The sequence below is a fragment of the Nuphar pumila genome, chromosome 4 (assembly GCF_984573655.1).
Source record: "Nuphar pumila chromosome 4, dmNupPumi1.hap1.1, whole genome shotgun sequence".
NCBI classification, from domain to species: domain Eukaryota; kingdom Viridiplantae; phylum Streptophyta; class Magnoliopsida; order Nymphaeales; family Nymphaeaceae; genus Nuphar; species Nuphar pumila.
In genome coordinates, this window is record NC_143252.1 from 34,152,202 (window position 1) to 34,224,290 (window position 72,089).

Consider the following 72,089-nt stretch of genomic DNA (forward strand, 5'->3'; position numbering starts at 1 on the left):
AGGATTAAGAAATATAATTTTTTATGCTTGAATATTTATGAAAATTTTAAGCCATCGATTTTCAACCCTTAAAGATTCTTCTTATACATAGTAATTGGATGATCCAAGAGTTTGTTTTATAAAATCAAACATTTAGATCACATCAGTACAATAAATTTTTTGAGAAAAATAAAAAAAAAACTATGAAAATCTTATTCATACCAGTAAACATATTTTAATTGCAAACACATATTTTGTGTGTGTATGCAAACTTTAACCGCACATTGGCCTCCAGTTGATAAATGTTTTGAAGTCTCCCCTGCCTACTAAAGGATACACCCAGCTTCTACTTTGTGGCGAAAGAGGCTTTGAGGACTCTGCTTGTCTGGCAGGAGCAGTTAGTGCACGTCACCTTGTGTTGGGATGTTGCAAGTTCGAATCCTAATGATATAGTTGTAGGCTTGGGGTTAACCCCAGCTTTCTCTTTCGAAAAAATAAACTATGTATTGTAATCGGCGATCCAACAGCCAATTCCTGCTAAGCATTTGTAAGGTTAATTTCATGAAGATTAATAAATGAGGCATTCGTACCTCAAAGGTAGTGTATTCAAATATCCAACTGTTGACGGCCTTTTATGCTATATCACAAAGACACACCATTTTGGTAGCGTGTCCTCAATGATACGATCAAACAGGCTCAGACTTATAGACACGGGCACTAACATGTATAGAAAATATTTTAATATTATTTTATCAGTTTTATTGTTTTAAGGTTTTATTTTAATAAAAAAATGCAAATTGTAATATAGAAACATCAAAAATTCATTTTGTATTGATTAAAAAATTAAAACGACTCGTGTCCTTGCATCTTATTTTTCAACAAAAATTCGGAATTCGCGAGAAGAACCCGCATCACGTGTCTTTGTGATATAGTTTTTATGTGCTTCACCAATGGTCCAATAGGGATGTAAACGGGCACTGAGTCTAGCCCATCTAGTGAGAATCAATAAAGAGAATCACGTTCAATTACTAACCAACCACGGATTTGGTTATAGCATTTTTCATATATTAGTACCCAAGTTGGAGTTTGGATCTGACTCGGTTTGCCGAAAAACTGACCTTTTTACGTGTAAATCAGTATCCGATTAGGATTAGGTATCCTAATTGGATCTAGATTCCGCAAAGCTTCTCTCCATCAGATAGTGTAAATGCAGCTCCGAATCAAATTACCTTATACTTGACTATATCCGACCCGAACGCAACCCAATAAGTCCTACCCAACATTCACCCATAAATCCACCAGTTTCCAAAACAAGAGCAACTGACACAGTTGTAACTGTACACTAAAGCAAGATATTATTGTTATTTTTTTAATGTGATTACCTGGATCTGTCAGCCTTCGGATCTGGGCAAGATCCATCCCCACCGTGGAAAATGATCTTCTGACTACAGTGATAAAAGTTCAAAGCGGTAATTAACGGGCTGTCAATTTCTCGTGAGATATTCAATCTTTTATTTAGCCAAAGCACCTTTTTTTAGTGTTTGCCGATAAAAACGTACATGTTACAATAAATTCACGATGTTTTTGTTTTTCAATCAATGGAAAAACAACCTCCCTGTACTTAGGGGTATCAATGGGTCGGTTTTGACCCACACCAAACCATATAAGGTCAGGGTTTGGTGATAAATAAGAAGGTCCTATTTCAATCCGGGTTAGACCCCTATTAATATATGGAGCCAGGTATGGTTTGTGAAATTTCATACCCGACCCTAAGGGTTCGATTAAAAATATTATTTTATCTGATCTTATGATGGGTCCAATTGGACATATGTCTGAACCCGATACCAGTATCTCAAATCAAGTCGGGGTCTGGTTTCACCTAAGTCCGAACCCAACCCAACCCGTTGACACCCCTACTTGTACTTAGTCTCTAGATAAGACAATAATTAAGTGGTGTCATATTGTCGTGAGAAATTATAAGTTTATATTATATTTCACTCACTTTTATATGAAAAAAATAGCAAAAATGCAAGTAATTAGAATTAAAACTATAAAATATGCAAAACGCAAATCTCAAGATAAATTCATGACATTTTTTTTTTAATATATGTAAGGAACTGCTTCCCTGTATTAAGTTTCCACATTAACTAAATGGCTGTTAAATCCTTGGAAGCAAATTTCAATGTCTTTCTATTTTTCTCTGTTTTATTAAACTATAAAATATATATATATATTTTTTTAGATTTATAACTTAAAAAAAACGCACACAAAGACCTGCTCATGCTGGCTCAGCCTACCATACCTATAGGCATCATGCCCACCGCGTAAAACTCTGAGGTTAGGACTCCTGTCCCCATGGGCCTATGATGGATGTTGGCCGGAGGCGACTGAACCTTGACCACCTGCCTAGCAGCCAAGGCCCCCAACCCTCCACTGGGGTAAATACAAAACTTTTACAATTTTTTTTTACTAAATACAATTAATCTGCTGTATTTTTTTTATCAGAAAAAAAATGAGAGTAATTTATCATTAAAAAAATTGAGAGTAATTTATCGTGCTCTTACGATAAACACGTAAATATCGCGATAAAATCACAGAGAAAAAAACGAACGCCCTACACTTACACCGTAGAGGAGGGGAATCAGATCAGGTCATGCTCAACATGAGCTTTTTTCTCATGCCAACATCGTGGCCGTCCGTTTGTATTTTGAAAAGTTAAAAAGTCAACAGAACAGCTCATGTTCAGCATGACCTGATCTGCTTCCTAGAGGAAGAGGAGGAGGGAGAGTCAAGGCTTTGGATTAGGCGCGTACGTCCGTTCTTCGCTTCTCCCGCTGTCGCGCTCTCTCGCCCGAGGGTGCGTACAGACGAAGCAAACAGAGGAGAGGAGGAGCGAGGGAGCTCGACGAAGAAGAGGGGAAAAGAAATCCTAATTGAGCCTGCGAGCAGTTGCAGAGAATGGAGGGGACGGCGGAGTTCCAACTCTACAACACGATGACGAAGCAGAAGGACGCCTTCCACCCTAGGGTTCCGGGAAAGGTCGGCATGTACGTCTGCGGCGTCACCGCCTACGACCTTAGCCACATCGGCCACGCGCGAGTCTACGTCGCCTTCGACGTCCTCTACAGGTCCCCCTCCTTTCCTCCCTTTTCCCTTTTCCTGCAACTAAATCTCGATCTCTTGAATTTCCCCGATTCCGTGCCCTATTCGCAGTGCGATCGGCAATATTCCGTGATTTTTTCGGTTTTTTCTTCGCTTCTGTGCGTTTGCTTGTTGTACGGTTTCGTTTTCATTCGGCATCGAGAAATCGAGGGAGAATTCTCCTTTTCTTCCTCTTGGTTGTGCTCCTCGTTTCGATTTTTGAGCGACCCTGTTTGTTTTTCCGTATGTTTGGACTATCGGAGAGATAACGGCGTGTTGTTGAAGCGGAAGTCTGGTTTATGGTTACGATTGATGGCGTCTACCTCTGCTAATTTGATTGTGTTCTGTCGGCTGTGTATTTTTAGGTTATAGAGTAGAAAACTGTGAACTAGGCAATGTATCAGGAAATTCATGACTAGTTTTTCTTTTTTGGGTAAAATAGTTGTGGTTCATGAAGATTATGAGAAGCTATGTTATGGCGTTGATTATTGATTGCTTTTTATTGCGTTTATATTTATAGATATGGGCTTACGGTTATATGTGCTAGTTCTTGCCATTTTGGTGTTTCAACACGATGTGAAAGCTCATATGTATTTAGTCGTTTCGTTGTGTGGATTCTAATCTAAACTATTATTTGACACCGCGCAGATATCTGAAACATTTAGGCTATGAAGTACATTATGTGCGTAATTTTACGGATGTAGATGACAAGGTAAGTGAATGAGTCCTTTTTTCGTTTTTCTTTCTAATGTATTAATGCAAGTAGCAGGTTTGTTTCTATCGCATTATCTTCTGTGCGAAGTTCAAAGTATTCTTTGCTTTCTACTTTTTATTTTAGTTTCTTCAATGTACAGACCGCAGCCATTATATTGCAAAGAATTTCATTAATTTAATCAGCTGAGAGTGCATTTTCATATGTTGTCTGCTATTTCACTCTGACATTTTAATGAATCTTAAAAAATGTATTTAGAAGTGATCTCTATCGAACTCTCAACGCATCTATCTGTGTCATGGGACCATAACTGCTCAAAATATGATCTCATCTTTTACAGAAATAGCATATAGCTATCCTAACAGAACCGATCAGTTTGTTCATTGAACTAAAAATTGAGAAGGTTTGTGGATATTGTATGAAAACCCCAAATAACTATCAACACAGAAACCATCCTATAGATATTATATCCATTCCGGTTCGAAATGTGAAACTTAGTATTCATTCTTTTGGAAATGGGAATGTTTTATGTCTTATTATGCACGGTATGTTTGCAATTTTTATAAATGGAACACATTCCTCCTTCAATTTTGTGAAAAAAAATGTTTTTGTTTTCATTTGAACTGAAATATCTCATGAAAGATTTCCATCTTAGGTTTTTGTAATCCTTATCTGTTAATTTTGTAGCTTTTTTAGGTCTTGATTGGTTATTGTCTGTTAATGCAATATGGGCCATTACTTCTGTTGATGACTGTAGAATCATTTGGTATTTGACCCTCCCAGAGTTCCATAAGGATATGTTTGACGGCACGTCCCGCGCGTCGCACGGGACAAAAGTTACAAAAAGTTCACGTTTTTTAACAAACGTGGGACGCGGTGGATGCGCGGAACGCCGTCTGCCACATCCATTATTTAGTGTCTTTTTTGTTCCATATACTCCCCTGTTACAAAAATAACAGGACGGGCGGAACAATTAAAAAAATGCATCGACAGGTCCGCCGGTCGATGCGTCTCTCTCCCGGAAGCGTCTCTCTCTACCAGAAGCTTTTAATGGAGCGACCATGGATTTCTAGTTTTCCTGCGCTTGTGCAGGGTCCTCCACAAGGCGGGCTGCCGGCGTCTCTCTCCCGCCGGTGGTGACGAGTAACAAGAGATCCATGGTTCCTCCCGACAGTCATGCTTTGCCACCTCTTTTCAATGCATGTGCACATTCCCTCTCTGTTAAACAAGGCAGAGAGATCCATGGTCGCTCCATTAAGATGAAATTCCAACAAAATCCCATGGTGGTAGGCTCCCTGATTCATATGTATGCTGAATGTGGATGCATCGATGATGCGCACCGAGTATTCGATGAAATGCGTGTGAGGAATGTTGTCATTTGGAGCATTTTGATTGATGGGTATGTTAAGAATGGCTGTCCTATGGAGGCTGTGGAGCTCTTTAGCTTGATGGTTGGGGAGGACATGATGTTGAACGATGTCACGGCGATCGCGGTGCTTTCAGCATGTGATTTGAAGGTGGGTAGGTTGGTTCATGGGATGATGGTGAAGTTTGGGTTTAGCGGGGCTATTGTTCTGGGGACTACCCTGATCAATATGTACTTCTGTTGTTGTGATTCTGAGAGCGCATGGCAAGTTTTTTACTTTATGCCTGAACAGGATCATGTTGCTTGGAACACCATGATCTCAAGGCCTGTGTTGCATTGGGTGATTTCCAGACTGCTAAGGAGGTTCATGGCTTGTTGGAGAAGAAGGGCGTCGAGATGAATATGAATGTTTGTACTGCTTTGGTTGATATGTCTATGAAGTTCAGTAAGTTTGAGATTGCATGCCAACTATTTAGTAAAATGCCAAAGTGAGATGTAGTAGCATGGACTACTATGATTTCAGGATTTGCTGACTGTGGTCGTTCAAAAGAGGCCTTAGCTTTCTTTGATCAGATGATGGGGGCTAATGTTGAACCTAATGAAGTTACATTAGCAAGCGTATTGTCATTTTGTGCACACTCTGGGATTTTAAGTCGAGGAGTTTGGATTCATCAGTATATTAAGAAGCAGAAAATGAAGCCTAGTGTAATGTTGTGTAATGCACTTATGGATATGTATGCTAAGTGTGGTAGTATTGAAGCTGCAATGCAGTTGTTTGAAAGCATGACCATCAAGGATATATCATCTTAGAATGTGATAATCAATTGACTAGCTAGGCATGGAGCTAACTGACAAGCTCTAGACTTGTTTGAACGAATGATAGAACATCAGACAAGGCCCAATTCTATCACCTTTGTTGGTGTGCTATCTGCATGTTGCCATGGTGCTTTGGTTGATTCAGGCAGATGTTACTTTGACTCAATGATATTAGTATATGGTGTTGAGCCTGGACTTGAACACTGCTTGCAGTGGCACGCGTTCGTCCTCTTCTCGTCGGAAACGGCGTTCATCCTCTTTCGCCATCGGAATGTTCGCGCTGGTCGTCGAAGTAATTCGACCCATTATCCATGACGGTCCAAGTTGTCCGCACATCGTCATCAAACAACGGACATTTGGAACATAGCATCTGAGTACGGTCCAAACAAACGTTGGACTTGGAACAGTTGTTACGGAACGAACAAAACCAATGTTCTGTTCCGTCTTTTTTGTTCATTTCGTCCAACCCTAGACAAGCCATCAAACATACCCTAAGGGGTTTGACAATGAACTGTTCTAAACCAAACCATGATCGCAGTTACAGCACAATATCAATGTTGTGGATGTAGCTAGTCTTAATCGAACTGTGAAACCATTCTAAAATAGGAGTCCTGGATTACTATTGTAATATTACAGTGTGAGCAACAACTGAGCTTACAAACTAAGCGAAACATATGTTAAGGATCCTCTAAGTGGGTTCTTTCTGTAAGCTGGAAATTGCCCATGCGAAAGTGAAGGTAAAAATGGTCAAATAAATTAAACATATTGATATGTTTAGATTGTTGCAGTTTTCGCCCTTTTCCTCGAAGAAAGGTTATACTAATGTTTTTGATAGCTTACCGTGGTATGGATGGACGACGGTTCATTGAGTATTGCTTCAGAAATCTTCCTTGCATTCAGCAAGTGATAGTTTTCAATGTGACTATATTACTTAGGCCAGATTCTGAGAGGACCCATTGGTGTCTGAACTATCACCATGACAACATTATGGTTTCATGGCCATAATCAAGATGTACAAGCTGCCAGAACTTTTACAGACAACTGGGGAGCATGATCTGTGAACACCTTTCTGTCATTTTGAAAAAAATAAACAAAAAAAGGAAGAAAAAAAGGAACAAGGTATCATCTTTATTAAATCTTGCATGATATCCTTCTTGGAAGTAGTAAAGTATTGAGCACATTCCAGAGGGTAATGATGTATATGTGGCTATTCTCATTGGCAGAGCCATTTTTGTAGGGACTATAAATGTAGTAGCTATTTTCAGTAGGTGTGGTGCTGCGCCATGATGCCTGAAGACAATGTACAAATTTTTTTACAGTTTTCACTTATTTCAAGTAGCTTGGTATAGTAAAAAAATATGGAGGTTTTCAATTGTCATAAGAGTTGTAGGGAACTAATGGAAGCTAGTTTGATTGTCTTGCATGATAAGAGAGGTTCAGTTTCGGAGATGTTGAGTAATTGCAGCTTGATCATTTGTTTGGATATGTGACTGGACAGGAGCATAGTATTTTCGAAGAAAAAAGCAAATGGATTCACTTATTTCTTTCAAAGATGCAATTCTATTTCCGAATGTGTAGAATCAAATGTTTGAATCTGGATTATGCTGGGGTTCCCCTACACAATTGACCGGGACCTCTTATGTATGTTAGGTGATTTCTGGTTAATTTCTTTTTGTTGTAAACTTTAATATGATTGCATGTTGTGTTTTCATGTTTTATCTTTTTTTCTTGTGTGTGTGTGTGTGTGTGAGAGAGAGAGAGAGAGAGAGAGAGAGAGAGAGAGAGAGAGAGAGAGAGAGAGCAGTCTTCCTCTGAGTGTGTATCTATGCCTTGCTACAAGGGTGATCTGTCCATATGTTTCTTCCTCTTACTGAACAGAAGCATGCAATTGTGTTTTAGTTCACGCATGAATGTTTAAAGTTGTTGCTGCTTCCTCCATAATATTCCCTGTTCTATTTGGTCATATGTTCTTCCTCTCATTTGATAGAAGCATGCAATTGTGTTTCAGTTCGTTCATGCATCTTTAAAGTTGTTGCTTCCTCCATAATATCTCTTGTTCCATTTCTCATACAAGTGGGCTACCTAATTGAGAGTAGATAGCATGACTAGACCTTTTACTATATTTTACCTCTCACATAGTCTCTCTAGATGCAGGACATGAGTGCATAACCACATAGAGTGTGTGTTCCATTTATCTTTTTCTCCCTTTACTATAAAGAATGCACATTGTGGATGCGCTGTGCCTTTTTTTGGATAATTATATCAAGCAAGCTGTTTTCTAATAAGGAAACCATTCAAAATGACCTCACTCTTTATGAAGCCAATAAACGACTTCTGTCCTGGAGCTCTCCTGAAAATGATCAAATTATGATTACAAGGTTGTCAGATAACAGTGGTAGGCTAAAGATCAGCCATCTTATCCTCTTATGGAGCTCATTTTTCATTCAAATAGTGCAAGAGTAGCAGTGTATTGATATCTTTGTGATTAGAGAGAGAAAAACTATCTGCATGGAGTTGTAAAAATGTGGTTTCAACCATGGTTGCCAGTTGAGGAAGTGGGAGCGGGAAGCGAGGCACTTTCAAAATTTTAGGAAGCGTGGGACCACTTAGGAGCGAATCGGGAATCGTCTCGGAAGCGACCTAGGAAGCGAACCGGAAGCGACCTAGGAAGCGAAAAAAATAAAAATAAAAAATAAAAATAAAAAATAAAAAAAATAAAAAAAATAGGGGAAACGAGGGGGAAGCATGCTTCCCATAAAAGGGAAGTGCGCTTCCCATTTAAAAATGGCGCTTCCCCGTGCGTTTCGGAAGCGCGACGTTTCGCTCTTCCGAAGCGCGCTTCGGGGAAGTGCGCTTCCCCACTTACCTAGGCGCTTCCGGTAACTCTGGTTTCAACTGTACGTGGATCCACCCTGAATATACCCATTGAGCATTACATGAGAAAATATGCATATCTTAGACAGATCTTTTTTTTCCAAGATGCCCAGAGCAAGTGCAGCTTAAGATGTTGGGCTTAAAATTGAGGGTATATGTTGAAGACTATTTTTTGGCACTAGTAGAACAGTTTTATGATCTTTTCTTTTGCATAGTTTGCGTGTTGGTCTCTACATGAAAGAGAGACTGATATATATAGGCTACTTCTTGTGATCTCCACTTGCTTCTAAGATCTTGGAATTTCATTGTTAGGTCTAGAATCACAAGGTTGTGTATGGATTATTTGAATTTCATTTTATGCACAATAATACTAATTGAGATAGTATCTGTCTTTCTGATCATTCAGATTTTCAAACTTGAAAGTTGAGGAAGTAGAACATAGAATTTTTTTTGGAAGACTGTAGCTCTTATTGTTTCACTCCTAATTATTTTGTTAAATAGTTTGAATCTGTCTGTATTGTTCTGGTTCATTGCATTAAAGAGCTATTTTGTAGTGTGTATGGTGGACAGGCCACTCTTTTCTATTCAGTTCCCCTGTGTACAGTTTGAAGACCATCTTAGTGACTCCAGATGGGGTGGCCTGTTGCTGCAGATGTGCTTATACAAAACCAAAACTCTGATTGTGTTATAGGTCGAGCTTATTATTTTTTGGGTTTTGCACTTGAAGACTTTTAAATGTTGCACCTTGTACTTTGTAATTACCTTTTCCGTGATTAGTTCTGGAATTGCTTCTTACTCGTCATCTTTATCTAATATTTGGTAGAAACGTTTTTTGTTTTCATAGCATGTAAACTATATATTTCTTGATGATCAACCTGAGGTGTGATTTTTTATAATTCTGCAGATAATTCGAAGAGCAAATGAGTTGGGAGATGATCCAATAAGCTTGAGTGCTCGGTTTTGCAAAGAGTTTCTTCTTGATATGGTGGATCTTCAGTGCCTGCCTCCTACTGATGAACCACGTGTATCAGATCACATGCTGCAAATCATTGAAATGATACAGAAGGTATTTCACATTTATAATCTATTGAATTTCAACCTAATTGTCTGTGCAGCATTTTATATCTGGTTAAATATTGAGTACCATCGTCGATCTTTTAATCATTTAGCAGAGAACTATTTCTGTGAGTCCTCTTATGCACATTTCTATTTGAGTCTATTTTTACCTTTCCACTTTCATATAAGTGTGCATCTTCTTCTTGTTGTCATGTACGTATACTTTGCTTCCCTAGAACATTGTTCAATATGTTGGCAATCATAGCTTATCGATATTGTAGACAGTCTCATGCATGTTTTAATGTATTTTACCATTTTCGTGGAGCCTCATTTTGGGAGTTGTTGCTTGCCCAGGCGTTTGGTCTCGGAGAACTGCAAAATGGGCCGAGCTTCTTGCAATAGCGAACTCTCACATTGCTTAATCTCAGCTTCGGAATTGCTTATTTAGCTAAATGAGCCAAGCTTGACCCAAGACTCAGGCTTGTTTAACAAGCCAAGCTTGAGCCTGAGCTTCAAAGCCATTTACAATAATTTATGAAAGTTAGAATATGTTTATGTAAAATTTGCATTTATTAGTTAGAATACGTTTATGTGAAACATACATTTATTATCTAATCACATGCAAGTTCATTGTAATTGAGTTTGATAGTCGCCTCTTATTCATGAACCTATAATTTGCTAAGTGCCTCTTTATTTGTAGCCTGATCAAGCTTGACTCAACTGGGCCAAGCACAAGCCAGGAGCTCAAACAGCTCGTTACATGTCGGTCATCGAGTTCACTTATTTGTTTCCTTGGCTCTTGTTACATAGTTTTTCATATCCTTAAATCCTTTAAGCATCATGGCTGCTATGCGGGCATCATGTTCTCTTTCCCTTTTGGGGGTAAAAACTAAAAATCATGATTCACTACTTAGTCTATGCTATGAATGATTGTCATATATACTTTACCATAAATTCAATTAGTAGGATGGTTGTTCAAATGTGTATTGAAAGTGGAGTAGTTCTGTTCGTTTTGCTTTTTGTGTTATATAACATCATGTAGCTGGAGGTTGTTTCTAATGCCACTTATTTTGTGATAGATCATTGATAATGGATGTGGCTACATACTAGAAGGAGATGTGTATTTCTCTGTTGATCAGTGCCCTGATTATGGTCGTTTGTCTGGGAGGAAGCTGGAAGACAATCGAGCAGGGGGACGAGTTGCTGTGGATGAAAGGAAAAGAAACCCTGCTGACTTTGCTTTGTGGAAAGTAGGTTACCTGCAAGTGATGACAAATTTTTACCTGGATATTTTTCAACTGAATTTATAATTTTGCCATTATTTGCATGATTTATCTTGACTGCCAAGTCATCTTCTATAATTTCAGTCAGCAAAACCTGGTGAACCAACATGGGATAGCCCATGGGGTCCAGGTAGACCAGGGTGGCACATCGAATGCAGTGCCATGAGTGCCCATTATTTAGGTCATACTTTTGATATCCATGGGGGCGGGATGGACCTGATATTCCCTCATCATGAAAATGAGATAGCTCAAAGTTGCGCTGCCTGCCCAGATAGCAATGTTAGCTACTGGGTGCATAATGGATTTGTGACCGAGAACAAGGAAAAGATGTCCAAGTCACTGGGTAACTTTTTCACAATACGCACGGTAAGACGAAATTTCCTAATTGGTGAAACACAGTATTTTCACACTATTTTCTTTGCTTTTATCTTGCTGTTAACTTCCTAGGCGTTCATTTTTTATGTATCTGTTACTTTGTAGGTTACTGAAAGGTATCATCCACTTGCTTTGAGGCTTTTCTTGATGGATACTCATTATCGTTCTCCAGTTAATTATTCAGAAGCTCAACTGGAAAGTGCATCAGAACGTCTCTTTTATATATATCAGGTATCTGAATTCTTAGCTTTGTTTTCCATCTAAAATCAATGCTCTCCTACTATACAAGCCAGCTTGCATATGAGTTGCTTGAAGATTTAGAGTATTGAGTTATTTTCAGACGTTGCACGACTGTGAAGAGACTTTGTCCCAATTCCGAGAGAAAAGTCTCAATGGGCGTATTACTCCAGACACCAAGAATTGCATTGACAAGTTCCGTAAGGATGTTGAGTCTTCAATGGCAAATGACCTGCACACTAACGATGTCTTGAAGGATTTGTGGGAGCCCCTTAAGACCATAAATAGTCTCAACTCAGGCAAAGTATGGATTTTGTATCTTCTTGCCCTTTTTGTTTTAGTTTGGCTAAGGCTTGTTGTCTCCGACTTTCTGCTTGGGTAATTCAATCAGCTGCACTTCAATACAGGGGAGTCAGAAGCAGCAGCCTCCCCGTATCCTATCGCTAATTGCGTTGGAAAAGGAAGTGAAGGATGTTCTGTCTGTTCTTGGATTGATGTCACCGTCTACTTCTGAGGTAAAAAAAATGTCACAGAAGGCTGAATTGATTCATCTGACGTGAAAGATTAAACTTTTATTATTGAAATAAAACAGGTTTTGCAGCAACTGCGAGAAAGGGCATTGAAGAGAGCACAACTAACAGAAGACCAGTTGCTTCAGCATGTCGAAGAAAGGACTGCCGCAAGAAAGAACAAGGAGTATGAGAAGTCTGACAAAATCAGGAATGGCTTGGCGAATCTGGGGATAGGCCTCATGGATAATGATCCAAGGGGAAGAATCTGGATACCAATTGTGCCACCTGAAAAAGAGGAGCCTGTTGCCTAAACACTCAACGATTTGTTTTACTTGCAAGAGCCCGTGTTTTTAAGTGCTCTTCTACTACAGAGTTCCTGTTTTGGTACTGCCTTCCGTGTACCGTGCAAATCTGAGCCGCCTTAAACAACCTGATTCCTGGTGCATCCCTTATTTTAGGATGACAAAGGGAAACAAACCATGATACAGTATCTCTTTGTGTCTCTTTTTTTATAGGCATATTTTTTTTTTAGCATCTTATACATAACTTTTTTTTGTTATTGAACAAGAGGAGCTCATTCTCTGATTTGTGCCATGCATCCCTGCTGAAGTGAGAGAAAGCTGTGGAATTTTGTTGGTACAGTTTTTGTTTAGTAATATGATACTCTTGTTTTGTTGTAAATAGCCTTCACTGTAATCTGTTGTTTCTTTTAGAAGTTTAGCTGTGCCATTTCTTGAGGCATCTATACAAACTTGAGCCAATACTCTTTTTGCTTGGATGCTGCTCTCTTTATGTCCGTCGGTCATATGCTTGCTTGGTCTGCTGGGCCTGCCGATTACATTGCTGGTGGTGAAAAATGAGTTAGGAGCTAAGAAATCAGTGAGCTTCTGTGCATGTGTTTTTCCTAATGCAGAGATTGGCATTAGTTTTAGATATTATTTTTTTACTTTGGTAGGCGAAGAGCATGATTATGCTTGCTAAGATTGATTACCAATTGCTAAAAAATTAAGGCTTACGGAGACAGTTTCCTCCTGTACTAAGCATGGGGTAATGAGTACCCACCCACTGAATGTCATCGTCAGTAAACAAGTTTGCCACAGTAGCAAAATCACCACTTTACAAACTGTGGTCTCTATGAATTATAGAAATCAAAGGCCATATCTTGTGGTAATACTAGGGAAAGCTACAGAGGTGACCCATTTTGTCTCATTGGTGGATGATGCTAATTTTTGTATTTTTATTATACATTGAGTGATAATGTTCGTATATTATCATTTAAAACAATGGTTTTCAAGCTATGTGCGCTTTTTACATGTATAAAGAGATTGGATATAGCTGGTTTTCTGTGAAATCTACTTCAGTAGATGTATTAATTGGATGGCAGAACCAGCCGATCTTCTTGAGCATACCATTTGAATTTGAAATGAACCGAAGAAAGAGAAGAATGGACGCTTCTCTAACAAGGGAGAGGGAGCGAACTTTTTTAAATAATGGATGTTTCTCTCAGCTCGTATGCAACCTTTTCTCCCGAGGAGATAAGATAGTACCATATAAAATTTGGATCCAGATGCAACCCTACTTCATCAAATCTTGCTCAGATCTGAATTTGTTTTTTGGGCCTATTGCTTAAAATTTCACTATTCTGATGTGGATCAATTATGACAGCTTGTATCCAATCTGTTAGCACCCCTATGGTCATGCACTTCCAAGACCTGTGGTTCACCTGTCATATGTCTTGCTTCCCACTGCAAGTGGGCTCAAGTGACCCACTTCAGTCCATTGTATAGCTAAGTCATTCAACTAGACCACCGGGACTACCACCATGATGTGAACATGCAAAGTAAAAATGGTGAAAGCTATTTTGAGGCTAAGACCTGATGCAGGACACCAGCAAAAATGAACAGTTTTGGAGGCCAAGACTTTAGAAGGGCCTTTAGGGTATGTTTGATGCGCCGTTCTCAGCGTGATTCAGACGAAAATCACGCTGGGAACGATGATTTTCAACAAACATTGGACTCAGCGGACGGCGTTCCGTGCGTCCACCGCGTCCATATTAGTAAGTAATTTTCGATCCCCCCTGTTACAAAATGAACAGGAACGGAGGGGACGAAAAAAAAATGTATCGACGGGCGTGCCACGCCCGTCGACGCGTCTCTCTGTGAAAAATAGCTCAGCACATCATCCTCTTCTTCGTTTCCCTAATTTCGATCCTTCCCTCTGAAATTTCGTCGGATCCGACGTTGATGCCGACCTCCTCGCCCTGCAACAGCGGTCCAACCTGTCGATCGGGTTTCCGTTCAACCCATCGATGCCCTAAAAAGCTTGCAGTTGCCCACCTTCTCACTCGCTCTTTTTTCTCGCCACTCTCCTCTCTCTCTTGGTTGCCTGCCGTTGAACCCTCACGGTGCCTTGTCGGAGAACCCTCACCTCTCCTTTGCCAGTCGCCACCGCTGCCGCTACTGCCTCAGGCTCACTGTGAGTCGTTGGACCCTGATCACTGGTCCCCATTCGCTAGAGTCTCCTGCTCGCCAGAGACCCCAAACTCGCCTGACCCAGCCCTCCAGAGACCCCATTCGCTGGAGTCTCTTTCTCGCTCGCCAGAGTCCCCCACTCTCCCAAAGTTGCCTGACCCATCCTGCCAAAGACCCCATTTATGTTTTTTCATTTTTTTCCCTTGTTCCTTCTCTCTTTAATGTCAAACACGCGATCATTATCTGGATTGAGAAATTATGTTAACAAATTTTCCTCTCCTTTTGTTTTTTCCCCTCTTTGTTTTTGTGTTTTCTTTGAAGTTTGTTTCATCATTATGGTCTGTATGATGTTTTGGTTGAGAATTTGTGGGTGTCTGGTGTTGGTTTTGATCATGGATTTTGGTTGTTGAATTTTATGCGTTTTGGTGGTAGGATGTATGTGTGTAGCAGTGTAGAAGCTTGGTGGTTGGATGTACGTGTGTAGTTAGGAATTGTGATTTCTTTTTTCTTTCTCTCTTTTTTTTTTTTAGAGTTCTTCATTTTTTATGTTGTTGGCATGTAAATTACAGAAACACAAAAGATGTCTTTTAAGCTTATACAAATCTGCTATCTATAACCCGGGAAGAAGCACAACACATAAAGGTTCTGGCTCATTATGAGAAACAAAGCTGTGGTGTGATTATATTTCTGTAGAACAAGTGTGTAAAATATTACAAAATAGATCTTTAGAAAATTGAGTGAGTTTGCTTCAGGATTTTGAGTTAACATAGCCTATATAGTCTGTGAGTGGACTTCTTCTTCATGATTGCAGTTGCCTAATACAAACATAAATTCATCAGTTTGTTGGTAAATGATCCCTCTAACGTTCAGTTTACAACACAGAAAGAAAGTTTAATCTTCTTCCACTGTAACTTATCATTTGATGTATACCTTTGGTAATACAATTGATTATTGACTTTTATAAACACCCGTTGTATGATATAATATTTCTAGTTGTACTTATTTAATATGGTGATTAACCATGATTTGCTTAGTTGGCAACCAATTCATGATCTGTTTCCTATTGTTTTTTAAGTTCTCAATGGACTAGTATATTAAAGGATTCATTATATGAATAAAAAGAGTATCTGTGGCACAGGTTAATGTTGTATGGTTAATTCAATATATATAGTATCCATTTTTTTTTGTGCTTCCAGGATAAAAACCATGAAAGCACAAATATGACTCGAGACAAAGTTTCCTTTTGTAAAGTCTTCTTTGCTGATCGTAAGCATTTTTAAGTATGGTGGATTGATAGAGCTCTCAATCTTTTTTTTTCTTTTTCAATAATTCTTCTAAGATTCTGATTCATATTTGCAGTTAGTTGATGGTTGAGGTTTATCATATTTTAGTCATGGTTGTCATTCACTTGCAAATCAACTGCTCTATTATTAAACTTGTCGAGGATAAACCAACTTAAGTGGAAATCATACCATGGATCATTTTCATAAATCTACATTATAAATTTAATGTTTGGGGAATAATTGATCAGGCGAGTGGAGGTACTTGCAGGATAGTCTCTCATCCAATTATGTTCAGTGGTGCGATGAGCCCATTGTATGGCACAAGGTTATTGACTTACCATAGCTGTGATATTGAAAAAAATGCAGCAAGCATGTTGCCTACTTTTTCCAAACCTTAAGTATTCATCATCAAATATTAAGGAAGTAGGCCTGCATACTTTTAAAAAGCAGTGAATCCAATTAGAGATTTTTTATTCGAGGCAAATGTCAAATTCAAGATCCATATTCTGGGCAAAAATCCAATTTGAGATCCATATTCGAGGCAACAATCCAATTTGAGATCCATATTCAAAGCAAAAAACTATATTCGGGGCAAAAATCTCATTCGAAATTCATATTTGGGGCAAAAATTCAATTCCAAATTCATATTTTGAGCAAAAATTTAAAATTTTAGATATAATTCCGTAATTGGATTCATATCCGGGCAAAAAACCATAATAAATTTGTTAAAACATGTAAAATGGTGGACGGATCGGGTTTTACGATCCAAAACAAAGTAATTTGACCCATTGTCCTTACTGTTCAAGTTGCCCACACGTTATCATCAAACAACGGACATTTGGGACATAGCATTTGAGCACGGTCCAAACAAACGTTGGACTTGGAACAGTTGTTACAGAACGAACAGAACTTAAGTTCTGTTCCGTTCTTTTTGTTCATTTCGTCCAACCCTGGACAAGCCATCAAACATACCCTTAGTAGCACTCAATGGACTAACAAGTTTCCTGTCCATATGGAACCAAAACCAGACGTATTTAGGTCTAGTATGGAACGCATCAAATATGAGATACAACTTTTGAAATTTGAAGCAATCGACCAACAAATGAGGATATTGCCCCAGATTTCCACAATCAAGACGAAACTGCCCACTTGGACAAGAGGGTAATAATAGCACTTTACTATTATAAATGTGATCAATTGTTCTATCAAGTTCAGCCATGATTTTAATGCAGTGTCAGCTCACGCTTTTAGCTTTTATAATCACTGTTTCAGAACAGCAGCAGCATCAATTGCAGCCTTTAACAGTTTCATTATGGAGAGCTTAGGGTATTGCATAGGGATTGAAGATCATCATGCCAGCATGATCATGCTACTGAGGTCTAGACCCTAAAGTTTAGGTTTAATCAAGAATTCCAAATCCCCATACATATTTAAAATCATGACAGATAGAACCATCAAATATTTAAAAAATAATATTAATGATCAATTGAATGAAAAGAGTAAGAATGAGTAAGCTCTCATCTATTTGATTCAAAATCAAGCAATGGAAGTCAGCTCTATGTACAAAGTTGTTGCTGTCATGAGAATCAGCAAACTCCGACACCAAAAACACAATTCAGATGACGAATTCCCTGGATCCATAGAAAAACACTTCTCAAATTCATAGTTGGCAAACTGAAGGAAGAGCCGGACATTGTTGATCAGTCACGAGGCGTTGGACCAACGGTCTCCTTCCTGCTCCCCACATTTTCATTTTTGCTGTTGATAGAACTCAGAACATCTACAGTGTTGTTCTTCCCCTTAGCATCGACACCAAGATAATCTGTCAAAACTTTCTTCACACCAAACCCACGAGAAGGGAGCTTGTTGTTGAGAAATGGGGGGTTAGCTCCCTTTGCAGGGCTGACTAGTGGCACTGGTGAGAAGCTCGGCGTGGTGAAAGCAGTTGCATATGGGGTAGAAGACACAGGCACAGAGTAGGGCAGTGTGACCTTCTTATGTGCTAACACACTGACTGTAGGTACAGATGAGAACTGATCAGCATGTTTGGTTATGTCATCTACGTAGAGAACATCGTCTATCCGAGCTATGATGTTGAATGCCAGACTCTCTAAAACTCTAGAGTAGCTCTCTAGAATCGACTGCCCAACATCCTACAAGTGCAAGCCATGTTCCAAACTTGTTAGCAATCAACATCCAAACTCCAACTGAGGTCCAAATCTGCAAAATTAGGTAGTAGAAAAGATGAGAACCTTGTTATATTGAATTTTGCTCATGTCCAAGGTAGTCTGTGAAAGACCAGGGAACCTCTGTTTCAAGCAAAGCAAGAGGCTCTCAGCTCTTCCTGCAAGTAGTTCTCGTTTATCTGAGTCCAGCATTAGGTCCCGAACCATCTCCCATGAAGATCTTGAATTAGAACGATTCACAGTGTTCACGGGCTTAGTGTTTGACCTTCTTCTCCATACATAAATTGATGCCTCAACACGGTTTGCAATTTCAAGAGCTTGGTGCTCAGAAGACAAGTCCAGGCAATCAAGAAGGCATTCAGGAGAAAATTGGTCTGAAGTAACATATCTATGTATTACATCTCCTAGACTTGACCTCCCAGTCTAAAACAATCATAATCAACATTTCTCAATAAAATGGATGGGTAAAGATATTGTAATGAATAGAAGAAACCAAATGAAGCAAACTCATGGGAAAACTTATACCTTCGGAAGAGATTCTAGGTAGATTTCAGGAATCTCCATTTCTGCCAAGGCATTGCTGTTTATAGCCATGGCTGCTTTAAGTATCTGATTTGTGGACTCACGTTTGTGTTGCAATTGCTTCCTTGATTTTTCATGGAGGCCACAGGGAGGAACCCTGGGGACAGGCAGCCACCACTTCTCCTCTTGGCGCCTGCCAGGTCTTCGGAAAGATCCCGCATTATCGGCATCAGGTGCTATAATACCTTGATCAACATACCAGAATTCCGTGTCGCTGAAACTATCTAGTACTTCCTGTTATACTAAAAGTTTTCAGAACAAGCAACTTAAAACACGGGGATAAGAAACGCAGACAGTTTGTTGAAAGCTTACAAGCAGCATATTGTCAAGTTTCCTCAAAGCAGGAAGATTAATACAAAGATCTGAACGTGGCCTGCATGTCATTACCTATTCCACAGAAACCAAATGCTTAATGCACTAATCACAACGCCTAGAGAATAACAATGTGAAAATAGAGAGTAATTGCTATAAACATGAACAATGACCAAATAAAACAACTTAGCGCCTGGTAGATTGTATTCTTGTTCTTGAACTAAAACAAACATACAATGAAGAATTGATGAACTCCTGGAAATTCAATTACCTCCATCTTAGTTCCATCAGGAAATGTTTGCCAGGAGGGGATCATTTCAACAATGTGATCGCTAACACAGACAAGCCACTCAATTTCTCTGCGCCACATTGATTTTTTCTCAGGAGGTAGGGGTTCTAATCTCCACAATTGCCCAAAAATAGTAGCTGCAGAAGGGAAATTTAATAGAATTCAAATTAAAAAGGGAAAAGGAATAGTTCTAGTTCCATTTCAACTAATCCCCACTAAAATTTTCAAAAGGAAGGTTAGAAAAAAACCATACCACAAAGATTGGTAATGGCATTTGAGATAGCTAGAGCAGTACCGACGCCCTTTCCACTACCTGACATGTCTTCCCCGAGCAACAATTTTGAAAATCTCTCCTTCATCATCTCAATTTCTTCAAAAGAAAGCAAAGGAAGGATAATTATGCATTGTCATAAAGCAATGCCAAAACTATTCGTCTTTAAACTAGAGTTGCTTCTTTTCATCATCGAATTGTAACGTTTAAGCAACGCGTTTCCACGTGCAATGCGAACTGTTAGGAAAGTGGGTACTCACCATTTTCTCTAAATTTGGTAAAAGGAATTACCAGATAAAAAGAAAATACTATATTACCTGAAATTTTCTCATCCGTTTTGTCTTCCTTCTCTTCTGAAACATGTGTGTCCTCTTTCTCGCCAACACCAACAGCAACCGAGAAACTTTTTCCCTCACCCTTCCCAATTAACCACCCCGCCCGAGGCGATTCATCCGAGCAACTCTGCTCCTCATTCGTCCCACAACACGTCGAGCTCACACAGCTAGACCCACTGTCTCTGAAATCATCACTCCCATTAGACACTGACTCACCTCTCCTTTCCTCGGCCTCTCCCTTCTTTTCTACAAGCCCATCCATTCTAGGAAGAGGGTATCTCTGCAAACCACTCGAACTCACCTTCTGAACGTTAGCAGAGACGGACCTCCCGACGATAATGGCGTTCCTCCTAGATAGGCATCGACTATGACAAGCAAAAACTCTCAGAGATCTTGCCACCCAGAAGCCCAAACTCGAAGCTGGATTTTGGCCAAAAGGCCTATAAAAGACCAATGCACAACGATCATCAATGGGGCATCTATCCATATGATGACGACCATTTTTCAGACTTCACAGGAGGGTGCATTTGTGATATTTATATGGATAAAGAAGAGACACGGCAATGGATGGTAGTAGTTTGAAGTGAGGGGTGTCATCATAATACTGGAAATAAAAAAACTAAGGAAAAGGGAAAGCTCTCTTTCTCTAACACATGATATGAAGGAGCGAGGAGCCTAAAGAGTCGGGGAGGAATAGGATTCATGTGAGAGATAACTGCTGGAGTGGTGTCCCAAAATGCCAAGGTTACCCTCACCCTCTTTATACTTTATAGCATGAGAGGACTTTTTCTTGGCTTTGTCAAAAGGCCCATAGCACCCTCTATCTTTGTCTTGATCATCACATCAACCATGGTAATGATGACTTTCAGCTCACATGTTGTAAGCCATGAGAATGACCAAATTCTCATTTTGTGTATAGTGTGAGTGTAAGATGCAATGGTATCATAGGAAGTAAATAACATTATTTCATAACTAGTCTCCACTTTGAAGTAAATGAGTCCAAGCCAAGCTTTGACATAAATCAAGATGTTTGAGCAAAAGTTGCAGAAAACCCATCTTTGAATTTTATTAACAAGATGTTTATGCAAGGCAATGGTATTCCACTCGAGCAAAAGGGCATTGTGGTGATACTCTTTCGACAAAATTATTGGCATTATGTTGAGGTATATCTGTAATTTTGAGAACAGTAAAGGGCTTCTTTGGTAAAAATGGTCAACCGATTTGAATCAGAAATGTTAGTGTTACCAACAAGCTAAGGGGGGGTTTGGTTTAGGACTGGCATGGCTTGGAAAGCCGAGCCTTTACTCATGCGTTTGTAGACTTTCAAACCCTGCTCGCGAACCGATGCATGATTCTTAGCCTTAGCACAGTTTGGCTAGGCTAATGAGGTTAGAAAAATGATTGGAAGTCAATGGGTCAAATTTCAAAATGGTCAGAAGCATCCTGAAGTTTTCTGCTATTTTTGGCTTCTACACAAAGAGTTCTCAAATCACCAACTTGTCACATCTTTCACTCTCTCACGGTTGGGAACTTGGGATTTGTGACTTGAATAAATAGGGTTCATTTTCTAACACTTAGGCAGTATTCACTCATCCAACAAGAAACTAGTTAGTGCCAGCTAGAAAATATGAAAATTTAATATTTTTTTCATGAAAAAACTACGTATAATAACAATAATGTGCCAAAAATTTGGCCTAAAAAAATTCATTGAATACTGTAAGGAAAATCATTGAATACTGTTAAGGAAAAGCTGCATCTGGTTCAACTTCTATCAGGAGATCCAAATCCAGCAGCAAATGCCAAAGTGATGAGCCAAAGAGGTCGACCTGATGAGGACTCTCTTAACTCAAGAACCCAACGTAGAAGGGAACAAAACGTCAACTCAAAGACGACTCGATGAGGTTAGCTTTAGAGAGTTGCCTAATGCAGGTGGGATTGTAACAGCATTGGATTGCGATAAAGAGGAAGAAAAGACCAAAACTTGTGTAACCCATCTTTGTACATAAAGGAACCTCTCCTCTCTCCAATGTGCAGAGAGAAATAGAGAGAGATTCACAGGGCCGTGGACGTACACTCTTTCTGTGTCGAACCACGTTAAATTGTGTGCTTGTGTGCCTAATACTTGTGATATCATTTGATAAATACCAATGCAAAAAGTATATACACGTTACACTAACTGTATTTTTACTCCAAATATCTGAAGATTCAATTGTTCAGTGAAATCCTCAACAATCTTTGGAAACTAAGGAACAACCATGGATGGTTTAGATTGAACAGAAACATGAAGTGGGGACCACTTTTTCTGTTCATATGGGGCCCGCCTACAAATACATTCAATTTGGGGATTATGATTAAACAAGCTGAGAGAGAGAGAGAGAGAGAGAGAGAGAGAGAGAGAGAGAGAGAGAGAGAGAGAGAATGGTGGTTGAGATCCATCTATCATCTTTTCTGCTTCTGTTTTTTTCCCTCCCTTTGAAGGCTTGGCTTGTTCTCAACCCCACACACTTGTTGGGGGTTGAGATGGGCCGCCAACAGATATTGTATTTTTTTTGTCAAGTAGTTTGGTGGTATTTTATGCGTAGCAAAAGGGAAATCAATTTGAAAAATTTGTGATTAGTAGCCGTTAGTAAGGTGGCAGTGGGGGGCAGAAGACTTTGGTTTTGGTTCTGCCTTCCCAAACTGGGAAAGGCCAACGTTTGGTACAATGCATTCCCAAACTCCCAAGCTCTCAACCAATTCAAATTTTAAATTTGAGCCCACCATTGGAGCACACCCAGGTTGGAATAAGGCCAGAATCTCACCAACCATCGCTTGATGCTCACAAAACTGACCATGTTCATCGTGATGGTGCTGCAAGTGGGTCTGGTAAAGCAGACAGACAGGCCAGGGTTGCAAACGGGTCGGATCTTGGTTGACCCAGCACTGTAAGACTCGACTAGGAACACGTGGTACAGTTCTAGACCTGGATACAATTTGACCTCCTTTGACAGTAGATCCACCAAAAACAGATCAAGTATATTTGTGTTCCTTTAAAATGTAAGAAGCAGGTTGGGTCATACCCAGTTCCAAACTTATTTCTTTATCTAAGTCCCAACCCGGTCCAACTGGACCAACATTAATTGTTATAAATCCCACTGGGGCTCTATCCGTCCAAATTTTCTGATTGGAATCAGATAAAGGTCCTTCCCAACTTGCACTCCTACCCGAGACCTAGCCTCTTTAAATGTGTCTGGGTCAGGTCCAATGTGTGAACCCTGTTTCCTATCCGGCCCGTGTCTGTAGCAAGTTGAGTCCAATCTGCCCCAATTGGATCACCTCTTTTTCCTTTTGTTTCCCTTTCTCTCCTGCTTAGTGACAAAAGTTTAAAGGACAATTAGTCGGGCATGAATTTCTGGTGAGATTTTCTTTTTTGTTGTTGATTTATGAAAAAATTATCAGCAAAAATGATAATTTTAAAAACTTGACACACACACACACACACACACACATATATATATATATATATATATATATATATATATATATATATATATATATATATATATATATATATATATATATATATATATATATATATACAGAAAATGAACATATATACTAGTCAAATAGTGCATTTTCAAAAAAGCCTCACAATTTGCAAAAATCCTCCTCATGTCCAAATTTTCAATCATCAACTTTTTAAGACAATTTTTACCCTACTACAAATATTGCATGATGTTCGCAAGTCATTGTTGCGAATGTCCCCAAAATGTACAAACCAAATTTTTATTATAAAAATAATCGCATAAGGGGCACACATGTATGAGGACGTTCACAAATGTTTGAGGACATTTACAAGTCATTGTTATGAATGTCCCCCAAAATGTGCGAACCTCATTTTTAATAAAAAAAATTGTCAAAATTCTCTTCATGTCCAAATTTTCGATTATCAACTTTTTACGACATTTTTGCCCTTCCACAGCTTTTTAAGACATCTACACAACTTTTCACATTTCATCTACATGCCCTTACCTATGTCATCCCCATGTTTGGTTTTATAGAGACCAGCTCTTGATGTCCGATTACGATGCATGAGAAGAAATTTTTAAACCTAAAAGCTCAATGGCTAAATTTTTTTAAATATTAAGCATCTAAAAAATCATATTTTTCATTGAAAAAACATCATCCAACAATTGAATCTTAGCAAATTCACAAGTGTGCAGCATCAGATTTGAAAAAAAAAATGCAAGAAATGCTTAGTTTACATGATACTTGACTTTAGCTTGTAAATTTAATTTTTTAGTTTTAATACTAGTTTCCTTTTCCCCAAATAAAACTTAATTTAGTTTTACTGCTATAACTTATACCATGATTTGACTTTGTGGACCGTCCTAGTGCATAATCAACGGGATTGATGACTCCCACAAATTGTGTCTATCCAAGTCTTACATGGTTATGGATATGTAATAATGAAGGCCCCCAAAAAAATTGCCCACAAGGGCTCTGCTCATCTGGTAGGGGCGACTTGTGAATGTCGCCAAAGTTGATAGGACATCACAAGTTCGAAACCCACGGATAGCATTCCTGGCCGTAAGGTCGAAGTTAGTTAGGTGTACTCCTAGGTGGACAGGGGATCTTATGGAATTTACCAGCCGAGGTCTTGTCGGCACAGGGTTTTCCCTTGGATTATCAAAAAAAGAAGAAAAGGAATGTGATCTCACTAAAAAGCATGGAATGAGAGCAACTTCCTTGCATTTATGTAATCCAAAAGTAGGCCTTGGCACATGGGCCTTCAAAGAGAAGTTATAGCCTATCAATATCAAGGGGTCAAGCAGGTCCCATCTAAAGTACCCCTGAGTCTTTGGAAAAGGGTCTCAATTTGGATCATTAGACCTGGACCCAAATTGATCCGATTGGGCTATACTCTCAGTTTCAACAAGAGCCTAGAGCCATTTTGGTCCAATCCAACTTGAAACTGGATCCAGTTCAGAAAGTAAAGAGATCATCCACAACAACAAAAAATACAATGTCAATGTGTTTATGTGTTTGCGGTGCTGGCTCTGGCCTTGAGGCTATGCACACTACTACTAAAGAGAAGGGAAGTATTTTTTTCCGTTTTTGTTAGGCAGACCCCACCAGTTATACAACCACACCATGGGATTTGAACATGCAACGTCTACAACACAAGGTGATGTGCACACATTACTCCTACCAGACAACCGGAGGCCCTGTTGGTAAGAGAAGGGAAGTATATTGAGAAATATCGTGACATTTTTTAACATTCTACAAAAAAATGATCATTGTTGGGTAGGTTTGAAAGGTTTTCTATTGGGTAGGTTTTCATTTCCCTATATATATATATATATATATATATATATATATATATATATATATATATATATATATATATATATATATATATATATATATATATATATATATTTGTGTTTTTGAAACTTTTTAAATTCACCATATTTTTATTGGAAAACAAAACAATATTAAAAGTTATGAACGAATTAAATGAAGTAAAGTTTTTCAAAAGAAGTTGTCAACACAATGTACATCATATTTTTGCATATGTTTGTTTTAGCAGGATATTTTCTATATATTGTAATATTTTGATGTGTAATGGTTTGTATCATTTCCAAAGATACCGTGATATTTGACATTATGAAAACACCCGGATAATGCTATTAGGAGACATTTTGTTGATTGTGCAGAATAATTTTCCTCTTCTTTTTCGTTTTTTATCAGTCAAATCATAGTATAAGTCCTAACTGTCACAATTATGATCACTCAGTCAACTGGGTTTAGTTGCTTCACAGTGAAAATAAAGTGAAAAAGACATTTTTTATAAAAGACATGCGGTTAGGCAGAACCCTACCAGTTATACAACCATACCATTGGGATTTGAACCTGCAATGTCCCAACACAAGGTGACGTGCACCAGCTGCCCCTACCAGTAAAGTGGAAAGGACTTTAATGGTAGTCATCCTTCATTTTGAAGGGAAATTTTTTACAAAGCAAAAGGTGGGTCATCAGTTGGGCTCATTGACTTGATCCTTTGTTGATCTTTTGACTCAAACCAAGTCAACACCCTTCCAGGTCTAAAGCTTTCGGTATTTGGCCTTTATTGACTCCATGGTAACGCCTAGGTTTTGGATTCAAACAGTTAGCCGTTTGTAACGGCTAATTATAAAGGGTTTCACCAAAAATGGGACCACAGCCAGACTTTATGACACAAAGGAACGTTGGGTACTGGACTGTAAATTTTAATTTCACGTGCTCTCTCCCTCTCTCTCTCTCTCTGAGCAAATGCAGGGAATGTTCGCCCACAAGAGCTCCCGTTCATCTGCTAAGGGCAACTTGTGAATGTTACCAAGTTGATGGAATGTTACAAGTTCAAAACTCATTGGGGTCGTCCCATATGGCGAGAGGGAAGCTGGGTGTACTTCATAGTGAGGAGGAGAGACCTCAAAGATTTTACCAACTAAAGGTCTGTCAATGTGCTATTAATAATGTTGTCCATGGCTTAAATCCATGTCACAAATTTCATTATATTCTCTGTGAGAGGAAATATTGTGAGATTTTTTTTTTGATAATCCAAGGAAAAACCTCTCATCATAGGCCACACATCAGCTGGCCTCCGGTTGGTAAAACTCTTGAGGTCTCCTCTGCCCACCGGAGAGTATGCCCAGCTTCGACCTTGCTGCAAGAGATATTTTTATAGAAAAATCATGAGAATATCAGCATATGTAAAATTTAGAAAATATAAGCATACTTACATGCACACAGGTGTTTCATGGAGGTGCTTGCGGTCACAAGAGGCAATGTCAATGGCCTAGAATGGAGGGAGGATCGGGTGCCATGTGATTGCACACTTTTAGTGTGCTGCTGCATCTAATCGTCCTCCAATATTTGTTGGGCCACACAATTGACAGGTTCTATCGGCAAGATGGAGGGTGATCAAGTGCAGCATAACACTAAAAGTGTGCAATCACATGGCACCAGATCTTTTTTTCCTAGAATGTGCCTCTGATGATGGCCTGTTGGCAATGGCTAAACTTTGAATTAAAGCAGCTGGCGGTTTGCAATTCAAACAATCGTACTCGATCTCTTTATTCATGATTTTCATTCTAACGGCTTCATACTCATTCTGTCTAAATGATTTTCATTCTAACGGCTAAGTACAAAGGGATAATGCTCCTTTTAAAAACAACGCACTTTTCTGGGGCTATTCTCTAACCTGTATGTGTGCTTGTGGGGAGAGAGAGAGAGAGAGAGAGAGTATTCCAATAACATTGCCAGAACAGCAGACTTCTGGACCAACTAGAGTTGGACCCAGGACAAGATGAAGAAACAAAGCATAAAAAACAAAAACAGGAGTTAAGCTTAAACAATCGCAGCCAGCAAACCATGCAGCCCCCCACTCCCCCACCGAATGTGAATGGCAGCAACGACATCATAGTTGATCTGATACACCAGCGTCGTCAAGACTACACGCCCAACCCTATAAATCAAGTTGTTTTGTGTAGTCCAAATCACCCACCACAAGGTAAACAACCTTGTTCTCAAGATGAATCTCCATTTTTTGCTACGCCTTATTTGTAGGGGACCCCGAATGAGATCTCTGAAAATAGAGTCATTTATGACTTGCACCTCAGGTACTGTCCACGTAGCCTGAAACATTTCTTGCATGATGGGGCAGTACCAAAAGAGGTGCTTCGTGGATTCTTCTTGCGACCCACACAACATGCATTTATTGGCCAATTGAAAGCTCCACCGTTTCAGGTTGAGTTGGGTCCGTACATGATCATGCAATATAAGCCATGCCAAGATCCTAGATCGTGGAGTGGGGCCATTTCCCCACAATTGATCCCTGGGAAACCAATTGACTTCAGGAGGATGCAGTGATCCATAAACCTTAGCAATGGCAACTACATCGGACATGTCCCTTGCCCATTCAAAGAAATCCGGTGAAGTTTCCCCGAAATGTCTGCACTGCATGAGGACCCGCTTCCATGCTTTCCACAAATGAGAACTCGGCATGCACATCATATTTAGACAAACGATTAAATCACCTTGATGAAGGTGATATTTGCATCTAAGAAAAATAGCCCAGGGATCTGAGGATGACTCCAAATCAGCCCACCATTTGAGAATATTGACCATATTTCTGAGCTTAAGGTTCTGAACGCCCAAGCCTCCTTGTTGCGCAGGTTGTGTTATCAATGGCCATACAATTAAGTGCTTCTTCTTGCCACCAAGACATCTGTTCCATAGGAAGCTTTTTAAAATCTTATTGATCTCTTTGACAACCGAAGAAGGTATCTGCAACACCGTTAAGAAATAAGAAGGCAACGAGGAAAGCACATACTTTATCATTGTAACCCGACCCGCTATGGACAGAAATCTGGCCCTCCAAGAGCTTAATCGATGATGAATTGCTTCAATAACTTTTGTCCATGTCGGGGCACGCGACTGAGCTACTTGTAACGGCAACCCCAGGTAGGTGGTCGGAAACTCCTCCATCGAACAACAAAAAATTGTAGATGCTCCTGCTCGAGTGTCTCTATAGGCGTTGAATAGATAGATGAAACTTTTCCTTTCATTGATGTGCAACCCTGAGATAGTAGCAAAAATCTTTAGAATGAGAAGCATCATGGTCATCTATTGTAAAGAAGCTTCTCCAAAAATGATAATATCATTTGCAAACTGAACCACATGCTAAAAAAAACATCGAAGGGAAGGGGGTTCAGAAGTCCTGCTTCGACTACTCTGTGCATCAAAACGGCAAGCCCCTCGGCTACAATATTAAAAAGCAATGCTGATAAGGAGCACCCTTGTCATAGTCTGTGTTCCATCGGCAATAACCCTCTCCTTTTGCCATTCACTACTACCACTGCTTCATTCTTAGAGATAATCTCTTTGATCAATCATTACCATCTTTGCCCAAATTGCATAGCTTCTAGAGTTTGAAAGAAATAGGTCCATGACACTGAATCGAAGGCCCTGCAAATATCAAGCTTTAACATATAAAAAGGCCTTCAGCTACACTGCATAGAATGCGCCACCTCAGATGCAATGATGTAGCCATGCATGATGCTTCTAGCTGGGATGAAGGTGAGCTGGGTGTAGGAAATAAGAGATGCGATGACACCTTTTAGTCTCGTTGCCAATACCTTAGCAATAATCCTCCTTAAAGCATCCATTATTGAGATCGGTCTGAAATATGCTATGTTCGTCGATGCACTCTTCTTTGGGACCAGCACCATCATGAACCGATGGTAATCAAAGGGCAATCTTGCATTCTGGTGAAACTCTGCAAAAAGAGCGTGAAGGTCCCGACTGACTGTCTCCTAGTATAAGTTATAAAAGTCAACCGGGAAACCGTCCAATCCCAGAGATTTGAAATCGAATAGTTTTCTAACAGCCTGCTTGATCTCCTCTAAAGAAAACAGAACCTACAATTGTTGAGCTCGGTGAGACGACAGAAAGCAAAAGTGGAGAGTGCCCATATCCCCACCCTCATTGGCAGGAAGTGAGAAAAACTGAGCATAATAATTGCTGATGGCCGACAATAGTTGATCCCCGGTGAAAATTCTCCCTTCGATTGATATAGATTGGATTTTGCTCCCATGATAGCGCTCAGATGTTGTTTGATGAAAGAAAGAGGTATTGGCATCACCTAATGCCAACCATCGGATTTTTTATCTCTGTCTCCATTTGATCTCCTCCCTAATTCTCCATTCAATGATCCGATTTGTAAGATCCCCCATGCTTTCTTTGATGGCCCATTGTTGTGTTTCAAGCGCATTGGGATTAGAGGCCAGCTAATCCTCTAGATTTGATAGCTCTCGTTCCCATTCTCCCAAATGAGAAAGACGAGATGGCCCTCTCTCTTTAATCTACCGAACAATTTCAGCCATCAATCATTTCAATTTGACACATAATATGATCGCAACCCTAGATGCCTGCACTAACTTCGTCCAACTTCTTTAAACAGTAGAATTGAATTCAGCATCTCTGACCCACCATTGTTCAAACAAGAAGGGTCTCACCCTTGTGAAACCCATGCCCCAGGTGATGATCAATGCCGCGTAATCCGAAATCGTATATGGCATTGCACTGACCAGAATGTCATTAAATTGCTCCATTAAGCTGACATTTACCGAAACTCAGTCTAAAATCCTCAGACAGGGTTGTAAGCGCTTGTTGGACCAAGTGAAATGTTCTCCAATATGATCAAGTACAAACAAGTTGTTATCTATGAAAGTTTGGAAACCCCGTATAGATGGATTCAGAGCAACCAAAGCGCTAGAGTTATTGCAACTAAGCAAGCAGTTGAAATCTCTTGCGAATAGCTGTGGTTGGGAAAAAATCGTAATGATACACTGAAGATCATTCTCGAAAGCAAGCCAGAAGGCCGAAGTGACAGGGCCATACACACAAGTGAGAACCACCTCTGAGACTGGATGGGGCAAGGGGAAGTGTATGGATATAGAAAAACACCCTAAATCGACAAGCTGTGCTGGAAGGCCTAACTTCCACAACACCAAAATGTCGCTTTTGTGCCCTTCTGCTGGCTTGTATGCATGTCCCGCACCTCTCCAAATGGAAGCCACATCTGCTAAGGAGACAGACTCCATCTTAGTCTCGATAATGACTGCAACGTTTGGCCTAGTCTCCTTCAACCACTAGGATAAGAAGAGCCTTTCTGCGGGCAGTTTAGGCCCCATAAATTCCAACATATGAGTTTCATGGCTATCAATCTTGAAAGACCCTTGGTCTCCTGGGCCTAGAGGATTATCTCAAAGGTATGATACAATCGTAAACATCTACGTTCTGCGCCATCTGCTTGGTTCTCCTGAAGCTATTCATGTGTCTCATTGCTGGTTTGACACATTTATTCATCATCTCTTCTAAAGCAACAATTTGCTCATGCGGCAAAAAGACCTGCAGTTTCAAGTGCACCTCTCCAATGGGCATCCCCAAAATTCTTCGCCCTTCCAGATTGGCTTTGAGCAGAGTCGTCCCTTCCCCTCGAACGAATGCAACTCAACTTCGAGTTTGTATCGAACTCCAGAGTAGGCACCCGATTATGGGGTATGGAATATTGATCGGCCCCTGAAGTATGTAGTGTGCTAAAAAAATCTGGCGGGAAGCAAAAGTTTATTATTGTCCTTATAGGGCCAACAAATGTCCACAATGAGAACGATCCAAAGGGCAAAAGGACAATGTGGTGGCCCTCCCCTCCAAATATACTTTCAACCCGATATCCACCTAGATGATTCCAGATACCCCCCTTTTGATCGATGTTGCATCGTCCCCAAGGACGATGCCACTGAAGGCGACCCTTGAGTGTTCAAAAAAGCCTCACTCCCTCGAAGCACGCAAGGCATTTGCATGCACGCAAAGAAAGTCCATTTGCTCCTCCTCGAGACTCGATGTAAATATATATATATATAGAGAGAGAGAGAGAGTACGGGAATTCGTGAGAGTGAGAGATCTGAGCAAAAGTTACCGGTACTGAAGGTGATATACCATATTGGGTGAGGGTGTCAACGGGTCGGATTTGGTTCGGACCCAGGTGAGTCCAAACCTGGATCTAACTTTGAGGTGCCCTTATCAGGTCTAGACCTGAGTCTGATCGAGTTCACCATAAGAAAAACCATACCTGAGTTTTATAAGGATTACATGAACCAGACCTGGTCCATATCCGATAAAATTATATTTTTTATCTTTTTATATTGAAAAAATCATGGGTCTTAATCAGAAATCAGGTTGGATCCGGGTCTCGTATGAAATTTCACCAACCATACTCGGCTTCATAGACCAATTGAACCCTTCGGATCCAACCTAGTTTCTAATCGGACCTCCTTCTTTATCACCAAACTCTAACCCTATAAGGTTTGGTTCTGATCAGGTCCCGATCAAACCCAACCCATTGACACCCTTAATATTGGATGTTTGGATACAGTGACAAAAGAACGCCTGTCAATTTTGTGGGCATTGCCATTGTTTGCTCCACTAGCACCACACCACAGATCTGAGTCAAGACTTGTACCAAGAAATCTTTATAAATTTGAAACTCCAAATATTGTTTCTTATGGTTCAGTCATTGATTCTTAGTAAATCTATGGAGTCGGAATCACGAAAGAAAAAAACCAAAAAACTCATTTAGTATGCTTTATTTAGAAAAGCTCATCTTCAATTTCAGTTATATTTGTGTACAGCTTGGGAAGTGATGTGGTGTGATTAGGTAGTTGCACTCACAGATGGCATGAAGATGGGTGAGGTGAACGATCTCGTGAGGGAGCTTGTGGAGGGGATCCTCAATGGGATCCAGGGGCCGGTGGAGGCCCTAGTAGGAGTGCACAAATGGGATAGACTTAGATCCTGGTAGGATGTGGTGGGGGGTGCTAACCAGATCTCTTTGGAGGGGTGTGCACCACTGAAATCTTTGTTGGTTGATGGCAAGAAGAGGATCATGATTCCGGCTCATCCTCACCAGGACATGATCAAACTGTGGGTCAGGACGGTCATGGCAGGCTTGTTAGGGGGAGAAAAGTTTAAAAGAATGGATTTTCCATTCATTTTTGCAATCCTTCAAAACCTGTGGTCTCATATACAGGTATGGCATTGTTTTCACCATTTTGTTTCTGATGTATATACCTCTCTTTTGGCACTTTTCAGTGTTGTATATGGCCTTTTGGCGCTTCTAAGCGCATGACAGGCCTATTCTTGATCCATTTTCAAAGTTATCAAAGCTTGAATCTTGCAAGGAAAGATTATGGAAGATAGCTGGCCGAACTTTAATAATGAACTCGTGGAGACCAGGCATTCCATGGAAGCTTGAAATCCTTCAAACGATTCCTTTATGGATCCGACTGCTAGATTTATCCATCGAGCTATGGACGAAAGATTTTTTCCTAGGAGTTGCTGAGTATTTAGAGGGTAAGCGGTTAGATATAGATACATATACCAAGTCTTTTGAGCATGTCCTTTTTGCTTGTATTTGTGTAGAACTCAAGACTGGGTTTAAGCCTGACCCAGAGATTGAGGTTGAGATAGAAGTTCTGGGGATATTTTTTCAGAAAGTGGAATATAAAAGATATTTAATTTTGTGATGTGTGTGGCTCTACATATCACCGTAGTGGGGCATGTAACAGACCAAAATCTGATGCTAAAAAGAAGACCAAGACCGACTTTAATGGGAGGAAGGAAGTCAGAAGCATAAAAGTGTGGAGAAAGACAGAAGATAAACAGAAAGTTATCTCTAAAAATAAGTTTGAACATCTCTCTAAAGCAAACATGGAGATTGAAGATTGTTTAGAAGATGAGTACATTGAGATTAAGGTGGCAGAACAATCGACTAACATGTGTTGGGATAAACCACCACGTTGGTGGTGGTTACCCATGATGTGGATAACACTCCCCCACGGAAGGTGTTCCTTCCGTTAAACCTGCACAGAATCAGGGGAGAACGGTTGCACAAACCGTTCCCACTCTATGCCTATAAAGGGGTATCATGAGCAACCCCTTGATCATTGGCAAATACAGAGTAAAAATTAGTTTCTTTGAAAGGGAAATACGAGAGAGGGTTTAGAGCCTTACCTCTCCATTCAGAGTATTTCTATCCGGTTGCGGGAATCGGTCCTGCTCACCGACTGCATCTGACAACCAACGCTTGTGGAGGGTCGCAGTCCGGCTGAGGAGAAACCACTCCTTGCTTCGATCAACCTCTGCTCCAGCCGACCTCCACCACCAGCAGAAGTACTCTTATGGTTGCCTCAAGTACGCAGTCCTCTCCTGTTGATTTGTTGTTTTAACACAGTGTTTGCTTTGTTGTGTTTTCTCTGTCTCAGCACAGGGCTACCGCCATTAAGGGGAGACAATCCCGGACGACCCCAACAATGGGTTATGGGCCCACACCCCGCATCCGCTGCACAGGGTGTGTCCTGGTCGTCTGGATGTGCAGGTTGCCGTAGGGCGATGCTGCAGCTGGTCACCGGCACCGGCGACTATCGCCGTAGGGTGACAAAACAAAAAAAAAACAAAAAAAAAACAAATTTAGATTTTTACCTATGGCCGTTGGGCTGCAGGAGAATCAGCCGTCGCCAGTGGTTGCTACAGACTGTCGTCGGCTTAATGGCTGGTATTTGTCCGGCGATGCAACCGGCATCTGTCCGACGACGCAGCTGACACAAGGGTTTCCCTACCGTCGGCGAGGGAAAGTTGATACGCTCGTCCGGGTTTTCCGTGAGGGTCGCCGGCAGGCGACATCGGTCGCCGGCAGGCGACATCGATCGTCGGTAGGCGACATTGATCGTCGGAAGGTGACGTCAGTCACCGACAGGTAGATGGGGAAAACCCCTCTTTTTCAGAAAAATTGGGTTTCTGTTTATGTTTTTTTAAACAGTGAAAGCAGGTCGGATCGGGTCAAGGTATGGGTTTGATCCGATTTGTATCGGGTCAGACCCGGATCTGGTTCATGCCGGGTCCGAACCGGATCAAGTTAAAATCGGGTCAGACCTGGATCCGATTATATACCGAGTCTGACCCGGATCTGGGTCCGCCCAGATCAAGTTAAAACCCGGTTCATACTGGGTCGGATCTGGATAAGGTTATTACCGGGTCAAACCCAGATCCAGTTAATATCGGGTCAGATCCATATCTGGTTACTGTCGGATCCGACCCGGATCCAATTTTGAACTGGTTCTGACCCGGATCTAGTAGGGTTCAGGCACTATTTGGCCTGAACCGGATCAAGGACTGATTCGGCCCCTTTTGAGACCAGTTCAGAGCTGTTTTTGATTGGTTCCTTCTAGTTTCTCACCGGTTCCGAGATGCTAAGTCTCTATTTTCATAAATATAAGAAAATATAAGAATTTTAACATACGGTTATAGGGTTTTTATGAACCTTTGTTCATACTTGACACCGGTTCATAAGGTTCAGAACCGGTTTAGACCCTTGGATAACTGGTTCGAGGCTATTTCAGACTGGTTCAGATTACTTTCAAACTGGTTCCTGCTTGAGGACCCAGGGTTTTACCCATTTAAGCTTGACTTTTATTATTATTCATGCATTTATTTAAAATTATGCATGTGTAAATGATTGTTTAATATTGTCATTAAAGATAGTTAGATGACTTAGTGTATTCACGTCACCAAAGTGACTGAATACACGTATGTCGTCAAAGAATTTCAGCACTATCATACAGTTTAAGCCGCTATTAAAATAGTACTTAGATTCGTGAAATGATAAACAATCCAAAGGTAGTTTTATCATGTTTGGAATTTAAGTAGGGTAGAATAAGGTAAACATGTCGAGATACAACACACATGTGTATCCAAAGGTCCCTTGTGTTGATGGTCTAACTTCACAAGAACCTTAGTTTTACCGAATATGGTTGGTAGGCGAAGTAGTTTTGCCTGTCGGAGCTCTTACCAAAGTAGGACTCCGATGACCCCCTTCACTCGCCTAGAAATAAGCATATTAAGGGCATTTATTCATTTTCTTTTTTCATTAAAGTTTTAGTCTCATACGAATGCTTCTTGATACATGTCTTTTGTCGTGCAGTTTCTAGTTCTGTGATTTTAGATAGCTCTAGTTGTATACCTTTTCTAAATGGATCGAATTTTAGTGATTGGAAAGAAACTATACTTTTTACATTTTGGTATATGGATCTGACCCTAAGGATAGAAAAACTTGTTGCTCTAACTGATCAAAACACTATTGATCAAAAGACTGCTTTTGAGAAGTGAGAGCGCTCAAATAGACTTAGCCTATTGCTTTTGCAATCTAAGGTGGCTCAGAATATTCGTAGTGTCATACCACAATGCCGGATAGTTAGAGAGTTTTTAAGTGTTATTGAAGCACAATGTATGAGTTCAAACAAGGCCAGAGCTAGTACCCTGATGTCTAAACTCATATCTATGAAATATATTGGAGGGAAAAATATTCGTCAGCACATTTTGGAGATGAAGAACATAGCGTCTCAGCTAATGACATGAAGCTCATCATCTCTAATTCTTTCCTAGTGCATTTAGTTCTAGCGTCCTTACCCTTAGAATATGGACCTTTCAAAATCTCTTAAAACACACATAATGATAAATGAACGTTCAATGAACTTATGTCCAAGTGTGTTGAAGAAGAAGAGAAGTTGAAAGGGGAAAAGGTGTAGAGTGCACATATGGCTTCTCATGCATCCAAGGTAGGACCAAGGAAGAATGCATTTAAAAGAAAAACTAGGAAGAAGCCAACTGAGGATAAGTCATCCCAAGACAAGCAATCCGACTCTGCTCCCATAAAGTGCTTTTTTTGCAAGAAGAAGGGACACAGGAAGGCAGATTGCATAAAGTATAAGAAGTGGTTGGAAAAGAGAGGTAATTTATCGTTTGTTTCTCATGAATGTAATTTATTACAAATTCCTGAAAATAGTTGGTGGATTGATTCTGGTACTACTGTTCATATTTCCAACTATCTATAGTTGCTCATGAGTAGAAGAAAACCAATAATGCATGAGAATAGCATCTATTCGAGAAACAAGATGCGTTCACATGTGAAAGGTGTTGGAATTTGCATGATTACTCTAGATACAGGCATAGTTTTAGATCTTCATGATGTCTTTTATATTCCATCATATAATAGAAACTTAACTTCAATTTTGAAATTGGATAAATTTAGATATTGTTTTAAGTTTGAAAATTGTAAATTATTCATTTATGAAAATTCAATTGAAATTGGCTCTGCATCAGTTTATGATGGTTTGTATAGATTGAACATGAAGATCCAAACTCAAGAGTCTCTGACTTCTGAATACGCATTGGTTGGAAATAAACGTAGCTTGATAAATGATAAATCTTACATGTTTTGGCATCGAAGGTTGGGTCATATATCTGAAAAGATAATAAAGAGACTCGTAAATAAAGGAATCTTGAAATCTCTAGATTTTACCGACAATGACCCATGTGTTGATTGCATAAAGGCTAAGCATACAAACACATATAAAGAGGGTGTCAAACGCAGTAGTGAGATATTAGAGATAGTTCACACAGATGTATGTGGACCTTTTATCCCCTGTTACACAAGCGAGAAATATTTTGTCACCTTTATTGATGATTATTCATGGTATATGTATCTCTACTTGATTTTTGAAAAATCTGATATTTTTCAGATGTTTAAGAAATTTAAGAAAGAAGTAGAGAAACAAACTGATAAAGTTATTAAAATAGTCAGGTCTGATAGAGGTAGTGAATATTATGATAGGTTTACTGAGATGGGGGCAAAGGGAAGGACCATTAGCGTGATTTCTCAAAGAGGAAGGCATTGTGCCTCAATATACCATGCCTGATAGTGCCTATCAGAATGGTGTAGCTGAAAGGAGAAATCGTACGCTTAAAGAAATTGTCAGAGCTATGTTGAATTATTCAAGACTTTCCATGAAGTTGTAAGGTGAAGCCTTAAGGATTGTTGTGCATATTTTGAATAAGGTACCTACAAAATATGTGCCTAAAACTCCTTAGGAGTTATGGACAAGTAAGAAACCATCTTTGTCTTATGTGCACATGTGGGGATGTCCTGCAGAGGCTAAGTTGTATAAGCCCCACATTAAAGTCTTTGATCCAAGAACAACTAGTGGATATTTTATTGGTTATCCAGAAAGATCAAAATGGTACAGGTTTTATTGCCCATCTCACTCACCATAGATTGTTGAAACAGATAAGGCAAAATTTCTTGAAGGTTCACTAGGATTAAGTGCACTTCAAAAACTTGGTTTTGAGGAAGTACATGATCCAGTTTTGTCACCTGTTAAGGAAAACACTGAAAGATACCACATTATTATTCCTAATGATGATGTGGTTGATCATTCAGTTGTTGATGCACAAATCCAAAGTGAACCTATTGTGGACATTGCGGAACAACACGAACATGATGATCAGGTTCAATCTGAACCTGAAGAATGACTTGTTTGGAGATCCACAAGGATTAGGAGATCTGCCATATATCCTGATTATATGGTGTACATTCAGGAGCCTGGTGATTTCATAGATATGGATGATGACCCGTTGACTTTTATGGAAGCTGTAGAAAGCAAACAATCTACACACTAGATAAAAGCCATGAAAGAAGAGTTAAACTCTATGGCTAAAAATCAAGTGTGGAATCTTGTCGAGTTACCTAAGGAAGTAAAGTCCGTACGGTGTAAATGGGTCTTTAAGACCAAAAAGGACTCCAAAGGTAACATAGAGAGACATAAAGCAAGATTGGTTGCTAAAAGATTCACCCAGATGGAGGGCATTGACTATAATGAGACATTTTATTTCTCCGGTCTCAACTAAGGAGTCAATGAGGATAATTTTGGCCCTCGTAGCTCATTATGACTTAAAGCTACACCAGATGGATGTGAAAACAGTGTTTCTCAACGGGGATCTGAATGAAGAGGTATATATGGATCAACCTTTTGGTTTCTCTGAAAATGATTGTCTGGTTTGCAAGCTCAACAAATCAATATATGGACTTAAACAGGCCTCCCGACAGTGGTATATTAATTTTTTCCAAGTCATTGTGACTTTCGGGTTTACAAAAAACATTATTGATCAATGTATATACCTTAAGAAAAGTGGGAGCAAGTTCATTATATTGATGTTGTATGTGGATGATATTTTACTGGCAACCAACGATATAAAGTTGCTTTCAGAGACAAAACAGTTTCTCGCATCACATTTTGATATGAAAAATATGGGTGATGCTGCTTATGTTCTTGGCATTGAGATCCGTCGAGACAGAGCAAAAGGTTTTCTAGGCCTCTCCCAGAGATTCTATATAGATAAGGTGTTAAAGCGATATGGGATGGAGAACTGTTCTCCTAGTTCAACACCTATATCAAAAGGTGATAAGCTGAGCCTAAAGGATTGTCCACAGGACGATATTGATAAAGCACAGATGAGTGCTTATCCATATGCATCAGTTGTTGACAACTTGCAGTACACGCAAACATATTCTCGACCAAATATTTCTTTTGCAGTAGGGGTGCTTGGCTGATTTCAGTCTAACCTAGGTTTACCCCATTGAAAGGCTACCAAGAAAGTCTTGTGGTACTTGCAAGGGACAAAAGACTATATGTTGACGTATCATAAAGTTAATCACCTCGAGGTCATTGGCTACTCAGATGCGGACTTAGGAGAATGCCTTGATAGTAGAAAGTCTACTACTGGGTACATTTTCTTACTTGTTGGGGGCGCGATCTCTTGGAGGAGTGGAAAGTAGACGACCACTGCTACTCACACCATGGAGGCAGAATTCATAGCATTGTACGAGACTACCTCACAGGTTATATGGTTAAAAAACTTTATATCACAGTTAAAGGTGATTGATTCCATTGGGAAGCCACTGAAGGTCTACTGTGATAATGAAACTGCAGTGTCCTTTTCGAACAACAACAAAAGTACTACGTCATGTAAGCATATAGAATTGAAGTATTTTGTTGTTAAAAAAAAAATGGAGAATCATTTAGTGCATATTGTTAATATTGATACCAAAGAGATGAATGTTGATCATCTTACTAAAGGGCTAGCACCGGAATTATATTCCGAACATGTAATGAGGATGGGTTTGTTAAACTCTTTTTTGACACATGCATATAAATAAAGTGATCGCTTTCAGTTCATGATTCTCATTATTTTTGTTGTTAATCTCATAAGGATTAGAGATTCAACAAAGGACCTATAGAATAAAATAAAAAGGTCATTTTATTCATCAAGTTATTCCCATAAGGTTTTTTGGTTAAGGGTTTATCGTCGAAACAAGTGGGAGAATGTTGGGATAAACCACCACGTTGGTGGTGGTTACCCACGATGTGGATAACGCTCCCCCACGAAAAGTGTTCCTTCCGTTAAACCCGCACAGAATCAAGGGAGAACGGTTGCACAAATCGTTCCCACTTTGTGCCTATAAAGGGGTATCATGAGCGACCCCCTGATCATCGGCAAATATAGAGTAAAAATTAGTTTCTTTGAAAGGGAAATACAAGAGAGGGTTTAGAGCCTTACTTCTTCATTCGAAGTATTTTCATCCGGTCATGGGAATCGGTCATGCTCACCGACTGCATCTGGCACGGAGCGCTTGTGGTGGGCTGCAGTCCGGCTGAGGAGAAAATACTCCTTGCTTCGATCAAACTTTGCTCCAGCCGACCTCCACCACCAGCAGAAGTACTCTTATGGCTGCCCTAGGTACGCAGTCCTCTCCTATTGATTTGTTGTTTTAACACAGTGTTTGCGTTGTTATGTTTTCCCTGTCTCAGCACAGGGCCACCACCATTAAGAGGAGGCGATCCCGGACGACCCCAACAACATGTTGATTAATCGTCTGCAGCATAAAGAGATGGAGATCAGTCCGAGCTCCAAAAATGATCGGTCTGCAGCATTATAGTGTGGAACTCTAGAGGCTTGAGATGTTCCTGGGCCTGTAAAGAACTGGCTGGCCAAATGAACAGGTGTAAAGTGGACCTGGTCTTTCTTTTGGAAATGAAGCTATCTAATTCAGCTATATATGACCAAAGTAGAGAGAGAGATTTCAATAACTTTTGGTTCATTCATAATTTTGACTGCAGTCCCACTTGCAGAGTTTTATGTTTATGGAACCCTAAAAATATTCTAGTGAACTTTATTGATGCTATACGAGACGAATGCTTTGGGCTCACCTGCAAGAACTAAACTTCAACATTTCTTGTGGGGATTGGAATGTATCAGAGCTGTAGGTGAACGTGTGGGGTGCAAGCTAAATCAATTGCTATTCGTGAGTTCAATGAATTCAGTGATTGTTGCCAACTAACGGGGATATCTAATGGTAATTGCACATTTACTTGGTCTGACAATCAGAAAGGAAAAGATTTTAAAGCTAGTAGAGGATTGATTGTCTTCTGGAGAACGCGGAGTGGAAGATTTGAATCCCTTACTCAAGCCTAGATTTTATTCCAAAGACTTTTTTGGATCATATTGGGTTGCACTTGAAGTGGTCGTGGGACTATCTAGCAGTCAAGTCTTCATTTAAATTTTTTAAAATGTGTACTGTTAAGGAGGGTTGTTATCACATAATAAAGAAGAGTTGGAAGATTGATGTTTCTTGAACTAAATGAATTTTTGAAAATAATTTTTCAGCGATTCTAGAATTTTAAAAATATTATTTCAATGAGTCAGAACTTTTTAAAACATTCAAGCCCTTATGATGAGGTTCCCTGCCAAAGTGGGTACCAGCCATGTAAGTGTAATGTGGTTGGTGGGCTTCATAAGGGCTTGAATGTAGATGATTCCACCTAACGATTACGGATTACCCATTGATTTTGGATGTTTTAAGTCATGTTTTGGAAATAAAACCTTAGAAATGTGTTCAATATATTTTATTTGCTATAAATCGATGAATGAATTGTGTTTTCTAATACAAATTTGATTTTATGACTTATGAGCATTAAAATTTATGAAAATTTTGATTCATCAAATTTTGAAACCTTATAAAAACATGCTCAGGTGTCGTACTCGAATTATCCAAAACTTGATTCTTTTTTCGGTAAATGAATTTTAAAAAGTATTGTTTCAAAGATTATGGATTTTCAAAAATATTTTTTCAATGAGTCAAGATTTCTTAAAATATTGCTTTGAACTAAATGAATTTTTAAAATTATTTTTTCAGTGAGTCTGGAATTTTAAAAATATTATTACAATGAGTCGTAACTTTTAAACTATTTGTTTGCACAAAATGAATTTTTAAAAATACTTTTTTAGAGTCTTTATTTTTAAAATTAGTTTCTCCAATGAGTCTGGCTTTTTTAGAATATTTTTTACACTGAATGAATTTTTAAGAATATTTTTAGTGAGTTTGGTTCTTTAAAAATATTTTTTCAATGAGTCAAGATTTTTTAAGATATTTCTTTGTGCTAAATAAATTTAAAAAAAATCAATGAGTCAAGATTTTTTAAAATAATGTTTTGCTCTAAAATAGTTTTTATCTTTTTTTTAGTGATTCTGAATTTTTTAAAATATTTTTTCAATAAGAATAAATTTTTTAAAATATTTTTTAATGCAAGCTCAAACAAGTTTGCAAGCATTAGACGAGCTGAACAATTCATAAATAGCTCATTAAGAAGACGAGCCTAAACGAGTTGAGTCGAGACAAGCATGCATTGTTCACACTTGCCTCAGTAAGGTATGTCGAGTCAGCTCGTAATTAGCTCATTAGCTAAATGAGCTGAACACAAACGAGTTTGGATGAGCCGAACAAAGTCAAACGACGAGTGGCTCGATTCATTTACTAGCCCTAATAGTGCATCGAGGGAAAACGAGGATCCATCTGAACCCACCTATTTTGGGGCAGGGATAGAGGAAATGAAACGAGGAATGGACCGGTGATGGAGGTGAAAATCAAAACTCGTATTGGGGTGGACTTACTCTTTCCCCCACCCCCGATTTGTGTTACTAAAATTACTAATATAACCTTAATATCTTATAAAATGATATTTAAATCTCTTATATATATATATATATATATATATATATATGTCTACTAACCCTAAGTTTCATGACCCCTTTCTCTCCTCTCTCCTTTTTCTTTTTCTTCTTCTTCTAACGAGTCTAACATAGGGATGGCAGTGGACTTGGGCACAGGAATCCGTCCCAACCCACACCATTTGTGGAGGACATGAAACAACGAATGAACCAGTGAAAGAGGTAAAAATCAAAACTTGTGTAGGGATGGAGGGCAAAATTTTGAGATTGGGTGGGGTGGAGAGCTTGTCCCCTTCCCCTGCCTTGGTCCACTAACATCCCTAACCATGGAGAATGACTTATGAGTCCTAGATCATCAAGAGTCCAACCGGGCTAGGATCCTGGTAGATGTGGCTTGGGTGGGGCCGTAAACATATCTGAGTATGCCACATATGCTTCGACTATCTTCCTTACCATTACTTACAATTTAAGAGGATATCTTTCCCTTCATAAATAGGGATGGCAGTGGACCAGGGCGGGGGTGGGGGACAAGGTCTCCACCCCTGCCCCGTTTCAAAATCTGAACCTTCATCCCCGCCTCCATCCCCGCATGGGGATGGATTTTAACCTCCACCCCCGCCTCCATCCCCGTTTCATGTCCTCCATCCTCGGTCCAAACGAGGGTGAGGCGGGGCGGGGCCCCATTTCTCCTTGATCTATAGTCATTCCTTAAAGGATTGGGGACGGGGCGGGTGGGGGAAAGTCGGGGATTGAGATGGGGATGGGGCGGGGAAAAACGTAAGTCCATCCCCGCCTCCATCCCCGCACGGGGATAGATTTTAACCTTCATCCCCGACTCCATCCCCATTTCATGCCCTTCATCCCCGGTCCAAACGGGGCGAGGCGGGGCACCCGTTTGTCCCTCGGTCCACTGTCATCCCTATTAATAAATAAGTTGTTAACTAAAAATTATGCATGCTTTGAATGTCTTACCCTTAATAAATGCACATCATGCATGCATAAGTCTACTTGACAACATAGGCGGAGCTTTGTGGGGGGTGCCTTTCGGCCCAGTTAAAAAAAAAATTATTTTTTTTAAAGCGCAGTCCTAGCCCAGCCCTGACTGCAGCAAATAGTTTGATTTGTCCATATGAAATAGATTTTTATTAATAATTGTAGCCATTTTTATTTTATCTCAAAAAAAAATCGGGGGCACTACCCCTGAACCCCAGACTATCACACCAATTTTTTTTTTCTGCTACACCCCTGTTTGCACATCATGCATGCATAAGTCTACTTGACAACATAGGCGGAGCTTTGGGGGGGGGTGCCTTTCGGCCAGGTTAAAAAAAAATAATTTAAAAGTGCAGTCCTAGCCCAGCCCTGACTGCAGCAAATAGTTTGATTTGTCCATATGAAATAGATTTTTATTAATAATTGTAGCCATTTTTTATTTTATCTCAAAAAAAAAATCGGAGGCACTACCCCTGAACCCCAAACTATCACACCAAATTTTTTTTTTTGAAAAAAAAAACTAACAGAATAAATGAACCAGCCTACCTTGACAAGAGTATGTCACTATGCTCTATTAAGGCAGAGAGGGTGTTGAGTGTTCTCTCCTGGGACATGCACTGTAGCTATAGTGTGTGTTTTTTGTTCCGATTGAGCGCCGAGTGACGCTCAATCGGGTGTAGGGTCATGCCGTACATGTGTGCCCCCCCCCCACACACACACGTTTGAGTGGAGCATATTGTCGATCATTATGACATCATAAACAGATTAGTACTTGTCCTCCAAGTGGTTGTTTGGATGAACCCACTTCTTAGAGAACTGAGACAAGTTGAGATATTGCACTCTGATCCATAATAAAATACCGTAATGTATCCTAATTTTCTACAAAAGTGGGCTCTTCAGGACATCCCTTTGATTGGATGCTCTAACTTTTGAGATGATTAGGATAAGTTGGGAAAATAAATTCTGAAGTATGGTCCAATTTCCCAACTTATCCCACTTTTTTCAGACAAGTGGGTGCACCCACTCATGCAAACGAAAATGGACAAAAAAGATTCCTGCAAGGCATTCCAAAATACAATCCCCCAAGTTATTCCTTTTAGGTACAATGCCAACAATTCTGATCATTTTCCACAAAAACCAACACTTCCTATTCTGAATAACAAGAAAAACTGGAATCGAGGAAAGAAAGCTATGGCGATTTTGTTTTCCCAGTTGGGGGAGTTCCACAGAATCTATTTCCCAAACTTGCCAAACAACCCACAATTCCAAACTAACCCTTCACTTGATCTCTTGTTGGGAAATCAATTTCACGTAATTCACGAAACAAAATCGATGACTCTACATCTATGCCGTGGTTTTTTTCCAATTCCACGAACCAAACATGCTAAAATCAAGATAAAAAGGGGATGAAAATCATGGAAAACTAGGTTTCTGAGAGAGAGAGATACCGATGGATTGGAGCTTCTGAAGGTTGGTGTGCATGGCGGACTCCTCGTTGTGGATGAGGTGGAGGGGCCGGGAGGAGGGCGGCCACGAAGAGCGCCTCCAGGAGACGGTTGGTGCCTACCCGGATGTCCGCCATGATCGGCCCTTCCTCCGTCAATTGCTCCATGGACAGCGCCACCTATTTGGGCGGAGCTTCCACCTGAGTGCCTCCAGAATCCTGCCGAGCCATCGTCGGCATCGCCATTCTCCGGTCGCAGGTCGAGAGAGAGAGAGAGAGAGAGAGAGAGAGAGAGAGAGCAAATGGCGGCATTTATGTAATACTTTAAGTTGCATTTTCGTTATTTGTATGGTTTTAAAAGGTGAAGGATGGTGGCATTTTTGTAATATTTTAATTTTTTTTTATATTTAAACGTGTTCGAAATAACTGAAATAAAAACTTTTATATAATTCTAGTTATAACCTTAAGTATGTATTTTTAATACCGCTTTTTTATATATTTGCATTGGACACATTGGTAGGCAATTTTGTAATTGCATATGTTTTTTTTATGTTTCCTTTTTTATTTATCAAAAATGCCATAATGACGACTGACACAATATGATGATGAAAAAAATAGATTTGATTGTAAAAATCATTTCATTTAAAAAAAAATGCTAGCGCTCCTGAAACCCTATTCTTCATCTTCTAGTCATTTGTCCTTTGGCTCACTAATATATTTTTGATAATCATTTAAATAAATAAATAAAAATTTACCATAATTTTTAAATTTTTAACCGTTCATAATCGAATAGAAATCTAAAATATTAATTTGATTGAAATTAAAGGTTTTGAGAAATTTAAAACTTGGAATTTAAGTTCCCAATTTAAATCCATTTGAATTTGGATTTTTGGATATGGATCTCATATAAAACCAGAAACCATTACCAAAGGTCTTTGAATCTAATATTTGGATCTAGATCTTAAGAAGATCCAAAATCCATTAGAGAAAATAATTGGATTCAAGTATTTGGGTCTGGATCTCAAGAGGATCCAAAATCTACATTGAATTTGAATATGAATTGGTTTGATCCAAATAAAATTGAATCCAAAATGAATCCAAGGTCCAATAAAAAATATAAATTAAGGTTTTTATTTAATTTAGATAGTATATTTAATTAATATATTACTTGAGAACTAACCACACCTATCTAAATGATTGTTCATAAAAGATAATACGAGTTATTTAATAGATAAACTAAGTTATAAAATAATAAACAAAGAAAAAAAGTTAACAAAGAAAAGAAAGAGACATAGTGGGTCGCTCCTCCCCAGTGGGCCCCAATTAAAATAATGGTGAATAAGTTTTTGGTGGGAGTATAAATGAGAGGAAGGGGAATGGGTGAATCGACTCCCAACACCCCCTCCTCTAAAAGAAAAAAATAAAATACAATATAAGACATATATATTAAAGGGAATGTTATGAATATAATAATTAAGATGTTAAAGTCAATTAAACGACTTGAAAGGAGAAGAGGCCTACTAATTGGCCATTTCCCTCCCATCTCATTTAATAGACTCCTTATAAATAGGGAAGTCCCTTACGGGTTGAGGTCTAGCTCTTAGAGCCCTCTCATTTCTCTTTCATCTTTCTTACTTCTCTCTTTATTCTCTCACATCTCTCTCTATCTCAATACCTCTCTTCTTCTCTCTTTCACCCCCAATGTACTACACAACTCAGGAGAGACGCTAAGTAGAACTTAGAGGAGTTGTTCGGAGCCATACACGTGATCAAAGATTGATTGTTTGTCGGTTAAATAAAGTCACAAGATAGAGATTTTTTTCCTAAGAATGGGTAACTGTAGAAAGCAAAATTTTTATGATGCCCAATCCCTAATATTTTTCTCAAGTGTGTAGGTACAAAGATTAGACACCCTGCCATTGAACGACATAACCAATTTAGCCATTCAGTTATGGATGGAAGAATAGTTTGGTCGTCCGTTGTAGATGGCATAACATGGATGTCATCTGATAGGAAGACGGCACAACCATATCATCATTTGATGTACCGAATAGATGCAAATAAGTTTGAGCTTATCCTTATCTCCTTCTAACTATCCTGGTACATTTTGCAAGACGGAAAGACTCTTCTTGGATGAATCTTTGCACGAAAAGAACTCTTATAGATCAGTGCATTCAAATCTATAAATAGAGACCTACCCCTACACCTTAGAAAATGAAAAAATCAAGAAATCGAACCTACTTGCTGGTTCTGCAAGATGAAGCTTATTCAATCCTGCCAACACACTATCCAAGTCATTAAAGAATTGTTAACACCCCAAATTTTTAAATTTTCAAAAATTCCTTTTTTTCCCCTGGCCCCCACCTTTTGAGCAATTGGGTTAATCTCTAGTTAATTCTCGGATTCACTTCCTTGTTGAAGATCCGAAATCCAATTTCACTTTCTATATTTGACCCAATCTTGGATCCATATTAGATATCCAAATCCAATTCTGAGCTCAGATCTTCTATTTTCAAAAAAATAAAAAAATCAATTCTTTGTATTGGCTCAGGTATTTTATCCAAATCCAATCTCATCATGTTTCCTCAATTCGAGATCCAAACTCGATATTTTCTCAAAATCTCAGATCCAGATCCATTTTGAAACCCAAATTTTAAAATTAATTCTACTATTTCACAAAACTCTTCTTTTTGTAAAATCCTCAAAATTCAATATTTTGCATAAAACTTTCAAAAACCTCATCTGGATCCCATCTTTTAAATCCCTCATATTTCCCTCGTATCTTTAGGTTTTTCTCTCAAATACATAAAAAGAAAAAGAAAAAATATATAGTTTTCCCCTTTAATTTTTTGAAAAACCTCGTAATTAGAACCTTCCTTTTGAAAAATTTGAAAACTTAAGGGACCCTTTTTGAAATTTTTGTAACGGTCTCCCCCATTATAAACCAACGCAGGAGGGAGACCATCTCTCATCTCGCAGCCCCCATCTCTCGCATCTCTCTTTCCCTTTTCCTTTCCGTCTTCCTCTCCTCTTCTCTTTCTTCTTCTTTCCCCTTTTCTTTCTCCCTTTCTCTAGTTTTCTTCTCTCAGTGGAGCTCGATCAGTCCTGCAGTAGCACAGAGAGGAAGATCACTCTCCTCTCAATCCAAACCAACCCAAGGTAAGAATTATCCCCCTCCCTCTTCATTTTTATGTAAATCTCCCTTTTCTTCTTCTTTCTCCTAGACTTTCTTTGTATAATATCGGTCTTTTGTCTCTTCTCTACTGAAGCATCATATGCAATATCGATCTGCCTATAAGCAACATCGATTTGCATTTTTGCAATAGGATTTTGATCTTCTCCTTGTTATATTTTGTTATTGATGGTTCATTTGATTCTTTGCATTTTTTTTGTCTTCTTTCTTTTGTGTTCTTCCATGTTTCACTCTGATTTACCGCATTTCATCATCCATTCATTTCTGCCAATTAGTTTTATCAGCCGATTTTATTTGCTCATTTTACTTGTTATATTTCTCTCATTTCATCGTATTGCTTCATTTGTGTGATTGTTTCTTTCTGTTTCATTTTCTTTCTTTTCGGGTATAATTGTTTGCTGCAAGAATCATTTAGAATCGCTTTGATCGACACTCTTTGTGTTCGGTCCACATGATTTCATTCCTATTTTATTGTACATTGTTCATGACTGTAGCATCATTTTCATTTTCATCCTCATCCTTGCAATCACAACTTTGTACATCTCTTATAGCATAATTGCATTTGATTCCTATAATCAAAATTAAAAATAAAAATAAAAAACAAAACAAAAATGAAATAGAAAAGCATTAAATCATCTCTGCATTCTCTGCATTTTTAGATCTTTGTAGTTCATTGATTTAGTTGTTTCTTCTATTTTGATCATTTTTCCTGTTTTGATTTAGTTGTTTTGATCTGCGTCATCTACTTCATCTTCATCTTCATCTTCATATTCATTGGATCACTTATTGTACTATAAGTCTGCATCTGTATTGATAGGAGTTAATGCATCACTGATGCACATACCATCGAATTAGATCCAGAATCATCTGGAATAAGCATCGACATCTTTGTTGTAGCATTGTGTTTTAGCATCAATCTGATTTGATTGCATCCTCTGCTATATTTCCCCTTCTTTTTATCCGCATTCATTCTTCCACATCGCATTGCATAAGTTTTGAGTGTTGTTTCACTACAAGAAAATTGTTAATTAGCGACGGAAATTTACGATGGATTTTTTTTGTCGCGAATTAGCGACATATTAGCTAGAGAAACAATCTGTCGCTAATTCACGACGGATTAGCGAGGAAACAACGTTTATCGCTAATCCGTCGCTACTTAGCGACGGATTAGCGACTGCAATTTTTTGTCGCTAATTCTTATTACAAGAACACCATTTCAGCGATGGATTTAGAGAGGGAACTCTGTCGTCGCGAATCCGTCGCTAATTAGCGACGTCTTAGTGACAGAGTATATTCCGTCGCTATTTTGGTTTTTTGATTTACGACGGCTTAGCGACGGAATTATTCTGTCGCTAAATGTCGCGTAAATCCCTAATCCCATCCCTCTTTCTCTTTTTCCTGTTTCGTTGTCTTGCTCCCGCCCGCCGCCCTCTCCCTACCGCCGCCCGTCAGCTCTCGCCACCGCCCGGCCACCGCCGCTCGCCTGTCGCCGCTCCCCGTCCACCGCTCGCCAGCCGCCGCTCGCCTGCCGCCGCTCTCCGTCCACCGCTCGCCAGCCGCCGCTCCCCTTTTCTGGCTGCACCCTCTCCCCACTGTTGCTCCTCCATCGCCAGACTACCGTCATCCTTCGCAAACCCTGCTACCTGTGAACCATCTTCCTCAAAACCCTCTCACCTTCTCCTATCCACCTGATCCTTTCACCACCATCTTCCTTGAAACCCTCGAATACCCAAAAGGACGATCCCGTACATGATGCAAGATCGTCGAGGTTCAAGTTTTGCTCGATAGGGGTTTGAGCGACGGAGTTAGATCGTCAGGTTTCTATAGTTCTTGATCGACAGGGGTCTGAGCGAGGGGGTTTGATCGATAGGTTTCGTCTAGGTACTACAACGAGCATCCAGTGTTGCCTTAGCGAGGTAAAGAATTTTGTCATCTCCCTTCCTCTTTATGTTGATTTTCGTATTTTCAATGCCTTTCAATATGGCCAGGAAAAAAAGATTCATCATGCAGGATATTGAAATTTTGAGATTTGTTGACTGTATCTGCTCATTGTTAGGTGCCTTCTAATTGTATTTGTGCTATATTTAAGATAAGTCTGTTTCTGCTACAATTCGTGTGTTTTTCACTTTAACATCACATTGCTATATCATGCAATTGTGACATGACTATGATTTAAGCAATTTGTTTGTATCTGTTATAAGCAATCTTACAATGGGCACCCATTCCCATTGTCTTCTTCATCTTGATAGGCATCATTTCAGCCTTCACATTGTAACAGATTTGAGCACCGCGTGCATATTTATTGTTTGAACTGAGGGTTTGTCCATTTTTTTCTAGCACTCCAGTTTGTATCTTTGGCATTTCAGACAAGTTATCTTGGTGGTTTTAATTTCTTCAAAAGAGTGTAAAGAAAGTAGCAGTGATCATAATCATCCCTTTAAAGTTCAAGTTTTGATATTGGGAACATAATTGTCATTTGTACAGTTTGATTGAGGTCTGAGTACCAAACAACTAGATATAGATTGAATATGGTATCTGGGAGTGTACGCAAGGGGAGCATTGTGAGCTTTGAAAAATATTCATTTTAACATAGTGTTTTTTGCAGATTTCTCAACGGAACTCGCTTGTGCCCCGCCACCCGTGGTAAGTAAGTGACAAAAACACTTTATTGTTCAGTAAGTGCCTAGTGGTAAGTAAGTGCCCCATCATCCCTTCACATGTTATTTAATTTATTGAGTGTAACACTTTATTGTTCACACACTGACTTAGTTGTTGATATCTAGGACTGCTTTGTTGGAGTTCGGAGATCATGCTGAGCATGATTTTAATGTATAAATATAGAAGTGTTCTTATTTTTGGAGTACGGAGTCCATGCTAGGCATGGTAGTAGTTAGTGGGATATTGAAGTGTGTTTGCTGCAGGTACATGTTTGACATTTGTTTGATATGAATTATTTCGATGTATTGCAATGTTTGATGTGATTGTATCCATGCTTAATGTAGTTACTTTCAATTTGATTATGTCTTCCATGTGAAATTGTATACTGAAAGCATGCTTCAAATGAATGTATCGTGTCATGAATAGTTTGCACATGAAAATATTAAGTTATCAATGCATGCATCATAATTCTTGTGATTGTATGACATCATATATTGCATGATAAATTTGATATTTTCTTCATCATAACATTCTGATGGTTCTCTTTTAACTGGTTGGGATACTATTCGCAACATCATACGACAAAATGACTGCAAACCGTGAATGGATGTACCGTAGGATAGTGGACAATGAGTTATCGCATGAATATATGGATGGTGTTGACAGTTTTATTGAATTTGCAACGGCAAGTGTCAGTGGAGTAGATCCCACAGGTCGGACTAAGTGTCCCTGCAAGATTTGTAAGAATAATAGATTTGTAGAACCTCATGGCGTTAGACATCACCTATACAGGAAGGGTTTTGTGAGTGATTATCAGAACTGGACGTTTCATAGAGAAGAATTTAGAAACGATTTTGATGCACGTGTGAATGTGGTGCACGATAATCCATATACGAATTTGATATTTGATGCCGCAGGAACAGAACTGGGTTCTGCTATGAGTTCTAGTGATGTAAGAACTGCCGTAGATGAAGAATCACCAAACGATGCAGCTAGTAGATTTTATGATTTACTTAGAGATGCTGATGAGACACTTTGGAACGGTTGTGAGAGTCACACTATCTTGTTTGCAATTCTTCAACTAATGAATTTGAAGTCTGAGTATAATTTGAGTCAATCATGTTTTGACCGTTTGTGCATGATTGTGAAGAGTATGTTGCCTAAAGATGAGAAATTGCCACAAAATTTCTATCGTACGAAAGTTATGGTCAACGCTCTAGGTATGAGTTACAAAAAGATTGATGTTTGTCCAAATCACTGTATGTTGTATTTCAAGGAGCAGGAAAACGACATATCATACCCGTCATGTGGGCATCCTCGGTTCAAGCCAAAGACAAGAGGCAATGGTAGCACGAGATCAAAGGAAGTTTCATACAAGTCGCTCCGCTACTTTCCTATCACTCCTAGATTGCAGCGATTGTATATGTCTTCAAGGACAGCTAAACACATGAGATGGCATGCAAATAAAGTTCGACACGATGAAAACAAGATCACGCATCCTGTTGATGCTGAAGCTTGGAAGCACTTTGATCGTACTTATCAGAACTTCGCAATGGAAGTGCGAAATGTTAGACTCGGTCTATGTACAGATGGATTTAATCCATTTGGGGGTAAATCAACTCCATACTCATGCTGGCCAGTATTTGTAACTCCATACAACCTTCCACCAAGCTTGTGTATGAAACGTCCAAATCTTTTCTTGTCTCTATTGATCCCTGGTCCGACCTCACCTGGCCAAAATCTTGATGTATATCTAAGGCCATTGATTGATGAATTAAAAGTACTGTGGGATGACGGTGTTACCACGTATGATGCCCACAAAAAACAAAATTTCAACATGAAGGTCGTTGTTCTATGGACAATCAGTGACTTCCCTGCATATGGTATGTTATCTGGTTGGAGCACACATGGGAGGTTGGCTTGTCCGTACTGCATGGAGGATTCCAAAGCTTTTAGATTGAGGCATAGAAGGAAGCCTTGCTGGTTTGAGTGCCATCGTCGATTTCTACCCAGCGATCATCCGTTCCGACGTCAAAAGAATGCATTTAAAGCAGGCACAACTGAAACGGAAGGTCCATCCTCAAGATTGTCCGGCATAGAGATTCTAAGAAGATTGCGATACTTTCCAGATGTATTAACAGATGCCCGCAGTCCTACACCCCTCCGTGGATTTGAGAAGGATCACAATTGGACGAAAAAATCTATTTTTTGGGAACTACCGTATTGGCCGACCCTATTGATACGACATAATTTGGATGTGATGCATGTAGAGAAAAATGTGTTTGATAATGTATTCAATACAGTAATGAATATTAAAGGAAAAACGAAGGATAATTCGAAGGCCCGTATGGATTTAAAATTAATATGTAAAAGACCAGAATTGGAACTCAAAGAGTATAATGGCAAAGTACTGAAACAAAAGGTGAAGTATGTGCTCGGACCTGATCAAATAAAACATGTATGTCAATGGTTGAGACAACTGAGATTTCCAGATGGATATGTCTCTAACATTGCTCGGGCTGTGAAGATTGACGATGGACAGTTATATGGGTTGAAGAGCCATGATTGTCATATCTTTATGCAACGATTGATACCCCTAGCATTCCATGATATGTTAGACAAACCTACATGGGGGGTATTGTCTGAGTTGAGCGGATTTTTCAGAATATTGTGCGCATCGAAGGTCGTTGTATCAGATATAAAGAATCTCGAGGACTCTGTCATCACCACTGTTTGTCTGTTAGAAAAGATATTTCCGCCAGCATTTTTCGATGTTATGGAACATTTGATCATACATCTGCCATATGAACTAAGGTTGGTGGCCCTGTGCAATATCGATGGATGTACCCATTTGAAAGGTATATATTTTTTTATATTTGTCTCTTTAATGACAAATATTTAAAATTTGAAATGTATATTCTTGTCAGATGCATGTTAGACCTAAAAAAAAAGGTTCGTATAAAAGCATTTGAAAGGTTTGTAATACTTGATGTGAGTTGTATTGCAATACTTGGTGTGAATGATTAAAAATTTTATTTGAATGTATATTAATACTTGATACGAATGATTTGAATGCATTGTAATACTTGATGTGAATGATTTCAATTATCTGAATGTATTATAATTTATGCAATTAACGAATGATTTGAATTAGTGCAATACTTGATGTGAATGATTTGAATTATTTGAATGCATTGTAATGCTTGATGTGAATGACTTGAATGCATTGTAATACTTGATGTGAATTATTTAAATGTATTGTATGACATATGTTATTTGTTAGAATATGGTTCGTGGAGGTTATAGTGGTCGCTCATCCAGTAGTAGCTAGGCTCAGCCTTCATCTTCACGGGCTCCTGTGATAGGTATATCATATAACTAATTGGATGCTTGATTAGTTCAAATGTGCATTCTGAGAATTTCTAATGTATTTTTTTACAGATGATGTTGCGCCTGTACACGACCCACCTACACCAGTTGATCGCACAAGTCAACAGCCAACACAGGAAACAGGGTCTTCTCAGGCTGGCACAAGAAGACTCATTCGAATAGTGTATATCGATAATCGACCGTAAGTATTTTGTTTTCAATTATTGCATATCTTTTAAATATTTTATATTGATATTTACTGTGTAACAATTCATGTGCAGCACGAGGTTTGAGCCACAAGAAGTAGTACGAGAGATTAGGAATTCACTTCTTCAACATCTACCAGGACCAGTTGCTCAATGGAAAGAGTACCCAAAGGAGGTGTTAGACAGATTGTGGTCTTCATTCATGGTATACAGTTGTTCCTCATAATTAATGTGTTTCATATTTAATTTATTTAAGCAATGTCTACTAACTTTCTGAAAATATTTGTAGGCTTCGAATCGCTTCGCAACTACGGTGGAAGAAAATGATGCAAGGAAGGTGTGGCAGAAGATGGCTGTCAATCGATTTGCAGACATGCTGCACACTATGAAGACTGCAGCAAAAAAAGCATCTGGCGTAGTAGATGATCCATTACTGTGGAAGGGTCATGTTCCTATTACTATCAGGAGAGATTACTGGGATGAAATGTGCGATAAGTGGGCGGGAGATGCATTTAGAAATCGCTCTGCGAAGGCTGCACAAAATCGATCGAAGATGCCCGAAGCCCATCTACACACAGGTGGATCTAAGACATTTGGGAGCCACCTAAAGAAAATGGTAACTCATCAATATATAATATTAATTTTATAAGTATTGTTGCAAACTTGTGTACTAAATTTTTTGTCATTTAACTTCGCAGGAAGCAGAAAAAGGAGGCAGTGTACCATATAAGGATGTGTTTGTAGAAACACATAAACGGAAGACCACGGGAGTCTTCTTATCAGAGAAGGCGAGAACGACAACGATATGTATTAATTCTATTAATAATCATTGCAATATATATGCAAGTTATCATAATGTTATCATTAATTATTAATGAATACTTTAAACATTAGTTTGTAGGAGGCATATGAGCAACAGATGGTAGAGCGATATGGCGATGACGCTACTCAGCATCCATCATTTGATCCTACAGCATGGGTGACTGCAGCAGGTGAACCCAAAAAAGGTCGTGTGTTCAGGTTTGGGAGTAATATGAAACTTCACCAGTTATTGGTTCTTCCAGTTACGGCTCACCGACTTCTTGCGCCAACATAAGCTCCAAGCAGCCGACTATTCTTTCCGGTGATGATGTACGCGAGATCATTAATGAATCACTGAATAACTACTTCCAATACACTGTCGCCCCCTTTCTCCGAAATGAGATCAAGGCCGCTGTTCAGGATAGGGGATCTTCGATTCCAGGTCCCTCTCAGGTATAATCACATATTCAGTTTTTTGTCTGCCTTAGCACACATACGAGCATGATCGAATCACATATATAGTTTTTTGCCTGCCTTAAAGCACATCTGAGCATGGTAGAATCACATATAGAGTTTTTCTAAATGCCTTAGAACACATATGAACATGCTATAATCATATATTCAATTTTTTGACTGCCTTAGCACACATATGAGCATGATAGAATCACATATATATATAACTTTTTGTCTGCCTTAGAGCACATATAAGCATGATAGAATCACATATAAAGTTTTTTTGACTGCATTAGAACACATATGAGCATGCTCGAATCACATATTCAGTTTTTTGCCTGCCTAAGAACACATATGAGCATGTTATAATCACATATTCAGTTTTTTGACTGCCTTAGAGCACATATGAGCATGCTATAATAACATATAGAGTTTTTTTATTGCATTAGAGCACATATGAGCATGCTATAATCACATATAAAGTTTTTTTGCCTGCCTAAGAACACATATAGCATGATAGAATCACATATAAAGTTTTTTTGACTGCATTAGAACACATATGAGCATGCTATAATCACATATTCAGTTTTTTGACTGCCTAAGAACACATATGAGCATATTATAATCATATATTCAGTTTTTTGCCTGCCTTAGCACACATATGAGCATGCTATAATAACATATAGAGTTTTTTTACTGCCTTAGAACACATATGAACATGCTATATATCATTTATGATAGAATCACATATAAAATTTTTTGCTTTGCCTGCCTTAGAGCACATATGCGCATGCTATATTCACATATTCAATTTTTTGACTGCCTTAGCACACATACGAGCATGATCGAATCACATATATAGTTTTTTGCCTGCCTTAAAGCACATCTGAGCATGGTAGAATCACATATAGAGTTTTTCTAGATGCCTTAGAACACATATGAACATGCTATAATCACATATTCAATTTTTTGACTGCCTTAGCACACATATGAGCATGATAGAATCATATATATATATATATATATATATATATATATATATATATATATATATATATATATATATATATATATATATATATATATATAACTTTTTGTCTGCCTTAGAGCACATATGAGCATGATAGAATCACATATAAAGGTTTTTTACTGCATTAGAACACATATGAGCATGCTCGAATCACATATTCAGTTTTTTGCCTGCCTAAGAACACATATGAGCATGTTATAATCACATATTCAGTTTTTTGACTGCCTTAGAGCACATATGAGCATGCTATAATAACATATAGAGTTTTTTTATTGCATTAGAGCACATATGAGCATGCTATAATCACATATAAAGTATTTTTGCCTGCCTAAGAACACATATGAGCATGATAGAATCACATATAAAGTTTTTTTGACTGCATTAGAATACATATGAGCATGCTATAATCACATATTCAGTTTTTTGACTGCCTAAGAACACATATGAGCATATTATAATCACATATTCAGTTTTTTGACTGCCTTAGCACACATATGAGCATGCTATAATAACATATAGAGTTTTTTTACTGCCTTAGAACACATATGAACATGTTATATATCATTTATGATAGAATCACATATAAAATTTTTTGCTTTGCCTGCCTTAGAGCACATATGAGCATGCTATATTCACATATTCAATTTTTTTACTGCCTTAGCACACATACGAGCATGATCGAATCACATATATAGTTTTTTGCCTGCCTTAAAGCACATCTGAGCATGGTAGAATCGCATATAGAGTTTTTCTAGATGCCTTAGAATACATATGAACATGCTATAATCACATATTCAATTTTTTGACTGTCTTAGCACACATATGAGCATGATAGAATCATATATATATATATATATATAACTTTTTGTCTGCCTTAGAGCACATATGAGCATGATAGAATCACATATAGAGTTTTTTTATTGCCTTAGATCACATATGAGCACATGATAGAATCACATATAGTGTGTAATTTATTTCATTATATTTTGTTTATCAATACTGACTATTCTTTTCTTGTGTAGGCTGCTAGCGATAATCAACGTAGTGGAGCTGAAGGGACAGATAAAGACAATGAACAAGAAGACGCACAAAATCTTGGCGATGATTAAAGGACTGTGTTGAAGAAGTTCTATTTTTTTTATTTTTCCTAATTGTAATTGTTGAATTGTAAATAATTAAACTTCTTAATTTTATGGTGGAACGATTAATTATTGTAGATTCTTGTTATATGAATTTTTTTTTGTGGTTTGTTTTTTATTTACAGGAAATATAAATTGTACAGGAAATAGAAATTGTACAGTTCTCGGTGTTTAATTTTCAAATAATTTTTTTTTTAATTTTTTTTCGTGTTTGCGACGGATTAGCGACGGAACCATCCGTCGCTATTCATATTAATGTAGCGACGGCATAGCGACGAAAGTAAATCCGTCGCCAAGCCGTGGTTGTCATTTAGTACCGGCGGATTGGCGACGGAATATAGCGCTCGTTATTCCATCGCAATTAGCGACGGACCTGGCGACGGAATAATTCCGTCGCCAGTTAGCGTCGAAATATTCGCGACGTAAGCATACTGTCACCTCGTTGTCGCTAATCTGTCGCTAACCATGTTAGCGACGGATTAGCGACGGAATGTGGTCGTCGCTAATCTACTGCTTTGTTGTAGTGTTTTTCTCATTTGCATCATGGTATTCAGATATGTTGTACACACTCAGCGTGTCTTCCCTCATCATTTTCCTTAATGTACCATCCATTCAAATCACATTTCTTTAGTTACTTTTGTTTTGTCTCAATCACATCTTAGTTTTTGGTCTCAAGAAGGAGGCTGAATAATAGATTAGGTGATATTGTTGTATATTGGGCATTAGGTGATATTGTTGTATATTGGGCTGGTGGATTACATCATGTTAAAAGCTACCATTTAGCAGAATTAGTCTTATGGCTCCAAAGATCATCTCATAGTGGATTTTCAAAACAACTCACTCTCTAATGTTTTCGGGACTTTGGACCCTATTGTCAATATCAACATAAGGCTTCAGAATGATAACAAGCTAACCGACACGTTGCCTGAAGAGATGGGATTTCTTCCTAAGTTAGACAGAATACACATAAATCAAAATATGATTAGTGGGCTTGTACCAACATCATTTGTAAACTTGAACGAAACAAAGCACCTTCATGTGAACAATAATTCTCTTAGTGGACAAATTCCAGTTGAACTCTCCAGACTGCCAAGGCTTGCACACCTGCTAATGGACAATGCTTACTTGTCTGGAAGTCTCCCATCTGAACTTTATTTATTGCCAAACTCGTCTATTCTCTGGTTAGATAAACAACCAGTTCACTGGGGCAACAATTCCAGACCTGAGCGACATACCAGAACTTGGTTATTTGGATCTTAGTTTGAACCATCTCACTGGAGCAATGCCAACAATAATATATCAAGCAACCACCTTACTGGGCCCATTCCTCGGAATTCTTTTGGGCATTCTGGAGCTGCTGAAATGTCATGCTCAACTTTTATTGATGTGCATTGTGGTTATGGAGTTGAAGGAGCTCTCTTCTGAGGACAATTCTTTGTTGTTTACTGAACCAGATCTGAGTGGGAATACTCTGTCCGGTCCAAAAAGTGAGATCATCTCACACGGCTTTATAAGTTATTAAATGCTATTTCTGTTGAATTCCCTTTATTGATTGGAATTTGTTGCATCTTTTACATGGTCTTGAATTGTCTATACAGTTATGATATATTTGGATTTCATTTAGTATAGGTTGTGATGATACTTTCTATTTTGTACATTTTTATTCTGAACATCAGCCACTTGCTTATCACATTATTTATCTGCATTTTAACATCAGCCATCTGCTTATCACATTAGTTATCTGCATTTTAACATCAGCCACCTGCTTATCACATTATTTATCTGCATTTTAACATCGGCCACCTGCTTATCACATTAGTTATCTGCATTTTAACATCAGTCACCTGCTTATCACATTAGTTATCTGCACTTTAATATCAACCACCTATACAACTGTGATGTATTTTTAATATGTAATGTTCTGATTTGATTTTCGATCTTGCATAGCTTTAGTCTAAACATTAGCACTTGCATAATGTTGTTTTGAATCATCTAGAGTTAAGTTCAATCATGATCTTGTGCACAACCATTATGTGTGATTAGCTTATGCACGACATCAAAGTCCAACCCAGCACTTGCAGTCATCCTCTGCACATCAAAGTAGCGTTAATCACTGCATATCATCTTAGGGTAACGCCTGCATGTTAGATCAATTTAACTCACTGCGTATTGCTGCACTTGCATATAGGCATAGTACCTACATAACACATTGTTATGAGCATTCACATCAGCCTATAAGCTGTTGTGACCTCATATGCATTCATAGAACATTGTCATGAGCATTCACAACAGCCTACAAGTTGTTGTGACCTCATATGCATTCATAGAACATTGACATGGGCATTCACAGCAGCCTATGAGTTGTTGTGACCTCATATGCATTTTGCCATTAGCATATGCATTCTCATATACATTTCTCTATTAGCATATGCATTCTCATATGCATTTCTCCATTAGCATATGCATTATCATATATATTTTTAGCATAGGCATTGCATATGCATTCTCATATGCATTTTCATCAAAGCATAATCATATGCATATTGGTTTTAACATGGTATTTTCAATTCCTTTCTGTATTTTGCATTTCTAATGCCTTGTGCTAATCTTGTAATTGCAGGGTTGCTTGGAAGACCGTGATCCCTTTCCTAGATTAGGAAGTTCTTAGTATTTTAATTTTCATTTAAGATTATAATAAATTTGTATTAATGAGAATTCTTACTTTTCTATTTAAAATAGAATGTATGAGCATATAGTTGCATTTTAAATTCTCGTAATTGCCTATAGCATTTCATTTTACTTTATTTTCAAAAAAAAAAACACTGTGGGAAGACACGAATGACACGTACACCATTCTAATAAGAGGTAATTAACCCTAAGTAAATGATTCATATTTATGGTCATAGTCAAAATGTGAACAATACTTATAATTTTTTTCTTTTATGGAATAAAATTTGACCTACACTTTAGGTCTTTTCTGAAAATCATCATCTTTTCAAAAATGCTTTTTCTTCTTTTATCAGAATTCAAAATAAAGATTAAATCAAAATATATTTGTGGCCATAGTCATGAATATATTGAAATTTAATCCTGCTTTAATTCTATAAAAGCACCAAAATTTATTTTATTCTTTCTTGAAATTTAAATAAAGATTAAGTTAAAACATATTTGTGACCATAGTCATGAATATATTAAAATTTAATCTCATTTCAATTCTATTAAAGAATGAAATTTGCTTTTAAAATTCTAATTTTAAACAAATTCTTCCAAGTGCATTCATCATTTTGCATCATTATTTCCCATCTTTTTTTTTTATTTTCATTTTCAAAATTCTAAGTGATTTTGAAATAAAATTTCAAAAATACAGTTTTCATTTTATTTAAAAATCATCTTTCAACTTCCATTACAAATGTAGATTTATCTTTTATTTCTCAAACCTATTCAGTTTTAGATCTTATTTCAAAATTCTGATTTTAGATCCTTACTTCTGAACTTCACATTCTTGAATTTCATATTTTGACTTCGAATTTCATTTCAATTCCAAATATTCAATTCTTTACTTCTTTTTCAAAAATTTAAATTTTGAATTCTATCTTCCATCTCAAATTCAATTCTGAATTTTATTTCAATATCCAATCAAAGTTTGAAATTCACTTCAAATTTCCAATTTAATTTCCAAGTTCAATTCTAATTTCAAATATTAAATCAAATTTTGAAATCAATTCAAAGTCTCAATTTCGAAATCTAATTCAATTTCTAAATTCAATTCTGATTTCAAACATCAAATCAAATTTCAGAATTACTTTGAATTCTCAATTTCAAATCAAAAATTGATTTCAAGTTCCATCTTAAACTCTTTATTCCGATTTCAAATTTTATTTTCAAAATTCAGAAGTTTAGGTTCAAATCTCAACTGAGTCCTCATTTCGAAATTTAAATTCCAATTCAGCTTCAATTTACAAGTTCCTTTTCTTCAAAATTCAATCTTTCAGAATTCCAAAAATTCAATTCTAAATTCAAGATCAAGTTTCAATTCTGATTTCAAGGCCTCAAAATTGATTTCTAAATTCAAATTCTCAATTCAAAATCAATTTGACTTCAATTTCCAGTCAATTTCATATTTCAAAGTTCTCAAATTCAGAATCCAATTTCCAAATCCTCAATAGCAAACTTTTAAAGTGGAGTTGATTTCAGTTTCAACATTCAAAATTTTAAACTTCTAATTCCCTTTTCAAATCTCAAAATTCACTTCAAATCCAAGCTTCAGATTCAAATTTCAATCTTTTCAAAACAAGTTCAATTTCTAAACCATTTTCTAAAGGATATTTTTCAAACCTATTTCAAAATCACTTGAAAAATCCTAATTTTTAACACATTTCTAAGAAAAGCATACACATTTCTCAAAATTTAAAAGTCATAGTACAAGCATGATTCTCTATGCATTTAGGATTTCAAAATAATCACTTAGATAAATTTAGGCAAAGAAAAAGATATTAATTCAATCCTTGGTTCAATTACCTCTGGTAAAGGTGCCAGGAACGGTTGAACCTCGTACCGATGAGTGAATCACGTCTCTCCATTTTTCCCGCAAAATTTTAAAACTAAGGCGAGTAAATTTCAAAACATCTTTTTCAAAAGGTCAAGTGAGACCTTGCAAAGAGTTTCTCTTCTCACTTTCTTTTCTCTCCCTTCAAAAAGGAAAAGGGAAAGAGAAAAGAGAAAAATTTTGCAACGATCACAAGAATACACATACATCTACAAACAGAAGAATGAACCTAAATGATCAAACGAACCCCGTGTTCGAAAAGGTATTTTCTCCAAATCCCTAATTCAGTTATTTTAATCTTATTTAATCTTTGATTAGGTACTTATACACAATTTTATGTTTGTTTAGCATATTGCAATCCACGACGGAGCGATTCAAGCTATGAGGATTGAGAAAACCTTTTTCGTCTTTACCTTCATACAAGGCGAAGGACGATCAAAGCTTGTAACAGTGCCCCCTACGTTTTTAAAGAAAGATCTCATGCAAATCCAAGTAAGTCCTATCCTCACACATACAAATTTAGTCATCAATAGTTTTTGGCAATAACGGTGGGACACAATAATTTTTCTTAATTTATATATAGCTAGAATTGCATTATGAGGAAACCTTGAAAATTTTGTTTTTCGGGTTTTCTGTCTCTATAGGACGACAATCCCTGCTTTGTCGTTTGGTTGTGTTTAGCCATCCATAAATTGCGTCGTCTAATGTCAGCATTGTCCACTGATTAGTTGTTCGCATACCCGTTTTCTACAACATCCACATTCTGTCATCTGACCGCGTTTGGTCGTCCGATGATTTTTTCTCGCCAAACCATATTTCTGCAAAATCCTAGTTTGGTTGTCCGCTGACTGCAAAGCATGTAGCTTTGGCCGTCCGCCAGACTTTGGTTGTCTAGTGTCAACGTCGTCAGTTGATCAGCTATTCGCAGACCACTATCTGCAATGCCCACATTCTGTCGCTTGGTCGCATTTGGTCATCTGCTAATTTCTGCTCGTAGAACCGCATTTCTATAAAATTCTCTTTTATCGACTGCCACATTTGATCATCCGTCTGGTTGGTTGTCTGCTATATTTGGTCATCAGATACCTTTGGTTGTTCGCATTTTGTCCTCCGACAACGCTTACCGGCAGGTTTGCCAGACAGTGTCGTCCTCTGACAACATTTGTCTGGTTACATTTGGTCGTCTATATAACTTCATATTTGCAAACTCTGCCATCTGCTGACATGCAAGGTTGTTTGCAGATCCTCACATCTACGGGTTTTGTCATCTACTAACAAGCATAGCCATCTATAGACCCATGTGCTTGCAACCTTCTTTTACTTCTTTTACTTCTTTTCATTCCTTGTAATTTGTCTTTTCCTATAAATAGGTTGTTTTTGCATTATTTACATGCATTTAATTTAGGGTTAGGATATATCACATCTAGAAACTCTTGTTGAAGACTTGCATGCTCACGAAGAAAATAAAAAAACACAACCTCCAACAAGTTAGGGTTTGTGTAGGATATTATGTGATTCTTATTGTGTGATTCTCGTTTTATCTCCCTCCTCTCTTAGGAAAAGAGCTATTATGTTTGTTACGAATTTCAAAAAATCTCACGTCTTATAATTTGGATCTTCGGATCCCCCCACTAGTACCTTTCAGTTGTTTGCTAAGGTATAGTGGTGGCGGTACCATTAGAGCTAGATTTTCCACACTAATACCCTTCAGTTGTTATCAGGGGTGTATCAATGTGGACCCGAAAGGGAGCTCAAAATTCCTAGAACTTGAAGAGACCTTGCAGATAAAACCTTTTTAGGGTACCTAATTATTTTGAAAATATCTTGATTACTTTTTTGGGCTTGTTTGAATCAATTGTCTGGGGTATAATGTATACTTGGTCCAAATCCTGTAAAATCAAAATCCAATACATCCTAGAGGAACCACCTGTGGAGAATCTCACCTATGGGATGTCACCCTATATGATACAAAACATCATATTTGATGAGAATCCTGACTAAAGAACCCACACGAATGTTCTTGATGAGTCTATGGACGATCAGAAAGGAGAAAAGGTCTTGATGCTTTCTGAGTCCAGCTCACGTCAGTACTCTCATTGGTCTTGTAAAGTCCCTCATGTGGGTTACGAGATAGGTAGTTCTGGCATGAACGAGTCTATAAGACCTCATATTTTAAAGTTGGGTTTGAAGAATGACACTTCTATTAGTCTCATAAAGTCCTTCATGTGGGTTATGAGACGGATAATTCTCGCACAGGTGAGTCTACCAAGAGACGAACCCCTAGGACCCTACATTTCAAAGCTCAGTCCAAGGAAGACAACGTGATAGCACAAACTAGAAAGAATATGAAAAGGATGAAACAAAAGATGAGAGAGATCTAGGAATAGTTGGGACAAGAATAAGCAATAGCTCAAAGAAAAGCCCGAAGAGACCATGGGTCAGAACAAGAACAAGCACGATCAAATAGAGAGGCCAGAAGAAGGACCAAGAAGACTCTAGAGCCACAAGAAGAGTATAGTCAGTAGGGAGAGTCCCAAGTGCCCGATCTGAAAAGGAGAGTCCATAGATCCAAGGTGACCTGTGCAGTCCAAATCATGTTATACAAATCAAACAAAAAGTTCAAATCCCTAGAAGACATGGTAATAAGATATATGGACATGGACACGAGAGAATACTCAATAGATGACTTTTTGCTTGAGGGATGTGATGACGATAATGACACGCCTCCCAAATTCTTGAAGTTTAACAAAAAAGGAGACCCAATGACTCATTTGTCATTGTCCATGAAAATCATGGCCAAATATCAGCATAATGATATGAGGCTGATTAATTGGTTCCTCCGAAGCTTGAAGGGAGAGGCACTAAAATGGTTTGCCACCTAGAACCTCCAAAATATTAGAGAATTCAAGTTGATGATCAATTTGTTCATGGAGAGATTTAGGTTTAATGTGAAGCCCTTCCTACCATAAGCCAGCTTTACGATTTCAAACAAAAGAAGGAGGAAGGTACCCATGAATTTATCAACCGGTGGTGGTGTACAACCAACAGGATGAAAGAGCCTATCACAGATTTTCATACATTGGTCATTCTAATGGATAACTTCTCTCAACCTCTATGGAGCCTCATCAGCATGGCTCAGGTTAAAACATATGTCGAACTAATAAAGGTCACCGCCTTCAAGTTAGGCATAAAGAGAGGAATGTATGATGGGTTTCTGAAGAACAATAAAGAAAATAATATATACATGAAATCAGATCTGTCAAACGGTCAGGTCAACGCCATAAGGACCTCAGAACAAAACTCCAGCAAGAAGGGATAGAAAACCGTTAACCAGAAGGCCTCCAAGAAGCATAACAAGAACGAATACATGGACAATCCTAAGTAGACCAGGGATCGAACATTCGTCAAGTTTGAGCAATCTCAGTCACAAGTCATGGATTTGTTGCTACAGGAGGAACTACTTAAGCTACCTGAGGTGTCCAACCCTCCCCAAATAAAAGGGAATGGCTTGACTAAGTATTGGCGATATCACAAAATTGTGGGGCACGACAATGAGTATTGCTTCATCCTGAAGCACATTATTCGGAACCACATAGACAACAAATAACTGCTTTTGAATGCAGAACAGTCAGACACCAGCAACATCGATCATACCATAGTGGTTCGGGCATGTGAAGCGAATGAGAACTGGTTCTCAGAGAACAATATGGAGCAAAGGTGCTCCGCCAACACAATGGTCTGCATTCCACGAACCATCATCTACAGTAATTATTCATGTTCAATGTCTCTGACATCCCAAGTTTGCTATCAAGGAGGATAGAGGGTCCAAGGATGAGGAGTTCCATGGGAGAACCAGAAAGCCAGTCAGGTAAACGTGATTAATCTGGATCCACCAGTCAACAATCACACTAAGGTTCCTCCTTCAATGTCCCAACATCAAATGTTCATCATGAAAAAGGGTGGCCTCCTTGTATGGTCTCAACATTCCAAAGCCAATGGGCAAGCTGACACACTGATTGTCCGAGAAGAAACGACCCCATCAGCAAGTTCAATCATAAATGAGGCATTATCCAATTTGGGCCAAGTGTCAGCCAAAAACCTTTCCAAAAGGTCCAAGGTCATTCCTGTTGCACCAAGAAGGAGAACCTGAGGTCTTGAATACAAAGGGCTCAAGCCGAAAGCCAAAAGAAAAAAAAACATGTGGGTTCGGAAGGACATCTTATAAGAGAAGCCTCGATGAAAGGATCAGGCACATCAGATAACAAGAGATAGACTCTCTTCACACAAGGACTCAACTTGAAACAAAAGAAGCGCGAAGGCAGCCTGGACTTCGTTGTCTCTCCTTCATAAAAGGGTCACCATAAAAGGGCAACTGCACATCAGGACAGAGCCACTATGGTCTAGCGAAGGAAAGATCTCAAGCATGAATCATCATCCCCTGACCCCAGGTGAGTCTCCAAGACCTGAACTTTGTAAATAGTTTTTGCAAAATCCAAAAAAAATAAATAAATAAACCAAAAAATAAAAAAAAAATAAAAAAAAATTCTCAAAATCCAAGAAATTAAAATATTTCAAAAAATCAAAAATATTTTCTTTTTTCAAGCTATCTCTTTATTGCAGAAAATGTTATTCATGTTGATGAGACTAAGGAAGCTTTTGTTGTACCAAACTAGGTTCGACCTCATTCGATTGACTCAAACGGTCTTGAAAGCCCAGTTTACCTCTAAACACTAGTCTGACCTTGTTCAGCGAGATCACAAATGGTCTTGACATCTCAATTGTCTCAAACACTGGTCTGACCTCGTTCGACAAGACCATAAATGGTCTTGACACTCCAATCATTCTTAAACTGATTCGACCTTGTTTGGCAAGACCCACAACGGTCTTGGCAACCCAGTTCATCTTGACTACAATAGTCATAGAAAGATGATTGAACTTCATGATGCTAAACATATCATTGTATTGATTGTTAAAGGTCATGGATCTTCTCTCAAATGGATTCAACTCTCACCAAAAATAGTCTTTTCCTTCAGTAGGTCCTTGCACTTGAGAGTATATCATATAAGACATCTAATTCTTAGGGGAAGACAAGACGGTGACACGATGAGGCCAAGGTACTTTTATCCAATAATTTTAGCACATGAGTGTATAAGGTTGAATTATAGGGGTGTGAGATTATTATTAATACATACATGTAAAGCCTTTTGAAGCTCACCTAGGTGAGCAACTCTCTAGAAAAAGAGCAGAGTGACGAATACTTTCGATGTTGATCTGCTCATAGGTCGGTCCTTAGAGAGGCCTTTCTTTCTATCTCAATAGGAAAACATTGAAAAACCATGCACAAAAAAGAGTAGTGATTTTAAGCTAATACTTACCCTTGAAACCATGGCGTGGTGGCAGGCTTTGGTCATGAAACAACCTTCGGGGTAAGGATTAAAAACAAAAGTGTATGATAGGAAAAAAACAATACTTACCTCTGAAACTTATGACAATGAGGCAGGCTCCAGTCAGGCGTTCTTAGAAACAGAGGTTAGATAGATAGAGGTATCCCTCCTAGATTGGGTAGTCATCAAACCTACGATTGTCGGGTCTCAGTTCAAGGGATGGTAAAAGTAAGGAATAAACTCCTTGCGTGATAAAAGTCGAGGCTAAAAGGGGACCTAAGGGCAAAATTCATACTTGAGCATATTCTCACCCGAACTCTAGTCTTTTAGAGTTCAAGCCTTAGTGAAAACCTTTGGACCTAGCAAAAATGCTTGAGACTTAATTTTTTATTTCTATAACTAATCACTTAAAAACCAAGGTGGAATTAAAAGAAAAAAATTTCAATGAACTTGAGTGTCGCTATCTTATACCAACTTAAGAGAAGAAAAGTTTAAAGTGTAAAAATCTCAAGTGTAGGAATCAACTTGTTAGGAAGGTTCTAATTTTTGAAGAGCAAAAATTTGTGACTTTATATGACCAATCATTCATAGCTGCATTAGGCTACCCGCTTTATGACAAATGCATGAATTTCATTGCATATCCTTGCATGCATTACAATGCATCATAGCCATAGGGATCTTGAGTTTGAGAAATACATAAAAATCTCTTCACTAGGGGAAAGCTAAATTAATCATCTTATTAGAGTAACTTTACTCTATTCATTAACCCACAAGAGATATAGGACTCCTGGTGCTTGAGCCCACAATTTTTCAAAAGATTGTCATCAAAGGCATCAAAAATCAAAATGAGCCTAAGAGGTATGAAAGGAAGTCACGTCACTGCCTACCGCCCAACATTTTTTCTCCAAACACAATGTTTCTCAAACCATCCTGGCCTAGCTCGACGAGACCACATACGGCCTCGAAAACATGGTTTACCTTCTGACACTGTCACCGACCTCGCTCTATAAGACCATCAAATGATCTTGGCAACCCAGTTGTCTTCGGACTAATCTGACCTCGCTCGGTGAGACCCATAACGGTCCCAATAGTTCAACCCCTCATTTTCTTTGGATGCTGGCACCGACCTCATTTGGTGAGACCCATCATAGTCTCGTCAATCCAGTTTTCTTTCGGACACTAGCCCGACATCATTCAGCAGGACTACATCCAGTCTTGATGACCTAGTGTTCTGAGATTTGAGTGCCTACTTCTTTGTTATAAACAGATTCACATTGATTAATGACAAAAATGGCATTTGTAGACACCAAAATTTTATGATGCCCAATCTCTAATGTTTTTCTCAAGTATGCAGGTACAAAGATCGGACACCCCGTAACTGAACGACATAACAAATTTAGCCAACCAATGGTGGATGACAAAACAATTTGGCTATCCATTATAGATGGCAGAACATGAGTGTCGTTCGATAGGAAGGCGACACAACCAGATCAATGTTCGATGTACTGAATAGATATAGATAAGTTTGAGTTTATCATTATCTCCTTTCAACCATCCTAGCACATTTTCCAAGACAAGAGGACTCTTCTTAGATGAATCTTTACACGGGAAGAACTCTTTTAGATGAGTGCATTCAAATCTATAAATAGGAACCTACCCTTATATATTGAAAATTGGGAAAATAAAAAAATCCTAACTACATGTTGGCTCTGCAAGATCAAGCTTATTCAAATTCTGCAAACACATTGTCTAAGTCATTAAAGAACATGCTTACATCTATGAAGAAAAGAACGAGCCTAAACGATCAAACAAACCCCTGCATTCGAAAAACGCATTTTCCCCATATCCCTAATCCAGTTATTTCAATATTATTTAGTCTTTAATTAAGTACTTATACATACTTTTATGTTTGTTTTATATATTGCAATCCACGACAGAGCAATTAAAGCTACAAAGATTGAGAAAACTTGTTTCGTCTTTACCTTTTCGCAAGGCGAAGGATGGTCGAAGCTTGTAACGACATCTACGTTTTTAAAGAAGAATTTTACGTGAATCCAAATAAGTCTCATCCTCCCACGTACAAATTTAATAATCAACATTAACGGGCCAGCATGTAGGATTATGCTCGACCGTCCTCGACTATGCAGGTCAATCAACCTCTTGGGTGATATGGATAACATATAGAGGACAATCGAATTCTCGAAATGAGAATAGGCAATTTGAATCCTAGAAAAAAATATATAAATTTATTTTCTTGTGTAAATTTCTACTGTATGATGTAGAGATTAGACACCACTCGTTTATATATTTTTCTCACGGTAAACTATTTAGTTGTTGAGGAATATATATATATATATATATATATATATATATATATATATATATATATACATAAATAAATAAATGGGGGTCTACGATGATGAATCTGCATTGATAAAATAATTTAAAATTTTAACTTATATGAGTTTTCATGTCTGTTAGAGATTTCTCTTTGGTTGTGTTACTTGCACACATGCACACATAAAATATTATTTTTTACATATGAATATATATATATATATATATATATATATATATATATATATATATATATTACAACCAGCGAGTCAGACCTAGCCTGACCTGAGGTCTGCTCGACCCCCCAACCAGATGATTTTCTGATATGCTGCGACAAACTGCCGCAATGAAATATATATATATATATGACCAGTTGGGGTCTGTCGCCCAGCTGGTTGTTTCCTTGTTTTTGGACAGCAGGGTGTTGTACCCTGCTGAACACAGCAAATTCGGTCTACCCTGTTAAACAAGGTGGGCAACAGTTGTTGCTCCTGCGTAGGTGCAATAGGTTGGGTTCGAACTGAACCAGCTAATCACCATTGGCAGGGTGACCAGCAAGGTACACCACCTTGCTGGTGCAACCCCAACGATTGCAGCAAGCTGCAGGTCCACCACGGCCTACTGTAGCCTAGCTGCAGTCTAATGACACACACACACACACACACACACACACACATATATATATATATATATATATATATATATATATATATATATATATATATAATCAATGCTTGCCTACATATGTGCATGATATAATGCATTAAGTTGTACACTATTCTCAATTAATGGTTCATTTGGACACACGGTAAAAAAATAAAATTCTTTATGGTCTTTACAATCTTTGTATGTAACTTAGTATACACAAATTTGTTATAGCATGAGTGCAATTTTCATCACTTGTGCATGAAAAGATTTATGTATCTTTATTGAACTTTGCAAAAATGCATGATGGATTGTATGCATTTATTTTTTTCGCATAAAATTATGTATGTTTTGCATATGAATGTCATGACCATAGTCTCGTATATGGACTGCATGTTGTTAATTGCATGTATTTGATGAATTGTAAAGTTGTAGAAATTTATATTGTTCATGATTGCACGAAAGCTCGAACATGAGCAAAATGGGTTCTACAAAACTTTTGGGGTACCACACGAGCACTCGTGATATTTTTTGTGTGTTGCACAGGACGGGGCTGAGGGTTAAAAAAGACCAATGAGGTACGATGTGTACGCCCAAGTTATTCAATTAAATAACTAGATACACACACCTAAGTAAATGTCTGGCCGATTTAATATATTGGGGCATTGTTTCAACACTCGCTGGTAAATACACTACGAGCTCACTTGATGGGTGATCTAAAACAAATGTAATATTCTTGATTATATCTATGGTGTAATCTGCATTCTAGCATTTACTGTTAACATGATTAAGTATGCATTCTAGCATTTACTGTTAACATGATTAAGTATCCTAAGGTGGTACTTGGGTTTTCAAAACCTTGATTTGCCCAAGAGAGGCTGGTAGAAATAACCTGGATGAATTACATTAACAAGAAAAAAAATAGATACTCATCCAACGCGGGGCTACCTTAGAGAGGGTAGATGGTACAAACTTTGTTGGGTTGTTATTGCTGAAATATACAATGTTTAGTATTATGCTGAGCGGCAATGACTCGATGGTCCTTCACTCACATAGTTAGGAGACACAGACTACTCAATCTTTGTCTTAGGTGAGTAGGTTTTGTAACTTCTGCAGAAGTCAAATGTATCATATTTATCTCATCTTTAGGGGTTATCTCTTGGTAATTCTATTACTCTTTTAATAATCTTATTTAGATAGTCATTTGAGGCATTAAAATACTCATGCATAATAAACCTTCGAATGGTCTTATCTCTCTCGATGTATTCAAACTACACGTACAACAGAGGGTTAATAAAATGAAACATAAATTTTAATTATACAACTTTA

At 38.4% G+C, this 72,089-nt stretch overlaps 2 protein-coding genes across 2 annotated transcripts; one reads left to right on the forward strand and one right to left on the reverse strand.

Moving 5' to 3' along the window:
* The first annotated feature begins 2,760 nt into the window (after positions 1-2,760).
* LOC149839929 (cysteine--tRNA ligase, chloroplastic/mitochondrial-like) lies at positions 2,761-13,034 on the forward strand. Its single transcript, XM_090002911.1, has 9 exons — positions 2,761-3,107; positions 3,769-3,832; positions 9,793-9,954; positions 11,024-11,194; positions 11,312-11,593; positions 11,708-11,833; positions 11,943-12,143; positions 12,247-12,354; positions 12,432-13,034. Exons 1-9 carry the CDS (start codon positions 2,938-2,940, stop codon positions 12,660-12,662), a joined length of 1,515 nt encoding a protein of 504 aa, XP_089859037.1. The 5' UTR covers positions 2,761-2,937; the 3' UTR covers positions 12,663-13,034.
* Positions 13,035-17,595: 4,561 nt separating this feature from the next.
* LOC149839930 (uncharacterized) lies at positions 17,596-30,708 on the reverse strand. The gene is made up of 13 exons (XM_090004956.1): positions 30,317-30,708; positions 30,121-30,220; positions 29,242-29,418; positions 29,003-29,071; positions 27,869-28,060; positions 26,675-26,768; positions 20,063-20,500; positions 19,728-19,880; positions 19,457-19,611; positions 19,186-19,260; positions 18,817-19,107; positions 18,358-18,714; positions 17,596-18,258 (listed from the first exon to the last, which is right to left on the reverse strand). The coding sequence occupies exons 1-13, from the start codon at positions 30,706-30,708 to the stop codon at positions 17,806-17,808; spliced, it is 2,946 nt and encodes a 981-aa protein (XP_089861082.1). The 3' UTR covers positions 17,596-17,805.
* Between the last annotated feature and the right edge of the window lie 41,381 nt (positions 30,709-72,089).

Excerpts from the sequence above, each read along its gene's own strand:
- LOC149839929 (XM_090002911.1), top strand. The coding sequence starts at position 2,938 with ATGGAGGGGACGGCGGAGTTCCAACTCTACAACACGATGACGAAGCAG. Across the intron at positions 9,955-11,023 it reads TCATTGAAATGATACAGAAG|ATCATTGATAATGGATGTGG; the intron begins GTATTTCACATT and ends ATTTTGTGATAG. Across the intron at positions 11,594-11,707 it reads ACTTTTTCACAATACGCACG|GTTACTGAAAGGTATCATCC; the intron begins GTAAGACGAAAT and ends GTTACTTTGTAG.
- LOC149839930 (XM_090004956.1), bottom strand. The coding sequence starts at position 30,708 with ATGGAGTCTGTCTCCTTAGCAGATGTGGCTTCCATTTGGAGAGGTGCG. Across the intron at positions 19,881-20,062 it reads AACGGATGAGAAAATTTCAG|AATGCATAATTATCCTTCCT; the intron begins GTAATATAGTAT and ends TTGCTTTATGAC. Across the intron at positions 19,612-19,727 it reads TGCCATTACCAATCTTTGTG|CTACTATTTTTGGGCAATTG; the intron begins GTATGGTTTTTT and ends TCCCTTCTGCAG.